Here is a 56,169-nt window from a genome sequence, read left to right as displayed (position 1 = left end):
GAGCGGCTCCGGTGGAAGGAAAAGCCCTGAGTCAGAGCCGAGCCCTCCCTGCCTCCCTTCTCTGCAGATCATGCCATGAGCTCTGACCTCCCACTACAGGTGAGACCCAGCCACGGGGGCTCATTTCACTGCTTCCAGAGCTGGAGCGGCTGTCTCAGCTGGTGCTGAGGCTCATTCCCTACTTCTGTGCTCTAAGATGAGATACAGCTCTGCATCCTTGTTTAATTTGTTAATAGCGTCCATGTGGCCTTCAGGCAAATCACTTGACCTTCCTTGAGCCTCACTTTCTCACCTGTAAAATGGGGGTATAAACTGACCTGCTTCTGGTACAGGATGAAGATCCAATACGAGGGGCACATGGGTGGCTCAGTCAGTTGAGCGTCTGCCTTCGACTCGGGTCGTGATCTTGGGCTCCTGGGATCGAGCCCCGCATGGGGCTCCCTGCTCAGCGGGGAGTCTGCTTCTCCCTCTGACCCTACCCCCAGCTCATGCTCTGTCTCTCGCTCTCTCAAATAAATAAAATCTTAAAAAAAAATCCGAGATTGTGTGTCATGTGGCATTTAAGGCTTAAGATACAAATTCTATTTTAAGGAACATTAAAGATTTCTCCTCATTTAAGGAGAGTTCACAAAAATCCAGACTTGTGAGACTGAACGACCGGAAACATCCTAAAGGGTTCTTCCCAAATAACCTTAGGATGGGACCCTCATATCACACATATTTTAGGAAAATGTCCATCACGTATATCCATGTGTACCAAACTCAGCTCTTTTATCTCTGCTCATTTAGGCCTGACAGCCAACTTGGGTGACTTCAGGAGCTCTAGCGAACACTCCCAAGTAGTAGTGACTCAGCTACAAAGCTCTATTTCTTGCTCCTGGAATAGGCCAGGCCAGGGCTCAGGTGATAAGCAGTACTACAGTTACTCAGGGATTCGGGCTCCTTCCAACTAGTGACCCTGCCAAAGCGTATGGCCTGGTTGTCACTGGCATCCAGCTAAGGGGAAAGTGCCAGAACCTCATGTGGGAGGTCTTCCCCACTTCTGTTCACATCTCCTGAAGACCAGAGACACCTGAGTGCAAGGGAGGCTGGGGAAGGCAGTTCTAGCAGCTCGAAGAAGGGATTTTAGTGACCAAGCGGACAATCAGGACTGCAGCTCCTGATGACCACATCTGACACCCTAAGAAGTCGTCCCCTCCCTGATCCGAGCTACCGTCACCCCTCTCTGGGCCCTTCTCACTGGTCGCCTGGCTTCTAGCCTCTCCCCCTGCGGTCAGCGGCATCCCATTCACACCTACGCCAGGTCACATTGCGACCAGCGGCAGACGTCCAAAAACGGGGAAAAGCGCCCACGATCCCCGGCCGTCCCCCCTGTCGTCCTTCAGTCCTTGTCCATGGTCCAGAGGGGGAACCCACCGGCGCCGGAGCCCGAGCCTCCAACAAGAAACGACGAAGGCTAGTCTCCAGGTCACGCTTTTATTTGTATAGAAGCAGCGGCCACGCAGCCACGGGGACATGAAGTGTGTCCGACAGCAAGCACAGCTCCTGCGGCTGCAAGAGCCTGCTCGGGGACACTCGGGCCTTTCTCCTTGGTCCCCGTGGTCATAGGAAAAATAAAAACCACACACCATGCACTGCCGCACGCATCCCCCACCCCTTCCCCTTCTGTAACAGCTAATGAAATGATGCATCCTTCCAGCCAAAGAAACTGGCTGCAACTCAGATTCTACAGAAAACCTTCGTGCAGCCAAGAAACTCGGGGCTCTGGAGGGGAAAGGCCTATTCCTTTACTTTGCACACACACTCACCCCAGTGCCAAGTTTCACTCCCCCTGAAACCACCACATGGATGGACGGGGATGGGGCTGGCTACGGGAAAAAGCCGGTCGCGCGGCCTGCCGTGCTTGCAAGTCACCATATGATGGGAGCAAAACGTAAACCTGAGGCTGCTGTGATCCCGAGACCCTCCCTTCCGAGCCCCCGTTTCCGGGTGAGGTCTGTGAAGGGCAGGATTTTGGTTCTTCTAGGGCTAAGGGCGGTAGAGGCTGCTAGCATCTCTGGCTACCCTCCCGGCGGCTTAAGGACGGAGGCCCCTCTGGGGGGACACCAGGGCCTTCTTGGCCGGGCCCCTCTGCTCGGGCTAACCATTCCTCCACAAGAAGTAGGATCATCAGTTTAGCATCGAGCGGAAAACGCAGGCGCCCACCAGGAGGGCGAAGGCCGGAATTCACGTGCTCTGCAGACAAGCTGGAGAATGAGGTTTATTCTTCTTCTCATGCCCCCTCCAGAGGCCAAATGGGTAAGGGGAGGGGGAGGGGGTGCCCTTGCCTTCTGAGTGTCACGAACGCGCCCAGCACTCACGGGACCATGCGAGGACACCTGGCAGTGTGCCGAGGCTGCAGGGGGATAGCTGAGCATCCCCCCGGGGAAAGCCTGGCTCCATCGGGATTCTGGCAACCTGCAGTGACAAGACACAGACCCTTCCCTGCGTGCCATAGGTGCGCTTCTCTGAGTGACAGGAGAGCTGGTCTTGGACTGAAGGAAGGACCTTACAGCGCCCACGTGGAGGGTTTAGGTTTGGTCTGGCCTTGAGCGGCACTGCAAGCACACGGTCTAGGACAGTCATGCGCTCCCACAGCGGAAGGGCCTGGCGAGGTGAGGGGCCGCAGCTCCGAGGGCCAGATGACTCGCCCACGGTCACACGGCTTGCTGACAAGCCAGCAGGGACTGAGAGCCAGCTTCTGCCTCCTAGTGCAGTGCTCGCTCTTGCTCTCAGCAGGTCACTGCCTGGCACGGTTCACTCCATCCCAGCTCCCTACACGACACGCTTCCTTCTCAGAGGCTGGGTCCTCAGCTGGGGACGGGCCGTTCTTCAGATGGAGTTGCATAACCAACCAGGCTTTTAACAAGTCAGGAAGGACCTAGGGAGGCTCCTTTCCTTCTGGAAGGGAAACGGGGCTAATTTTCTCTGAGCTTAGGATTTGTAAGGCACTGAAATTAACTACAGCTATGGGCGGGGGCGAACGAATGGAGGAGTGGTTGGAGAAATCAAGCTGATGGTCTTTCCTTGGGGCCCCACAGTGAGACTCCGCACTGAACCTCCATCTTCCTGCTTGGTGGGGTCCACCCCCCACCCCCCACCCCAGGCTGCAGAGCAGTGTAGATGCAGCCCCCGCCCCCCGTGACTAGGCAGGCTCTGGGGCCCAAAAGAGGCACGGAGGGTCGGGGAGCCAAGGATGGGCGCAGGTGCTCCGGCCCCAGGTCACAGCGGGAGCCACACCGCCTGGGCTGGGACAGGAGGCAGCCATGAGATGTCTTCGAGGACACGGTCCTCTCTGAGACGTGGGTGATGGCTGCGGTGGGCCGGAAGGAGGAAGGGGCAGGGCGTCACCAAGGACGGCACAGGGAACTTTGGACTGGGACCTGGCTTTGGCACAGCACGTCTTGGGCCTGCCTGCCCCATCTGTTGCCCTCCGGAGACCCCGGGGAGGGAGAGGAACCTTCCTTCCGTCTGTCTGTGAGGGGTGCGTCTGGCCGACTGAAGCAATGGCGGGTGCGACGCTGGAGCATCCCCTCACCCTTCCAGCCAGACCTGCGCCCAGGTGACCTCACGCGGGGCCTTCCTGGACTCGGCGCTGAGCGGGAAGCCAGAGTCAGCGCAGCTACGGCCCTCAGCACCTGCCGCCAGACCGCCGCCGGACCCCGATGCCCACGGCCCGCGGGCAGGCACTGTGACCCCCTTCACCAGGTGGGCAGCTGGGTCCGGAGGGGCTGAGTGACTCGCCCAGAGTCACACAGCTCACGAGGGGCTGAACTGGGAACGGGACTCAGGTACGTCTGACTCCAGAGCCCACATCCGTTGCCCTCCACTCGGCTGCCTCTGGGAGCCAGAGCTAGCCGTCGGGGCAGTCCGGGTGGGATTTCTGGAGGGGGTTCTTTCTGGAAGCGTGGATCTGGGAGAGCAGTCAAGCTTGAGTGAAGAGAAGATGCCTCCTGGACCTGGGGACAGGGCCCACCCACATGTCTGTCTCTTTCCGGGCGGGCCCACGCTCAGTGCCTGGCGGCCTTGCAGATCTTGTCGTACACCTCGGGGAAGGCGTCCTGGCAGCCGAGCCGCTCCCGCAGCCTGTGGTACAGGGAGCCGTCGAACATCTCCCAGAACTCCTCCCGGCTCATGTAGCAGTCGGCATACAGCATCTGGAACCTGGGAAGCACAGGACGGGGAGGCTGAAGGGAGGGGAAGGGACCCGAGAGGCCCCGGCTGGGTCCCCGATGAGCCGCAGGAAGCGCTCGTGGAGGATTTCTCGTTTACACTTGCCCCCACATCCATCACCCCCCAAACTTTGATCATGGTCCCATGTCATCCGTTGCCCTCCACCACCCAGGCGGCTCAGCTTTCTGTCACTGTGGATTCGGGACTTTCGTATACCTGGAATCATATAGTACTCCTTTTTCCTGGTTTTTTCAATCAGCGTAACTATTCTGAGATGTGTCCATGTATTAAATACATCAAGGGTTTGTTCCAGGCTGGTTTCTGGGCTACGCTGTCCTGGGCCTCTGTGCGGCTTTCAGTCACGAATCCCTCCCTCCTTCGCTGAGCTCCTCCAACCCCGAGTAGCAGCCCGGAACCTATCTAAAACCACACCACCATCTGCCCTGGGGAGCGGAGCAGGGTGATCCCGGGGCTCTGGCCCGAGCACCTGGGGGATGCTGGTGTGCTCATGGGAGGGCTGTGAGGAAGAGGGGTGAGAAATCCCACCTCCAGACTTTCTCAAGGTACTTTCCAAACCAGAGGCCCCTACGGCTCCACACTCCCTCAGCAACCAGCGGGGCTGGCTCGGGGCTGGCCACCTTGACCTTACTCTACACCCCCGGGAGCAGCACCCTGGGGCTGGCGACCGGAGAAAGCATGCCACGCTCTGGGCCACTCACCCATGCACGCTTCGGACGAACTTCTCCAACTGCCGCATGCACGACCTGGCTTCAAAGTGCTTCACGCGTGGCTCCCCATATGCTCCAATGTCAACATAGAGCTCGGCCTCATCTCCCTTGGGGTGCACCAGGCCCGGCTGGCTGGGCAGGATGAACGGGCACAGCCAGATGGGGTAGACCTGGGTGGACCAGGGAGAGGGGCGTTGGTGTTTTTTCTCCAACAGGTGCCAGGCTCATGGCGGGCCCACTCCACCCCCACCCAGAGACCCCTCTCTCTGGCTGCCCACAGCTCTGCTCCCGATCCCCGAGGCTATGGCCGACAGCGCCTCCACTTTGCCGCGTTAGAGGGCACAAACGTGAACAGTTCACAGAAGTGCTCAGCAGCAGCCCCCATGCCTTCTCTCCTCTCAGGGCCATCACGGAGCGGGCCCATTTTACAGCTGGGAACACTGAAGCCCAGAGGGTGCCGTCCCCGGCTCACGTGGATGTCGTTGTGGAAGGTGTGCACCGCCTGCGACAGGCACTTCATGGGCACCAGCATGTCCTGCACCACGTGGTGCTGCTCGTACAGCTTGCGCAGGGTCTCGCCCTGGGTCAGCTTCAGGAGGGAGATCTTGGGAGGCACCATCCAACCAAAGAGGTAGCGGAAGATGGGGTTGTTGCCAAAGGGGATGATGTCCTGAAAGACAAAGGTTGGCGATGGAGAGAAGGGGCCAACAGGGCCGGGTATCTCCATGGGCCAGGGGCCAGGTCCTCGTTCAGCGTTCCGTAGGACAGGGCCCACTCCTCCTGTCTGGAGGGGAACGGTGGTACCCACGGTTCGCCCAGCTGGGTCTGGGTTTGAGTCTCAGCTCTGGCATTTACCTGCTGCAATGACCTTGGGCTAGTTACTTAACCTCTTTGAGCTTAGTTTCCTTATCTGTAAAACAGGATTTGAGGGAATAATGAGATACCAACTGGAAGGCCCACAGCCAGTGCCGGGAGCAAAACAAGATAACTATAATTGCTGTCGTTGAGGTCCGAGGTCCGAGTGGCAGGCACACAGACGGCATTTTGTAAATGGTCGAGAAAGTGTCCCTGAATGAGAAGATCATCAGAGAGCTTAAGCAATTTCCCCAATGTCACACAGCCAGGGGCCGCTGTCACCGGGGTGGGCAAGGTCTGGCTCAGGGTCATCCATGAGCCCACTGGTTCACAGCGTCTCCTGAGAGGCCTTCTCAGACTCCTATTTAAAATGTTACTGCTCCCCACCCCTCCACGCACAAAAGCAAATTCTCTGTCATCTTTCAAGGCCAAGCCTGACAGCTAACCTCCAACCCTAGGCAGAATTAGCCACTTCTCTTCTCGTGCCTGTGGCCCTGCACAGCGCTACCTTGCCTGCCTCCCCCAACTCAGCCTCCCTGGAGACCCTCCTGAGCAGAGGCTGCTCTTCTTCTTCCATGCTCAACCCACCACCGGGGAGGAGCCCCCTCCCTCAGCACTGCTTCCGACAATACCCCATGCCGCCCACCAGCTCACCAGCTCACCATCCACCCGCTGGCCATCCTGCCTGGTCCCAACAGCCGAGACTCTGGCCTCCCTCCACTCATTATCTTCCTCCCTTGCTCCAAGCCTGTCTTCCCGAATGTAAAGCAATGTCCTTGGCTTCAAGAATGGGGTAGCATTCTTGGAGCGAGTACCTGCGCATGAACTGGGGGAGGAGCAGAGGGAGAGACAAGCAGATTCTGCGCTGAGCACGGGGTCGGATGTGAGGCTCCATCTGACCACACGGAGACCAGGGCACGAGCCGAAATCAAGGGTCAGACGAAATCAAGGGTCACCCAACTGAGCCACCCAGGTGCCCCCAAGGACATTCCTTTATTCATTAAACAATTATGAGGTGCCTATGAGGTCAGGTACGAGGTTCCATGCTGGGTGCTGGGGAAAGCAAGATAAATGAGACACGGTCCCTATCCCTGTCCTCCAGTCAAAGAGACAGGCCAGAGGACTACAGTGTGGGAAGAGCTGGGACAAAATGACGCAGGGCCCACATCAGACTCGGGGTCAGGGGTGGCTTCCCAAAGGAACCCGGGTGCTAAGCTTTGGAAGCCGAGTGACCCTCCCTCTCTGCCCTGGAGCCAGCTCTCCGACTGGCAGCCCGCTCCTACGAGGGAGGGACCCATCTGCACCCAGCTCTCCTCGGCTCTTAGATCCTGGCACCTACACTGAGGCTAGCACATGACCGGAGAACAATGTGTGGCTTGGCTTTTATTGTTTCCTCGCTTGTTTTTGGAAAAGTCACACATGCCCACAGCAGAAATCCCAGCCATCCAAAGGTTAGGCCTCCTTTCATGTCCTCACCCCATTTCCCCCCTAGTCCTGACCCCACTTCATTCCTCCCCAACCTGACTTCTGTCCCCTCCCCAAAGGCAGCCACTGTTAGGAATGATCTATGTCCCTTTCTAGAGACACCTGATGCGCAGACACGCGGACGGGCGTACAAGCCAACAGCTCACAGACGGGGTCTGACAGCCTCGTGCTTCTCCCTCCCCCTGTGCCTCGTGCGCAGCCAGCCAGCACGCGCTTGCTTGGGGCTGCTACCGCTGCCCCGCGGGGACCCACAAACTATGGCCCCTCGGACAAACCTGGCCCACAAATAAAGCTCTACTGGGACACAACCATGCCCGTGTGTTTACACACTGTCTGTGGGGGCTTTCAGGCTGTGAGGGCAGATCGGCCTCTAGAGAGACCTCATGGTCCACAAAACCCAAACTAGCATCTGGCCCTTTTCACTGCCCTCCTGTGTGGATGGACCTTAAGTGACTGAATCAGTTCTGTACAGATAAGCACTTAGATGATTTCCAGACTATTCCAGTGAGTATCCTTTCTACATGCGCCTTTGCCCATTTACACCTTCGTTTATCTGTAAAATAAACTCCAAGAAGTGGAAAATTCTGGTTCAGTGTGTGCCATTTTAGTAGATACTATTTCAAGAGCATGTGCCATGTCACACTCTCCCAAATGACACCAGGGAGTGCTGTTTCCCCACACCCAGGCCAAACAGCGTCGTCAAAATTCTGCCTCGCCATCATCCTGCGGGTGAGAGATGTGACTCCTGCAGTTTTGTTTTGCCCGGCTTTAATGGAGTGACACCCATCATCTCTCTCATGTTTAAAAGCCATTTGTATTCTTCCCTTAAAAACAGTCAATTGTTAGCCGAAAGGATCAGCTAGAACCATTCCTTTTCCAAAATCTCAACCTCAGAAAAGTTCAAGTTTTAAACAGTAAGCCCCGACCTCCTCTTCTCATCCCTCTGCCTCTGGGTGACCCCAGGCCCCGTGTCCCTGACTTTACTCCCGGTCCCCCAGTCTCTGCCTGCCCTTGCCATTTACCTGGGTCCAGTCTGCTACCAGCCTGCTCTGCTCTGCAGGGCCCCACAACAGATCCAGGGGGCCTGGCCTGAGCCAGGACCCCAAGCCCCAAATGCAGGCCCTGTGGCAATGGCATTAAAAAGAGACACGAATCACCAAGAACCCTATGCTACCTCCCTGTATCAGCCAACCACTTACACTGGCGGAAAAGGACAGAAAAGGGAAGGGAAAGAGCGGGCTGCCCAGAGTCCTCTTTCCCTTCAGTCCTTCCTTACCCATCACTAAGCTACGCTGGAGTATTGAGAGAATGTGAATTTACCAGGAAGGGAGATAAACACAATTGAGCTAGTTTTGTGCAACTGGTCCGCTAAGAAGGAAACACATACGCATGAAGAGTTAAATACTAATAAGAGATGAACAGTAAATTCGTTCCAATAATTTAAATTATTAATTTTTCTTTACTTAGAACATTAAATAGCAAACTTCAGAGAGACCACGGTACTATCTTTGACGGTACTCTTTCCCTGCTTTTTGCACCGGGCCCTGCAGATCATGTGGCTGGCCTTGACCCCAAATATTACTGATTAACTGAGCTGGGTGAAGGAAGGCCTGGCCCCAGGGTGACAGGATCGGACCGAGAGGTTCAGCATCAGCCTAGGTCACCTGTGATTGATTCAAGGGTGGATTCAGCAAGGAGGAACCAGGGTGGAGGGCTGCCTGAGGGAGGAGGAGTTCACCCCAGGGGAGGGGGAAAAGGCATGCACTTGACATTGTTTATTACCCCTTCTTTCTAGAAGTCTGGGCTTCTGCAACTCTACTGTGGTGGATGCCATGGTGCTCCGCCCAGATGCCCTGTGCGCAAATCTCAGTTGTAAGACACCCGTCCTACCAGACTCTTCCTTTCACCTCGGGAAGGACAGCCAGTGCCTCACGGCACAGAAATATAAGACAAACCTCATCGTGAATCCTAGCTCTGTGGTTAAAAAAAAAAAACAACACACAAATTCTTACTCCTGAAACCAATACTACATTATATGTTAACTAACTTGAATTAAAAACAAAAAGCAAAACACCCACAGATGCTTTGCTACTCCTTTCTTCAAAAGAGGTGGAGCGTGATTCGCCTCCCCGAGTGGGGGCTGGACTTGCTCTGACAGCGTCCAGCGGGGCTGGCGGAGTGTGAGGAGACGGGCCCTGTAAGGCCTCGAGGCTCCTCCTTGGTCTCTCTCCTGGACAGCTCCCACTGCCCTGTCATGAGGACACTCAAGCAGCCCACGTGGCAAGGAACGGAGGCCTCTTGTTAACAACCGTGTGGGGGAACCTTCTGGAGAACAGATCCTCCATCCCCACGCAAGCCTCCAGATGACACTGGACTGCAACCCTGAGCCAGAGTCACCCAGATTAGTCCCTCCCCAATCCCTGCCCTCAGAAAACTGAGAGAATAGAAAATAAGAAGAAATTGTCAGTTGTTTTAATCCTCTAAGTTTGGGGTAGTTCATTATGCTGCAAGAGATAACTATACTGGATCTCTTCCTGAGTTGTGTTACTCTGGATGACCTAAGCCTCAGTTCCCCCCATCTGGAGAATGGAACCGACACGAGGCCCCCCACCCCGGGGCTGTTAGGAAGGCCGACGTACTGCGTGTGTGGTGCTCGGCGTCTCCGCTAACACATACGGAGCCGTTACTGTGTACTCTTTGATGCTCTTCTCGGGCTCCCTTGCTGGTCCTCTTTCTTTTCCTGTCCCTTAAACGCTCTTGCTCCTGACAAAAACACACCTCCCACAACCTTAACACTGTTCTTGGCAGGGACAAAGAGGGACTTATAGTGTCTTCTGCATTTGGCAGACCACCAACCGCTCTGGGCCTTGACAAGGGAGCTCTCTTGGAGGTGGGGGAGCCCCGCGCTCGCAGGCGCTGATGGGCCCTCCGCTCCCCACTCCTCCAACCCCTCACCACGTCCCCATCACATTCAGCCTGAGAGACGGGCCCACAGTTAGGATGTCCCACCTTCTCCTAGGAGACTGTCAGGTCTAACCTCATGCCTGTCAGCCTGGTTTAACCTAGTCACCACGGGCTCCAGGTGCCCTGTGACCTGCTACCACGATGCAACATGTCCTAATCTGACTCCACCCGGCCCTGGCCCCTCATCTCCCAAGCCCTCCTCCATGTTCTTGTGGTCTGACATCAGCAAAGCCCCTCCATCCTCAGTCTCTTCTCTGGACACTGTCCTCCTCTGCCGGCTCTTAGCTGGGGGCTGGCTGGTCCCTGCGGGCCTCCTCAGGGGCATCATTTCCTCTCCCATGACCGTCTGGGGTTGACGGAGGTGAGGGGGGCTCCTCCTGCGGCTTCATTACCGCTTCCAGATTACTGTTCGTCTCCTCAGCAACTTTGGTGCAAGTTGTACAACATGACGAATGTACTAAATACCACTGAATGGTACACATTAAAGTGGTTATTTCTAGGTTCTATGACTTAGAAGAAAAAAGAACCCATGTAGCCCAGTTGAGGACCCATGCTCTGGCTCGTCCCCCCCCCGAACCTCCCCATGGTCAGGTCCCTGTGCACAAGTCCCTCTCCACCCCCCACCCCCGAGGCCTTCTCTGTCGCCCCTCTTTTAAATGTCACTGCATCTCACCCCTCCACACAGAACAGCAAATCCCTGCTCACCTTTCAAGGCCAAGCTCGACGGCCACCTCTGACCTTGGGCAGAATGAGCCGCCTCCCCTTCCCGCTCCCGTGGCCCTGCACCGTGCCAGGGTCTGTCAGCCTGGTGAGGCTACGGCTCCTCAAGGGCAGAGCAGGTGTATGTGCTCCCAAGTGCCCGGCCCGCGCCCCACTGCTCGGCACGGAGCAGATGCTCTGGGACAGGCTGCTGAGCCCAAGTGAGAGCCGTCTGCTCCCCCCGGAGGACAGCGCTGTGGTGCCGTGTCCACGGGTGCTCCGGGTCCCTGGGACTAGGCCCCTCTTGCCCTACAGTGCTGGCCGGGTGGGGAATCTGAGCCTCACCTGGAGCTCCCAGAAGATGCTGCGCGTGTGGCGGTGGTAGTAATGTCTCAGGGGAATATACTCCAGGCCCTCCCGCTTTGTCTTCAGGTAGTTCTCCACGTGCTTGAAGAACCAGGGCTTGTAGTAGTTGCCAATGCTATTCAGCTGAAATGACAGAGGGCACTGTGTCAGCCCACAGACGAGGGCCTGATGCCATCGGGCCGTAACGGTGATACCCGCTTCTGCTCAGCACCTGCGGCCTTTTCAAAGGTTCCGTGTCTGTCACCACCCGTGAGACTCTTGAGAGCCCGGTGAGGCTGAGCACAGCGGGCATTCTCTAGCAGAGCGAGGGTAAGTGGTGCCCGATGGTCTGGAGAGCTCAGCCACCCCTCCCCCTCACAGACAGAACCGAGGGGCAAATGCCGAAGGACGCAGCGTCACACGGGGGACGCCTTCCCTCCCTCCTTCCTTCCCTCCCTCCCACTCTGCCTACCCCGTCACCGGGTCCCGCGGCCAGCAGCACTGACTGACCATGGCACTTCCCTTGCGGCCGACACCAAGGCCCACGACCCTCTGGGTGCCATGCTCCCCTCAGGCAGCCCCCCTCAGTGGAGGAAGCTCACAGAGTGAACCTAACACTTCCCTGGCACCAGGCCCCCGGCCTCCAATGCCTAGATCTTATATTGAGACAGTCTTCAGTCCTAAACGGTTCAGGACTCCACCTGCGGGGGGCCCTGGCATGACTTAGCCTCTCTGGGCCTCAGCGTCCTCGCACATGGAATGAATTCCAGGCAGGTGCTTTTGGAGAGAGGCAGGGCGGCGGCCTGGAAGGAGCACGGGCTCCAGAGCTGGGGCCAGACCCCGGCTCCCATCACCCACCAGCTGTGTGACCTGGGGCCGGTCGCTCTCTCAGCCTCTCTCTTCACATATAAAACGGCAATAAAACTATCGACGTTGTGGGAGGTTTTCTGTGCCAATTAGAAATCATCACACCCACACGCCGCAGACCCTCGGGCCCCACGTCAGACCCCGTTCCCTGGGGGGTGGGAGAGGCCCCCGAGTTTTATGGGGCAGGTGAGATCACACCCAGCTGGGGTGCAGCACAGGCCGAGGAGGGGGCCGAGAGCAGCGGCCTCGGAGCAGAGGCCTCGGAGCAGAGGCACGATGCTGCCGGGGAACCGTCGGGGTATAAAGGCAGGAGCAGAGGTAAGATGAGCATTCCCAGGGTGGCTCATGGCCGAGACCCATCACAACGACATGCTCCGGGCACTTCACGTGCTTGCTCTGTATCCCCTCCGTGACCTTGCAAGGCAGAGCTGTGCTTGTCTCGCTGATGAGGAGACTGAGACCCATCAAGGTGGAACAGGGCGCCCGAGGCCACACGGCTGGCCAGGGGCAGGGCAAGGACTCAAGCCTATCCCACGTTGCACGAGGCCAGGGCTGGGCAGCGGGGAACTTGAACAGTGCGCTCTGGAATGTGAACGTTATAAAAAAACAACAAACCTATCACTATTTTCTCCTGATTCCAAAAGCAAAGTAAATGCCTTGTGGGAACTTCACATGCTGCAGAAATATGCAACTTGGCAAGAGAGACACCTTGCAGCCTCACCCTCCCGAGGTAACTACTAACACGGATGTGTACTCATTAGGTTTTCTTTTCTGTGCATACACATGGATTTATAAAAATGGGATCGTCCTGTGCACTGTTTGTGGATTCGCTTGTCCTACTTTGAACACACGGTGCTGGTCCTGGGCAGGTCACTCAGCCTTGCTTTCAGCACCGGCGAAACGGAGCTATTACCTGCCCTGGAGCGGCTGTGGAAACCAGAAAAGCCAACAAGGAAAGTGCCCAGCATGGCGCCTGCCCACAGGGCACAGTGGTCAGTTCCCAGCCCTCTCCCATCCTCTGCCCCCGACCCCCTCGCAAGCCCCTCCCCTAGGAGCCTCTGGCCCCCATCTCTGGCAGCAACACTCCAGCCCATGCGGGTGTCCCCTCGTGCAGCAGGCCACTATGCTGGCAGGAAACCGGGGCCACGAGGTGCCAGGACGCTGGGCTGAAGAGCCTGTTTGTGCAAGTCCATGTTAGCGTGGTTAGCGTGGCTAGCGTGGCAGGGCAAAGGCCACTGTGCACTGGCCTCTGCCTGCTGGTACAAGGGGCAGTGAAACCCAACAGGAGCAGAGCAACGTGACCTAACCCCAGGTGTGGCCTGGCCACACACCTGGCAGCGGCACCAGCTGCATAATGGAATCGACACCAGGGCATACCTGGCTCCGGGCGCTCCCTGTGCTCCTCGACTCAGTAGGAACCTCCGTGCCAGACAAGCCCGGGAGATGCTACAGAACCCGGATGCTGTGTCTCTCCCAGGGATAGGTCCGCTGGGGCAGCCAGACGGCCACAGGAGCTCCGGTTCCAGCTGGAGCACTCGGAGAGCACGCCCCTCCCCAGCCCCGGGCCTCGCCTGTACATCAGGGCGGGCTGCCTCCTCCCACTGGCTCTTCTGGGCCTGCAGAGGGCCCATCCCAGGGCCAGACACCCCGGGACAAATTCCTGAGCAGCTCGCCCAACAGGAGTGTGTGGAAGAATGAGATGTCCATATGTCTAATGGCATCTGCCACTCTCCTCCCCGAACCCTGTTACCGTTGGGCATCAGGACACTTTGTAAAAGTCTGTAGCCTGGGGGCCTGGCCCCTCTCCCACTGATACCAGGTGAACCTCGCGGTAAGACCGTGGTCTTCTAGGGCAATAAGGGAATTGGTTACGGTGTTCCAACACTTTAAAAGCTGTACAAACCCCGCTGCCCGATTATAACATTAGGTGGCATCTAATACAGCAAACAGGTACCAGGGATGAGCACAGGGAGTGGCCCCTCCGCCAGCCTCTAAGGGAATGCCTGGGAGAAGGCAGAAAACATCTGCACTAGATGTCCTTGCCAGGTGACCAGGTGCTAGGTGACCCGCACTGACGGGGCCTCGGCCCGGGGCCGGCAGAGCCGGGGCCTGGGGAGCGACACGGCACATTGGCTTTGTGTCTATGTCCAGTGTTCCCACTCCTGCTCCGGGATCCCCATCCCCCAGCACCCACCATGGTGCCCCACCAGGACGGGTCCTCGGTCAGTGTCTGTGAATGCTGCTGGATTACAGAAGCTGGTAGGCTGGGGAAGTAACACTGGACTAGGAGTCAGAGACCTGCCCCATGCTAGCCGTGGGTGCTCACAGAAGTCTCTTCCCCTCTGGGCCTTGTTTCCCTATTTAAGAGTCTCATGCTCTACCGACTGAGCTAGCCGGGCGCTCTTGTTTCCCTATTTAGAGAGGGGATTGCACCAGACGATTTCCAAGTGCTTTACAATTTTAAAAGGTTTTAAGTATACTGGTCTAGATCAAAAGCCTTAAGAGTACTTCCCCTTTGATGTACTTTAAGATATTATTCCAATTATAGACAAAAGATGTTCACGGCTACCTTAATTAAAATCAGGAAAGACTGGGGCGCCTGGGTGGCTCAGTCGGTTAAGCGTCCGACTCTTGGTTTTGGTGCAGGTCATGATCCTGGCGTCGTGAGATGGAGCCCTGCATTGGGCTCTGGGCTGGGCATGGAGCCTGCTTAAGATTCTCTCTCTCCCTCTCCCTCTGACCCCCCTTGCCGCTCTCTCTCTCTAAAAATAAATAAATAAATAAAAAGAAAAAGGAAAGACTGGAAGCAACTTATATTTCCAACCACGGGGCCATGGTTCAGTAAATGATAGGGCATTCGCTCAACACAGTGCTCTGCAGTCATTAAATGACAATTTTGAAGGCCACGCAACTATGTGGGGAAACACGTATCACACTCAACTGGAAAACCCAAGTTTGAACAGCTGGTCACAGCCGATCACAGCCGAAGACGAACAAACGGAAAAAAGCGTACAAAGAGATGTTAGAACCACAAAGGCGACCCGAGAACCACAAAAGGAAACGAGATGCTATTTTTAACCCTATCAGATTGGCAAAAATGAAAGAGTGATCGTATCCAGTGTCGGCAAGAACGTAGGAGAAAGGCATATTGTCACACACGGTCGCCGGACGCAGGCAGAAGCACCACTGCTCTGAAGGACTGTTTGGCAGCGGCTGTCGGTGTGTAATGTGCTCCAATCCTTAAGTCAGGAATTCCAATATTTGGACTCAATCCTACGGAAGTGCTTGCCCAAGAGGCCAAGGATGGATGTCAGAGAATCTTCAACGCAATCTTATTTGTAGGAGCAAAACATCTGAAGCAAGATAGATGTTCATCAGGAAGCAGCGCGTTAGGTCAGTTATTCCACGCCATCCTGAGACACCGGGAGGAAAGGAGGGCGCGCCCATGCGCGTGTGCACACACCTCGAGGCATGCACCGTGTTACAAGCGGTTACTCTGGGGGTGAGCCTGGGGGAAGAGACCCATTTTAACTTTCCTTTATATAGTTCAACGTTGTGATGCTACTTTTATAATTTAAAAACTTTAAGGTATGCCCTGAAAAGAGAGGAAATAAATATACCCAACGGTTAGCAAGAGCTGGTTTTGGGTCATGTTTATCGGTAGGGTCTTCTTTCCTTTTACTCATTTATACTTTCCAAGTCTCTCATAAACACAAACCCTTTCACATGAGAGAAAAAAAGCTGCTATTGAAAATGATATCCATCAAAGGAGTGTCCATCTAGATTCTGAGGCATCAAATCCATTCTGCAAATCTTGGATCTGTCATCTCGTGGAAGTTCACAGGACCTCTTAGAGCCTCAGTTCCCTCATCTATAAAATGGGGTTGCTGTAAGGATCAGCAAAAGGGTGTGCCTTTCAAGAGGCACACATGTATCTGGCAGGTGTTCGGGGCAGAGTCAACGGATGCTTCCATCCCTGTCTGAGACAGCTCTGACTGTGGATCCTAGGGCCCCAACCCCGGGTGGGCTGACCGAGGTCATGGCCTCAAAGAACGTGGCTGCCAGGCAGGGTCAGGGTGGGGGCACAGGCTCAGCCCCAGCCCACCCGGGCCTTCCTCCTCCCCAGGCCTTGGCCCTCGGCCGCTGACGCCCTGGCCTACCTTGCTGGGCTCTGCCTGGTCTGTCATGACCCCCGTCATGATGACAGCCTCATCCAGGGAGTACAGCAGCCCTTCCACGAAGTGGTTCTCTAGCCGCTGGGACTCCCGGGTGAACTTGTCGCAGATAGCCTCCAGGCCCTGCACCGGCTCAAACCGAAGCCTGACGTACTTCTTGGCGGGGATGATGCGGATCTCGGCGGCCACCAGGAAGCCCAGGGTCCCACAGGACCACGGCACAGCGTAGAACAGGTCTGAGTTTTCCGACTATAAGGCAAAGTCAACACATGCTGAGAGCCTGCACCCCCAGACCCCGCAGTGTGGCACACAGTGAACAGGGGTGCAAAGAACCCAGGGCCTCAGCTTACTTCCTGCTCTGTTGCTGTCTTGTTGTATAAACCCTAACCAGGAACTTCAGAAACAGGACTTTCTGGGCCTGTGTTCCCTCTGCGGCTTCAACTGCCCTCTGTACCAGGGATGCTCATGGAAAGCACAGCCTCTCTCTCCCACCCAGGTACAGCCCCCGGACCACAGGCTGCCCAGGAAGAGGCCAGGATCAGCACTGCCCAAAGAGCCACAATGGGGGATGAAGGGCTAAGGGTCCCAGGCCAGGCTAAAAAAAGAGCTTCCTGAGGGTCACGGTCAGCAGGGAACATTAAAATGGGCCATTACTAAAACAAGCCTTTTTTAGTCCATGAGCTGTGGAATCCCCCCGGAACCCAGGGAAAGCACTAACACTTCCACGTGAACAGGTAAGGAAAGTGAGGCTCTAAGAGGTGACATGGCTCCCCCCAGGCATCCCACAAGTCAGCACAGAGAGGCCAGGATTCAGGCAAGCTCGCCTAACTCCCTACCCAACGTTCTTCCTGGAAGACCTCATCTGGTTCCACAATCTGCTTCTAACCTTATCATTTCTTGTTCTGGTATTTGTCTTAGAGACAGACAACCGACTTTTCATCTGGCCATTCTCATTCAGGTTCTGTGATTCTAACAAATTTCCTTTTTAAAAAGTCCAGCCTTGTCGGGCCCTTTACCAAGAGGACAGTCCTCTGTCGTCTCTGCTCATGCTGCATGCCCTTGGTGTGGCTGTGGTGGAGGGCAGGGGGTGAGGGCGGGGGACTGGGGCAGGGAAGCTCTGCAGCAGGCTGGCAGAAGTCTCTGGAACAGCAGAAGTGGGCCGTCTGGGCCCCCACCTAACCACACTGTCGGATAGCAGCAGTAATAACCAGGTGTCTGCCAGGTACCCAGCTCTATGTTAGGAGTTTCACATATGGCATCTCCTTTCTCCTCCTGACAATGCATTTGTCAGATGAGGAAAATGGGCCTCAGGGAAGAAGGGAAGTCACTCACGAATGTTTGTCTCCTTTCTCTGCTGGGAATAAACAGGTCAGAAGGCAGGGCCCAAGCAAGTGTTTAGGAAAACGTGCTGAATTGCTGTGAATCCTGAAAGGGGTCTCTCTTGTCTAAGACCAGGGCTCTCCAGCCTGCCCTGGACTCTCTTCTGTGAGGCCAGGAATGCTGGTGGCTCTCTAAAACATCTTCTTGTAAGAAGTGACTCTATCCCTGCCATCTAGGGGCCCCTTAGATACGCTCAGAAATCTGAGTTTGTTTGAAGTTTCAATCCTGTCCCACTCATTAGGGTAAAATGCCTTAAATGTTTGTATCCCACTTTGGGCAGCAGAATTATCTTTTGTTTCTCCAAAACAGCCCCTCTTGCCACTTTTAGTTACATCTCACAACACGTGGCATAGAGCTCTGTGGCTTGGGCCCGACTCTCCCGAGAGAGGCAGAATGCTATAATAAATGGCTAAGGGCATGGATCTGGGAGCCTGATAATTTGGGTTTGAAGCCCAGCTGTGTGGGATTTCCTAGCTGTGTGACCTTGGGCAAGTTTATTAACCTCTCTGTGTTTTAATTTCCCATCTCTAAAATATGGCTAATAATAGTACCTCGTAAAGTTATTGAAGGATTAAATGGCTTAATATATATGAAGCATTTACAACAGTATCTGAGCACATATAAGGGGCTATATCAATCTTTGTTATTATTATGGATACAGACCCAGACTGAACAGGTGTGTTTGAAAGGAAGCACCTTCAGGGTTCCTACCTCCCCAGCCCCAGGATCCTTGATGCCCAGGGCAGGCTGGTGGGGAGTCCCCCAACTCGGAACTCACCGGTGTGCATCGCACAAAGCTGCCATCGGCTAGGACCAGCTCGTAGGCAGTGCAGATGTGTTGGAACAGGCCGTACTTGTGGGATGATGACTCGATGCCCGTGCCCATGATCAAGCCCCCTGCAGAGACACGCGAGTTAGCCAGGCAGAGCTGTGGGGTGCAGGGTCAGGAGGGGATCGGGTAAAGGGCACTTCACAGGAGCTGGGGTTGCTCACAGCACAAGGGAGGTGTGACAGGACTGGCCACTTGGGGTAGATTTCCCATCTCTGTGGATCTGGAGAGCAGAAGAGGGAAGGAGGGGCTCGTACGGGAGGCTAGGGGCTTCCCCGAGGTAGGGGGACCTGCAGGAAAGCCTGCCAAGGATGCTCACACCCTCACCTCTATCCAGACCCTGCCTCAATGCCTGTGCGCACTCATCTTAAGAGGGACCTTAACAAAACAGGGTGGGGGGGTGCCTGGGTGGCAGGAAGCCGTGTCCTGTGGTGTTTCCCCTGGAGAAGGAAAGGCATTGGGGACCATGAATCCTACAGAAGGAGAGACAGACTAGACTTATTCTGTGTGCTCCTCAAGGCAGAACTGGAGTTACGGACACATGTCACGGGGACACAGATTCGCGCCAGAGACAAGGTACTGCCTGAAAACCAAAGGCAGGCAGCCAACGCCCTGCCTTTGGAGCTGGGTGAGCAGACACAGGGACTTCTGTCACAGATGGGACAGTGGCGGCCCCCACACCAAGAGGTGGGCCACAGGGCCTCAGCTCTGACCCTCGGCCTGTCTTGAGTCCTCACCCACTGTGAGGTCATCGAGCTCGGGTAACACAGGCAGCGTCCAGCCAATGGAGGTCAGCAGGGCGGTCACTTGACCCATGGTCACCAAGGGCTCCACACGGACAATCTGTTGACACATGAAGAGAGACCCTGGGTCACCGGGAGGCTGCCAGGGCTGCTGGGGGCCTCTTCACACAGAAGGAGTCACCCGAGATCTTCCCACACGATCACATAGGATTCCTGCGTGCCCTTTGCAGCCTCTTGCTAGAACACGACACTGCCTTTCATTATAGCGAATGCGGTTTCTGGTGCTGGGTCTGCTAGCGTTTGACCGTGTCCTTTCAAATATCTTTACACTTAATACTTAGTTTATTCCTCTTCCAGACTATCAAAGAAATACTCTTTTATTTGAAAGAAACTGCATATACGAAGAAGACAAAAGTCATCCATCCTATTTCTTCATGTCATCCTAGCTGTCAGTGTTAATGCTGGAGTGTCCCTACGTTCAGGCTTTTTCCATCCATGCCTAAACTGCTATTTTGTACGTCGTAATACAACACACACATACACACACAAATTCAAGCACACATACGCATACTTTTCTACTTTGCTTTTTAAAATTTAACACTATGACCATCATCCCTTGCCATAGAATATTCTTGGAAACCACAACTTTTAATGGACACATCCATATGCCAACAAGTGGACTTTGGCTTCCAGCCAAGATGGAGCAACGGGGATCCCATTTACCCTGCTGCCCAAAAGCAAGAAACTGACAAAATGAAACAAGAGTTTTCAACAGAGTGGACATCAGACGAAGTTAATGACTGCTGAAAGACAGGAAACAAAACGAGGGGAGCTCTGTTAACACCCAGGCTAATTCTCTGGAGTCAGGCAGTACAGGGAGGGGAAAGGCAGGGGGGCCCAGGGGACTCTGTGCTGTGCGCTGCAAAGACCAAGGTGAATAGGGTTTGTAGGACAGAGCACTGAAGAGAAGAGAAGTGCACTGAGAGAAGACTCTGAAGAACTGCAAAGGATGCCCACTGAGCATTCAGCAGAGTACCGGTCAGTGCAGACACTTAAGGAAATTACCTGAGGCTGAGGCCAGGGAAAGTGGCCCCAGAAAGGGGAACAGGGAACAGGGCCAGGGGCTCACCCAGGGAAGGAAAGAACATCTGTTCTCACAAGCCAGACTGGAAAACCTCTTGGTCCACAAGGCAATGGGTAGAATAGGATCTTGCCTCAGCAGTGGTGGGATAACTACCCTTAGATTACACGCTGCTCTGACCTCACCTGAAAAATCAACCCTACAGGATCAAACTATTTCCCAGTAACATAGCTGTGCCCCAGAACAAAGCTCAAGAAGATTTATAAGAATACAAAAATATCTAGCACCCGGGGAGCCTGGGTGGCTCAGGCATTAAGTGTCTACCTTCGGCTCAAGTCATGATCCCAGGGTCCTGGGATTGAGCCCCGCATTGGGCTCCCTGCTCAGCAGGAAGCCTGCTTCTCCCTCTCCCACTCCCCCTGCTTGTGTTCCCTCTCTTGCTGTGTCTCTGTAAAATAAATTAATAAAATCTTAAAAAGAAAAAAAAATCTAGCACCCAACAAGGTAAAAATCACAATGTCTAGAATCCAATCAAAGTTTATCAGGTATGCAAGGAGGCAGGAAGATCTGACTCATAACAAGGAGGAAAATCAATCTGTTGTGGTAAAATAGGCCCAGATTGGACAGAGATGTTAAAATTAGCAAACAAGAACATTAAAATAATTATTATAAACCAGTAGTTATATGACTATATTCCCCATATTCAAAAAGTTAGGTAGAGACATTAAAAAGATAGTAAAAAGATCCTAATCAAACTTCCAGAAATGAAAACAGCATCTGAGATGAAAGACACACTGGCTGGGATCGACCTTATAGGAGGAAAGAGCAGTGCACTCAAGCACACAGCAATCAAAACTCTCCTAAATGAGACACACAGAGAAAGAAAATTGTTTACAATTTTTACAGGATATCAGTGAGCTGAGCTGTGGAACAACTTTAAGAGGTCTCGTATCCGTGTAATAGTCCTCAAAGGAGAGAGAGCAGGGGGCAGAAAAAGTACTTGAAGAAATAATGACCCCACATTTTCCAAATCTGATGAAAATTATAATGAATCCCAAGCACAAGAACTAGGAAAAAAATGATACCAAGGCATATCATAATGAACTTGCTCAAAACTAATGATAAAATCTTAGAAGCAGCCAGAGAGAAAAGAAAGACATGTTACATACAGAGGAACAAAGACAAGGATGAGAGGTTTCTTGTTGGAAACAATGCAGGAAGGAAGACAGTGAAGTATCTCTAAAGTACTGGGGGAAAAAAACCTGTCAACCTAGAATTTCATACCCAGTAAAAACAGCTTTCAAAAACGAAGGCAACCTCAAATGCATTAGGATGGATTATCAAAAAGCTGAACAAACAAAAACCCAGAAAATAGCAAGTGGAGGTGAAGATGTGGAGAAATGAAAACCCTCGTGTCCTGTTGGTGGGAGTGTAAAATGGTCCACCTGTTGTGGAAAACAGTGTGGCAGATCCTCAAAAAAGATTACACATAGAATTACCATATGGTCTAGCAATTCCACTTTGGGGTATACACCTCAAAGAATTGAAAGTAGGGCTCGAAAAGGTATTTGTACATCTATGTTCCAAGGGGCATTATCCACAATAGCTAAAATGTGGGAACAACCCAATGTCCGCCAACAGATGAATGGATAAGCAAAATGTGGTACATATACATGGAACATTTACCAAGACAGCCCATATTCTGGGCCATAAAGTAAGTCTCAATAAGTTGACAAGCATTCTAATCATATAAAGTAAGTTTTCTAACAGTAACTGAATTAAATTAGAAATTGGCAATAGGAAGATCTCTGGAAAATTCCCAAATATTTGGAAACTGAATAACATGCTTCTAAATAACCCATGGGTGAAAACAATATCAAAAGGGAAACCAGAAAGTATTTTGAACTGAATAAAGATGAAAAGATTCCAAATTTGTGGGATGGTTTTAAAACAGTGCTTAGGGGAAAATTTATAGCACTAAACACCTATATTAGAAAAAAAGAAAGACCTAGGTCAATGACCTCAGCTTTCACTTAAAGAACCAGACCAAGAAGAGTAAAATTAAATGCAAATCAGAAAGGAATTAACAAAGATCAAAGCAGAAGTCAATGAAATAGAAAACAAAGTAAAAATAGAGAAAAATCATTGAAACTGAAAGCTACTTCTTTGAGAAGATCAGTATAGTTGATTAACCTCTAGCCAGACTGGTCATGAAGAAAAGACAGTAGTCACAATGAGCAACATCAGGTATGAAACATGTGACATCACTACAGACTTTACAAGTGTTCAAAAGATAGTGGGACTATTATGAATAACCTAATGTCAATTCATTATACAACTTGAAATAGACAAATACCTGTAGAGACACAAACTGCCAAAGCTCACCGAGGGAGAAACAACTGAAGAGCCACAGGGCTATTAAAAAAATTGATTTGTAGATAAAAACTTGCTCACAAAGAAAACTCCAGGCCCAGATGGTTTCATTGGTTAATCCTACTAATTATTGCATGAAGAAATAATACCAATTTTATACAAACTCCTCCAGAAAAAATGAAAAGAAAGGAATACTTCTCAACTCATTCTTAGGGACTTATGAATCTACAGTAATCAAGACAGTATGGTATTGGCATACAGAGGGGCAAACGGATCAACAGAACAGAAGAGTCCAGAAAGAGACCTATGTATATGGACAACTGATTTTCAACAAATGAGCAGAGGCAATTCAGTGGAGAAAACATTATCTCTTCAACAAAAGGGGCCAGAACAATAGGAAATCCACACACACAAAAATATTTGTTTTCACTCATATTTCATACCATATGCAAAAATTAACTCAAAATGGATCATGGTCCTACACGTAAAACAGAAAACCATAATACTTCTAGAAGAAAACAGGATTAGGGCAAGACATCTTAAAGAAAACATCACAAACACGATCTATGAAAGAAAAAATTACTATACTGAACTCCACCAAAATTAAAAACTTCTGGTTTTCAAAAGAGAAATCAAAAACTGGGAGAAAATATTTGCAAACTGCGTATCTGATGAAGGACTTGTTTCTAGGATATCTAATAAGAAAACAAACAACCCAATACAAAATTTTAGCAAATTGACCAAAAAAGATCTACAAATGGCAAATACGCCCAACATCATTAGTCATTAGGAAAATGGAAGTTAAAACCACAATGAGCTACCCTAACACACCCAACCGTACCAAGTCTGTGATGATGTGGAGCCGTGGGAATGCAAAATGCTACAGCCACTTTGGAAAACAATTTAACAGCTTCTTAACAAGTTAACCATACACCTATCATATGATCCAGCTACTCCACTTCTAGTTTTTACCCAAAGGAAAGGAAAAGCCTATGTCCCTACAAAGAACGTACATAAATGCTCCTAGCCACTTTGTTTGTCATAGCCCAAATGTCCATCAATAAGTGAATGGATAAACAAACCATGATCTCTGCATACAAAGGAATACTTCTTATGAGTAACGCAGAATGCACTTCTGATACATGCTTCGACATGGATGAATCTCAAAATAATTATGCTGAGTGAAAGTTGCCAGACCAAATAAAAAAGAGTACATAATGCCTGATTCCATTTATATGAAACTGTAAATACAAACTAGTGATGCAAAGCAAGTCATTATTTGCCTAAGAATGTGGCGGGGGGGGGGGGGGAGGCAGGGAGGGGGCTAAACAGGGATTAGCAAGGGGCACAAGGAAACTTCGGGGCAATGGGTATGTTCATTTGTCCTGATGGTGGGAATGGCTTCACAGTTGCATACATACGCCAAAATTTACTATTGTTGGACACCTGTGCAGTATTGCATACCAAGTGTATGTCAATAACGCTGCTTAGGAAAAAGGAAAGACACAGGGACATTACGCAACATGGCCAAGGCCTCACAACAAAATGCCATCATATGGATATATTATATCTAATAATCCTTACCATTAGGGTACTGTGCTGTCTTCCATTAGAAATAGAGCTATGATAGGGAGATAGGGAGGGAGGGAGGGAGGGAGGGAGAAAGGAAGGAAGGAAGGGAGGAAGGAAGGAGGAAGGGAGGGAGGGAGGGAAGGAAGAAAGGGAGGGAGGGAGGGAGGGAGGGAGGAAGGAAGGAAGGAAGGAAGGAAGAAGGAAGGGAGGGAGGGAGGGAGGAAGGAAGGAAGGAAGGAAGGAAGGAAGAAGGAAGGGAGGGAGGGAAGGAAGGGAGGGAGGGAGGGAGGGAGGGAGGAAGGAAGGAAGGAAGGAAGGAAAGAAGGAAGGAAGGAAGGACTGACATAATCCCTCTGTGTTGTCTTTGATTTAAACTTATTTCCTTTTTCCTTGTGCCAGGTTTCAAGAAAAATTACTGGGTAGGCCAAAGAGTATGCACACGTGTAAGGCTATTACCAAGTGGGTCCCCAGGAAGCCTGGAAGAAGGCCCACCTTTCCTCCCACCTCCATAGCCCTCTTTTTACCAGCACACTTCCTTACTGGGAAGGGATAAATAGGTTCCATTTTTGTCTCTCATCTTTGCCCATGATTTCCCCATACTTTTTTCCTGGGGAACTGCTGACAATCAACAAGTCTCCCTGAGTTCAGTGTGCCCACCTGGGGGATGGGGCTCTGACTGATCTCTTCCAAAGCTATGAGGTTTTGAAGGAGGGCAAAGCCTTCTGTGAGGACTGGGATCCTCTGGCTACAACTGTCTCCCCGTGAGTCACTCACACCAGGGATAGTATCCCACCTGCTCCCAGAACCTGGGAACTCAGCCCCTCTCACCTGTTTCTTGGTGTCCACCTCCAGAATGTCCATCAGGTTGATCATGATGTTTTTGTGTGTCTTCTTGTACTTTCCAACCCGCAGCGAGACAGTGAGCCAGCCAGGGCGTCCCGTGCACATGAAAGTCTTGCTGCCCTGCTCCTTCCATTCCCGCACCTGCAACCGTGGGACAGAGGCTCAGCTAGCCCCGCCGGGGGGTCTCCAGAGCAGCTCGCAGCCCTGCTTTCAGGAGAGGGAGCTTGGAGGGATGCCTTCACGTGTCAACAAACATTTACTGAGCCCCTGCATCCTGCCGGGCCTGGAAGGCCCACAGCCCTTTCCCTCTGAAACCTCCTTGGCTAGCGAGGCGAACAGAAAGGCTGAGGTGTTGCCACACCACTAAGCAGGAGAAAGAGCGAAAACCCAGGATCCAAGTGCTTCTGTAAACAGCCCTAACTGGGAAGCTCAGCAAAGGCTTTGGAGCGGTAATGATACAGCTCTACGAGTGATAACCATCTACTGGGTGCCCCCACTGTGCCAGGCACCCAGGCCCCTACTGTACACTGGCTCATTTACTTCTCCCAACAACCCCAGGAGGGGTGGTGGCCAGCCCCCTCTCGTAGGGCAGAAAGCCAAGAAGCAAAATAACTTGGTCACTCAACAATGAAGGGCAGAGCCCGGATTCACAACCGGAACTGTCCAACTTCAGGCCTGGAAAGATAGACGGGCTTGTGTTAATAGTCAAGAATAGAATAACAGTTAACACTTACTGGGCCTGTGTGCCAAGCCCCGTTCTAAGCATGCGTATGTGTTAACTCATATGTCGTCACTTGGAGGGGGAGAGAAGGGGCAGAGGAGGACCACCAAGCCAATGGAAGGAAGAGCTTTTGCAAAACCTCCACTGTAAGTGACCAGGGCACACAACACAGACAGCAAATGGCCCAGGAGATGCCAAACCCATCAGGAACACAAAGTGTTCCCTTCCATGGACATCGTTACTGTGACCTCTGACCATCTGTCTCCTCTTCATATGCTTCTAACAGTCCCATCTTCCTTTGGTCCAGGTGATGCTGAGTCTTCTCCTGCCCCCGAAGGTGGAAACACGACTAAGGTCTGATTCCATCCTTCTGGCCACAGTGACCAGTTCAGGGATGGGCCTAGGGTCCAAGTCAAGATAATACGGCCAGTTCTAAGAGAGAGACTCTCCTTTTACTGGGATTGCTGAGCTGGTTGGATGAAACTGCTGGAGTTTCCACAGGGAGATGGGCCTCCCTGAGAATGAATCAACCCAGAGGAAAGCCGAGCCAACAGAGGGTGGATGGATGGAAAGACAACACCGGGACAGGGGCTCCTGGATCCAGTCATACCTGAGCCAGTTTTATTCCTGGACTTTTCAGGACCTGCGTCAATACAATCACTCTCTGCTCAGGCCAGTCTGAACTGAGTTCCTATCACATGCAACCAAGAGTCGTGGAGGAGGCTGCATTGAAACTGATGGGGCAAACAGCTCAACAAGGAGGAGAACTTTCCTAACCATCAAGAGGCCAGGGTGCCCTGTGAATAGAGGTGTACGAGCAGAGGAGGGTTACTGAGGAAGAGATTCCTGTGAAAGGACCAGAGGAGGGATTCCATGATCATTGGGCCTCCGCTTGACTCCACGATCCCAGGGCTTCATACACACTCAGTGGTGTGGGAAATGGATTGTGGGTGCTGCATTCCAGCGGTTGGGTGGGCCGCACGAAGTGAGTGTGGAAGCCTTAAAGCCTGAACCACCGGTTGGACTGGATCCTGATGGGAACTGAGCAAGAATTTGGGCTGGGAGGCAAGGTTGTACAAAGTCCCTCTTGTGATGTGAGTATGTGCAAGCCAGAGAGAGGTGGGGAGGGCTGAGAAGAAGGTCAACCAGTCAGGGGGCTATTATCACAAGCCAGGTGTGAGGCAACAGAACCAAACCTACTGGGTGGAATGGGAAGGGATGGGAAAGGAGAAAGGGTCAGAATTGAGGTTCTAAAACCAGGCTGACCTGGGTTCCAGCCCCATTTACTAGCTAGATCACCTTGAACACATGACTACCACTTCAGCCTCAATTTTCCCAACTGTAAAACAGGTACAAGACCTATCAAGGTTGCTGTGAGATCAGAAATGATGGACATCAAGGGGCATGGACTATGGCACATGGCAGGTCCAGCGCAGTGGGCTGGTTTGGCCGAGCCCCTTGTCTTCCTGTCCAGTGAGAACCTTTGGCTTCGTTTAGGTAAACAAGGGCTTCATACGCACTCAGCGGTGTGGGAAATGGATTGTGGGTGCTGCATTCAGCTGTTGGGTGGGCTGCATGAAGTGAGTATGGAAGCCTTAAAGCCTGAACCATCCGTTGGACTACATCCTGATGGGAACCAAGCAAGAATTGGTCTGGGAGGCAAGGATGTACAAAGTCCCTGGGCTGCTCTGCGCCAGGCCCCAGGGGCCAGAGGTCAGTTGGACGATGGTCCCCGCCTTCCAGGAGCTCATGCTCAGCTTGGAGGGGGATGGGGGAACCACAAACAAGCAAATGGGAGAATCAGAACCGTGGATAGAGTTAGGAAAAGAGGGCGCAGTTGGGGAAGGAGGGTAGGCAGGGCTCTGGAGCTGTGACTGTGACCAGTTGAACCCAGGACAGCCCATGCAAAGCAGTTCCAGACGTTGCATTCTGCCACCAGCCGGAGGTCTTACCCCTCCTAGGGGTGGCCCTCAGCATCCATCTTCCCACTCTTGCTTGCTGTGCCCATCACCGCACCCACAGAACATGGACGCTGCTACACCTGCGCTGAGCTTGGTGGCAGGAAACAGAAGCTCTTTGCAACCAGACACTCCTAAGAGGAACGTAAGAAGGGGCAGAGGGAGCCAAGAATGCCCAGGCCCCAAGCCCAGGCCAACCCTGGGCGCGGAGAAGGGGGCTCCACTGTGAGCAGCAGCAGGGGCCCGGGCTCTGTGGGCGCAGACACTGGGGAGGATGTGGAGTTACTGGGGATGCCTCCTCAACGAGTGCGCGCCAGTGCGCGCCAGGCCCAGGGCCGCGAGGCTCTTGACCCTGGCTCGGGGCTACCTTCTCACTTTGGTCCTTCTAAATAAGCCAAAAGCTCCTTGCTGCTACAGAGTAAACTCTAAACTCAAGACCCCGCCCCAACCTAGTTCCGAAGGGACTTTCCATCCCTCTCCCCCTCTGGGCCTTGGCTCACATCCAACCCTCCACCAGACACACCTTCCTCCTATCATTTCCCCTACTTCCCAGGGTCTAGTGCCAGCCCCACCTCCCAGAAGCCCTTCCGTCTCCGAGATCGCTCGCGCCTGGAGGCAGCCACCTGTGCACCGCTCGCCCTCCCCTATCTCGTGATCCTTTCTATCCCTCTGGGGAAGCCGCACGTGCTCCGCAGAGTAGACACTCCATAAACACCGAGCAACGTTTTGTCCCCTGGATGCCTCTGCTCCCTCCGTTCCCTCCCCGGGAAGCCCCCACCATCGCATTTTGAGTTCCAACCCCCCCATCCACCGCCGCCTCCTCGGCGAAGTCCGGAGCTCCCCGCGCACACGGCCGAGTCCCGCCGACCCGCTCCCGCCCCGGCCGGCGCCGCTCACCTGCTTCTGGATGTCCCGCACGCGCTGCCCGTGCAGCCGAGGCGCGCTGCTGAGCTTGAACACCACCCAGGCACGCACGTAGTAGTAGATGTCGAAGATAAGCGAGAGCGGCAGGAGGAAGAGGCACACGAACACCCAGCGCTGGTGGATGAGCACGAACTCCAGCCCTTTCACGCGGACCCAGAGCAAGAAGAGCAGCGCGCACACGGCCAGCGACACGGCGGGCTCCATGGTGGGGCCGGCGGCGCGCCGCGCGGGGGAGGGGGGGTGCCGGCTCGCGCCGCCTGTCACCGCCACCCGCTCCGCGCCCGCCTGCGCCCGCGCCGCCCGCCGGCCGCTCCCGGGGAGTCGGGGGGTCGCCTCGCCGCCTCGCGATTGGCTCGGGTCGCAAAGGTTCGGTGGGCCGAGACCCGGCTGGCGACCAATGGCGAGCCGCGCCGGGGATCGGACCAGGAAGCCGAGGCTTTTATTGGCTGCGGGAGTCAGGCCGCTCCACCCTCTCCTCGCAGACGCGCTGGGAGGGGTGGTTGGGGAACACGCGCGCTGGTGGGGTCAACTGCGCCCTGCGGCGAGGGAGGCTGCGGCGGCGCGGGCGGCCGCAGTGGAGGGGCCCGGTGCTGCCGCAGTTCCTCCTCAGGTGGCGCCTCCTCGAGGGTCGCGTTATGCGGTCACGCGTTGGATTGCCTCCGAAGGGGTGCGCTGGGAGCGCCCCAGGGCCCTGGGTCTGTCACCTTGCAGTTTGGCCGAGGACTCCTGACCTGGCCAGGGAGAGTGCAAACTTGGCCTTGACCGCGGCAGTCAGGTCGCTTCGTACCCGCAAGGCCACGAGATGCACCTTTTCATTTCTCAAGGCGCTCTCTGTAGATTCATTTGAGTTCTACAGCAGTTCTGGACGGTGGGCACCCTTACCCCTTTTCCACTCGGCTGAGGCAGATAGGGAGGACTGGAGGGGAAAGAATGAAGGAAGGACCCCCAGCCGCTGTGAACGCTCTAGCGGCCACTGTGCCCGGCCGGGGGTGGGGGGGGAGGGGGACGGGCGGGGGTAGGGGTAGGGTGCTCCGGGGCGGCCTGTACCGCGGACCAGTGACTGTTACCAGCAAAAGGTTAAATCCAGTGTCATTTGCGTTTCACCTCGATTCTTACAGAGACCGTTACCTCTTAATGAAATTTTAGGAAGTGTAGGAGGTTTTTATTTTAGGAGCTAAACCTGACTAATCTGGTCCTACGCTGGCCTTGCTTACGAATCCACTTTCTTTCATCTTTGCAGGAACATGCACTCTTAGGACGTTCCCTGGGCCCCATGATCCCTCATTTTTTCAGTGCTTTTGCTCCAGCTGGCACCTCTGGAATGCCCTTACCCATCCCCTTAATAGAATTAAACTTAGACATCCTCAGAGGCTGCTCAGGGCCACGTCTAGAACTACATTTATGGCACTTCCTTCCCCTTTCAGGTGCTCATAAAATAAAGTGCATCCGTCATGATTCTTACACGTTATTTTGTAATTGTCTCTTTATGTGTCTCTCATCCTGGCAGACTGAGCTTTAGGGCATACGATGTGTCCTTGTTCCTTTTTGTGTTTCTAGTTTCTAGCACAAAGCTTGATGCTAGTAGACACCCTAGGGTTTGTTGACCAATGAATGAATGAACAATGTAGGCAGAGGCTCAAATATTCGATAATGATCAAAGTCCAGATGGTGAAAGGCTGTTTGCATTGGGCTTTAAAAATGAATAGTCTTAGACCTATGTTGTCTTATACAACAGCTACTAGCTACTGGTATGTGGCTAATCTAAATTGAGATGTACTTTAAGTGTACAACACACTGGATTTCAAAGGCAGTACAGAGAAGAGAATGCAAAATATTTCATTAATAATTTTTATATTGATTATACGTTGAAATGATGATGTTTTGATGTACTGGGTTAAATAAAATTAAAGTTGATTTTACTTGCTGTGTTTACTTTTTAAAGGTAGCTACTAAAAAATTTAAAATTATGGATCTGTCTGAAGTTGTATCTCTAGCAGCTCCAATCAAGAGGGGGCAATTGAAATGTAAAGAGGAGAGCCACTATGGAAAATGCCTTTCCCCTGGGTTCTGTCTGAATTCAAATGTTGGAACTGTTAGAGAGGGTTTTGCTTTAAAAGCTTAACCATTCTGGGGGCCCTGGGTGGCTCAGTCAGTAAGTGTTTGCTTTCTGCTCAGGCCATGATCTCAGGGTCCTGGGATAGAGCCCCCCATCCAGCTCTCTGCTCAGCGGGAAGCCTGCTTTCCCTCTCCTTCTGCCCCCCCACTCACTCCGGCTCTCTCTCTCTCTCACTCACTCTCTTGGTTTCAGCTCAGGTCTTGATCTCATGAGTCATGATCTCATGGGTTATGAGATGGGGCTCCTGCTCAGTGAGGAGTCTGCTTGAGATTCTCCCCTTCTGCCCCTCCCCCCCCACCCCCAAGCACATGCTCACTCATGCTCACTCTCTTTCTCAAATAAATGAATAAACCTTAAAAAAAAAAAAAAAAAAAGCTTAACCATTCTGAGTATTGTTGGGGTATGAGGTAATCTGGAAAGTTAAGTTCCACCTAAAAATCAACTTTGGACTAAAGTGTTTAGTGCCTTGTAGGAGAAACCACGAAATTACTGGCAATCAGAATAGTTTCACCCTCGGGAAAAGGAGGAGGACACCTCAATAAGTAAATAAGACTGAGCTTTAGGGGACAACTCTCAAAAGAAAAATCAGTGAAAAAGTACTCAGAACAGTTGTTAACCCAGCTTGCATGTTCTCATTCTCTCTTCCTGCCTACCCGCCTGCATCTTTGATTCTTCTTTTGTGTCTCCATAAACCTCAACATTTTGGGCTACTATTGTCGAGGCAAGAAAAATAATAACCTCAAGTTGGGCCAATTAATTAATTTTATCTTTTAAATTAACGTATAGTAAAGGTGCTTATCATTTGCGTACAGTTTATGAATTTTAGCACAAGTAAGGCTTCTTGTAACCACCAACACAATGAGGATCTAGAATAGTTTCATTACCCCAAAAAACTCCCTCCTTTGAAGTTACATCCTTCCCCCACCTTTAGCCACTGGAGACCACTACTCTGTTCTCAGTAGTACAGTTTTGTCTTTTCCAGAGGTCAAGGTCATATGAATGGAATCATGCAGTTTGTTATCTTGGGCCCATTAATAGTTTTTAATGGATTTCTTATAGTGGTAAAATACACATAACAATGATCATTTTAACTGTTTTTAAGTGTACAGTTCGGTGGTATTAAATACATTCACATGGGATGCCTGGGTGGCTCAGTCGGTTAAGTGTCTGCCTTCAGCTCAGGTCATGATCTCAGGGTCTGCTCAGTGGGGAGTCTGCTTCTCCCTCCCCCTCTGTCCATTCCACCCCCAACCCCCCCCCACTCTTGTGCATCTTTTCATGTGCTTATTGGCCATTCAAATGGAGAAATGTCTGCTGAAATCCTTTGTCCATTTTTGAATCAGCAGCTTTTTTTATTGTTGAGTTTTAGGGGTTCTCTGTGCATTCTGTATATTAACCCAGATCAGATATATGATTTGCAGATATTTCCCCCCATTCTGTGGCTGGTAGGCCCATTAATTTTTGCCCAAGTCAAGGAAGCTCCCTTTGATGGGGAGTCTCCTCATGAATGCACATTATTGTTAATAAAGGTACATTATTTACATGAAATCTCAGTTAGTTTGAATGCTTAGGAATGGGATGTTCTGGTTAACAAGTTCTAGGTTAACTGGAAAGTAAGCAAAATCCCCCTTACAGTTTGAAAATGTAGCAGTCTTTCTAAAATGTGAGTCCCCATTTCTTTTGTAACGAATATAACGTAATGAACACAGATGATTTTTTTTTTATTAAGGAGCACAATGAACACCCGAGTCCTAGCAAAGAGCATTTTCTTATATTTGTACATTACATCTACTGAGATCATTTGGTCCTTAAAAGAGGTCTGAGGGGTAGCAAGGCAAAGGACTATTGATCCACGTTGTTTTTAATAAATGGGGATATACAGACTTGGGGGGTCTAAGTGACTTGCCTAATCAGTGTCTTATTCTGGTGAATAGATAAGCCAAAATATAGCTCCCATCTTCTGGATCTTTCCATCATTGGAATATGTTCCCTCAATTATTGGGTGAAACACCATTTCCTGTGGTTCGGTTCCACTGATATAAAGTGGAAGTTTCTTGAAGTGCGGTCTTGCAGAGCAACCACATCAGAATGCTCGCTAACATTCAGGTTCCTGGACTCACACATCACACTGAATCTGAATCTTCAGAGGTGAGGCCCAGGAATTGGCTTTTAAAGGTCTCCAAGTTATGTTTATGCTTGCTAACATTTAGGAGATTGGAAAGAATGTTTATTGACTCTGAAACTTCTCTAAGAATATTCTTTGTTTTTTTTAAGCCCTAGTAAGAGGTTCTTTTCCCTTGCAAAGTGCAGCTTTCACCTAAAAGTTTATCCGTAAAACTGTAAGCTAACTTCCAGACAGTCAAGATTTTATTGTCTTATTACCTTGACTTTCTTAAGAACAGTAAGCAGTTTTTCAAGTTCCCAAGACAAGACCTTAACTTGATTGTAGGGGAGTTGGCTTTCTTATGCTAGTGGATGGAGTAATTCATTCATTCATTCACTCAGTCTCTCACTTGTGATGCTTTGGGCTGCGTGTAGCTCAAAGAGCTGCAACAAGAAGGGTGCTTATATTCTCATGTAGCAAGACGTCTGAATGTAGGTTGATGCAGAGTTGGTTAATTCACTGGCTCAATGATATCTCAAAAGACCCAGTCTTTCCTATCTTCTCAGACAGTCTGAGAATGGCCCTGTCATTCTCAAGTTAGCTTCTATGATGATGGCCAGAGTGTCCATGGTTCCAGCAGATATAGCAACATCCAGTAGAGGAAGGGGAATCAATTCTAGGTGGAGATTAACAGTGTCTATAGCCATTCATTCAGTGATTATTGATGTGTAGGAACTGTGAAAAGTACTGGGGATATAGCAGTGACCTAGACACAGTCCACACTCTGACAGACCATTGTGGGAGATCTAGACCAATCAAGAAGCAATTATAAATCACTGTAAGTACGACAATAAGGAGTTACGGGGTTCTAGGGAGGCACGTGAAGAGTCATATACACAGTTCAGGAGGGCTTCTAGGAGAAATTGATGACTAAGCAGACACACGGTGGGATGAGTAGGAGTTAGCCTGGTGAGTTATTTGGGTCCAAAGGAATGAGAGCTGTTCAGGAGAGGAATGCTGTCCAGAGAAAACTAAAGTTCACATATTTATGGCCATACTTCTAGAAGTATCTTTAGGCCCATGTACACATACTTATATGATTTTACAAAACAAGATCAACTCAACATGAGCTTTATAATTTGCTTTTTAAAAACTTAACCACGTGCTATAGACATTTTTAATGGCTTCTTTGTATTCCAATGCGTATGTGTGTGCATACATAGATAGGCGTATGTGTGTGCGCAGGCGTGCATGGGTATTGCTTAATTTATCCAATCAGTATGCTATTGAAGGACATTTAAGTTGTTTCCAAAGTTGTGTTATGATGTGCAAAGTTCCAGTAAATTTTCATTATCACACATGTTTTCGAACTCATGAAATCTTCTTAACTTTCTTTTTATATTTTAAAACTGATGGCCAAATTGCTCCCCAAAAATGCTATCCACAGAGTATAAGAATAGCAATTTCCCCATGCCCTTCCTAACATTATGATATGTCACAATACTTTTTTTAAGTTTATTTATTTGTAATCTCTGCACCCAAGGTGGGGCTTGAACTCACCACCCCGAGATAAAGAGTCTCACGCTCTACCGACTGAGCCAGCCGGGCGCCCCCGTCCTGGTTATTCTGACTGTAGTAACCGCACGCCACGAAGCTGGTTGCACCATTTGGCCTGTCTCACGTCTCTCATAGCACACGTGCAAGCCGTTTGCTTCAGACCAGCCCACTACAAAGGACATTCAGCCACCGGTCTCCTTCTCCAGCTTGCCGTCATGACCAGTTCTCAGTGCTTTCTAGAGAGGAAGGACTGAAGCCAATGTCTCGGACTGACCAGTCTTGGCGCAGAAATGAGGGCATTGCCATTTCGATCCTAGGCACTGGCAGCCCAGAGCACTTCCACACTTTACCCTCACTCCCAAGGGCAGCTCTCCGAATCTCTGCATGCCCAGTGCCCGGCACAAGGCCAATGTCCCCAAGTCATCTGATTCCCAGCTTGATCCCTGAATGAGAATAATTTCAACTTCTTCGAACAACGTCAGAACATCCCTTAAACAAAAACTATCAGCAGATAAGCACTGCCTACAAAGAATAACACCTATATCTCCTCTTTATTCAGTGGCCAGGCTTTAGCAGCTCACTGTTGGCAACACCAGTGAACCAGAAAGAGTAAAGGTTAGCAGTGCCCATTTCATTCTGACACTCCTATTTGAATCCTGACTCCCATATATTAACCCTGGGCAAAGTTACTTCACCGCTCTGGATAAGTTCCAGCATGTAGTGAGTTTCCAGTGAGAATTATCTGTCATTACCATTTCCCAACAGAAAGGGCAACTCTCTTTGATCTTTTACTGAGTCTGTGCCCTTATCCCTTGTAAGAGATAAATGGTTTCAAAGTCACAGGCTGTTGACTTAAATTGATGTGTAAAGTGAAACCACTGATTTAATAAACTTGGTAACCTGATGTTCTTTGGATGATGGGCAGAGGAACAAGCTAAATACATGAAGGGACAGCTGTGTGGTGGGAGCAAATTGCAGAGGTATTGGGATTGCTACACATGAACAGAAAAAGCAGCCTGGGCAGTTTAATGAGGGACAAACAGTCCTCTCTAAGCAGCCTCCCTGAGGGCATGGTTGTGGGTCTGACAGCTCTTTATGGTAATAGATGTGCTTAATGATCACTGGAAACGTCAATAAAAGGTCAAATATGTTCCGACCAAGCTGTTCAGCCAGGCAAAGAGGTGTGTAATGACTTTTAAAAGGCACCTGAACTTCACTTTGGAAGGGATCTCTTTGAGAAACCACTTTGCCTAAACTCTTACTCGCCCAGGGGCAGCATGTCTTCAATTTTAGAAGTACATGGACCAAAAAGATTGTTTAAAAAATTGAGGACCATCCCATGGTTGCCAGCTTGGTATTCTGCCCTGTGAAGAAACCAATGAACTGGGTGCCTGGGTGGCTCAGTCGGTTAAACGTTTGCCTTCAGCTCAGGTCATGATCCCAGGGTCCTGGGATTGAGCCCCACATCGGGCTCCCTGCTCAGCAGGGAGCCTGCTTCCCCCCTCTCCCTCTTCCCCCCATGCATGCTTGCTCTCTCTCTCTCTCCCTCAAAATAAATACATAAATAAAATCTTTAAAAAAAAATTAAAAAAAAACAAACCAACGAACGACCATCTCTTGTCCTCCTTACACGAAAAAAAGAAAATTTCAATACCTGAGAAAGTCAGAAGGTCATAGTCTCAGAATAAGGAACAGTCCTTCGAACTGAACACATTGAGCATTGTGAAACACTTGATGCGTTTCATAATTTTTCTGACCTCTGGAAGCGTTTTCATGAACTAACCAAATAGGCCTGGGATTTAGAAACGGCTTTCTTAAGGGTGTATAAGTCTCAAATCGTACACCTGGGCCAGCGCCAGTGGTATCACCTGGGGACTGGTTACAGATGGAAAGTCTCGGGCCCCACCCCAGGCCTCATGAAGCAAAAGTTCTGGAAGCGGGCCCATGGATCTGTGTTTTAGTAAGCTGTCTGAGTGATTCTTACACACCCACGTGGAAGAGTTGCTGTCATAAACGTCCCTTCTAAATGGATTACACATGTTTTATCTGGAAACCCTTCAGTAACTCAATCCCACTGCCTCAAAAGGAGCCTCTCTCAATGTGAGTCACGTCAGGTGGTTAGAAACTCTGAGAATAGCCTCCTTGGTCCCAGTTCTGCCCTTCTGAGCCACACAGAATGAGTCTTCCCTGTCTCCTCCCATTTGACAACCCTGTACATTTGAAGGTGACCAACACTGCTGCCATCCTCCAGGTAAAAACGGCCATGACTCTTTACTGGTCCTCACATGACGTCATCTCTAGTCCTTTCGTCAGCCCGGATGCCCTCATCTGAAGGCCCTTTTACTATTATTATTAACAACCAGCACTTCCTGAATACCTGTTATAATGTGTCATGCGCTGCCTAGGGATATTCCATGCACTCCCATGCTTAATTATCTCAGCAGCCCTGCAAAGTTGGTCTGCTGTCTCCACCCTAGAGAAAGAACAGAAGCTTGGGAGGTCAAGTAACATGCCCGATAGCACTCGGCTCGTAAGCAGTTGAACCAGGATTCCACATTCCACTCTACCAGGCTGCCCTTACATTTCCATCAAAAGCTTGTTCATTTAGGGGAGGCTGAGCCAGGAAGAGATGGCTATGAGCGCTGAGTATGCAACATGTGGGGAACATGTTTTACTGAGTCTGTGCCCTTATCCCTTGTAAGAGATAAATGGTTTCAAAGTCACAGGCTGTTGACTTAAATTGATGTGTAAAGTGAAACCACTGATTTAATAAACTTGGTAACCTGATGTTCTTTGGATGATGGGCATCCGAAACAAATCGGGGTTGAGTTCCGTTTTCTGCAGATACTAATTATATGACCTTGGGTGTGTTTCCTATTTGCTCAAAGCCTTAATTTCCCCATCGGTACAATGAGGGTAATGATAGTTTCCACCTTCATAAGGCTGCTGTGAGTAGTAAATGAATTAGTGCTTATAAAGCACTTAGCCAAGTGCTCAGTATATAGTAAGGTCTCAGTAAATATCTCTGTTATTATTGAAGAGATGTACTCAGCAATTATATAATTATGATATAGATGGGTCATATTGAGACACATGTACCTTATAGTAATATAAATCACTGTGGTCTTTCCAGCTCCATGGAACACCCACTTATTTCCGGCCCTGGTCTATTTCAGCAACTTCCTAACTGGTCCTCTGCCTCCAGTTTCTCACTTTTGCACCAACCTACAGATGCTGACAGGTTCGGCTTCCTACAGCCCAGCTCTGAGAGCATGTGTCATCTCCCTGCTGAAACAGCATCTGCAAATTAAGTTCAAGTTTCTCTTCCAGGCTTTCAGGGGTCTGTATATGATATGGCCCTAAATTCCTACTCCCTCCTTGTCCTACTGTTGCCCTACATGGACTCTGGTTCCAGCGGAGCCAAGTTCTGTGTCTTTCTTCACACACAAAGCTCCTCTGCAGTTTTCCCGTCCGCAATGGCCACCGTCTCCACCTTACCCTCCCCTGCCCCGTGGCTTTCTGTCCGTGTCTTCTCACCGATCCAGTACGGCTGCTCTCCCGAAACTTTTTCTACAACGCCCAGAGAGATGCGGGCAGCTTCTTCCTTTGAACTCTCGGGCCTTTATTTCCTGAATTAGAAGAGTGTTAGGAAAGGAGCTTAGATCCTGCCACCAGATAGACCTGCGTTTCGATTCTCAATCTTCCTCTAATTAGTGTATCCTCTCCCTGCGGTTAAAGTTCCTTATCTGACAATCAAAGATAATAAAGTCCCGCTCACGTGGTGTATCTGAAGATGAAAGGAGACTGGGAGATGTGAGGCCCCTGCTCAGAGCCTGGTCCAACCACGTTCCCTTGTCCCTGACACGCATAACATGACTTCTATCCCCTATTGGTTGATAGTAAGGACTTCGTCTTCTCCAGGTGGTATTGCTCGAGGGACTTCGAATAATTCTTCAAATACAGATGCTCAATAAACACATGGTAAGTGGAACGAACTGCTTCTTACTAGCTAAGGGGTTTCAGTTCACTTAACCTCTGGAGCGTCCGTATCCTTGTCTTTAAAATTAGTGATATTAAGAATAAATCATTATATTCCTTCCAGCTATGCCATTCTTTCATTCAAAAGCTGCCCCCACTTCCTCATCCCTATTCCCACTGCAGCCTCACGCTGGCTCCCGTGACCCTCTCCGGAAGGCTCGCATTTAGGCCATCCATGATTTAGAATTGCCTGATCCTGAGGGCTCTTTTCCGTCCTCCTCCTTGAGACCCTACCCTCCCATCCTCCCGGACCTGGGACCCGGCACCCTCCTTCCACCAGTCTCAGTGCTCAGCCTCATGCCTGGCTCTGCTCACACTTTGCCCTCCACAGTCTCGGTGTGGCGCAGGTCGCTCTTTGCTTCATTGAGCTCTCACTGTTCAGCAGCCCCAGTCCCAGTGTGACCTCACTCATGGACTCCATGCAGAGACTCCCAAGCCTTTCTAGACAGCAGAAGAATGGCAAGGCAGAAATGCAGTTTTCAAGCAAAATGCGTTGGTGCTGATCTCCTCGGTTCTGTGCAGGGTCTCTGGACTCAGGCTTGGCCATAATCACACTGTTCCGGGAAAAGAGGGTGTCACAGGCACAGGAGAGAATCTGAAAGGAGCATGGGCCAATTTATATAGGAATCCAGCACTCCTGGGGAGGAGAGAGCCTGAGACCGCCAACCCCCCAAGCACTTGTCCCTGAGGTCTGCCGGTCCAGACACCCAGCAGGTGGACACTGTGATCTTGTCCCTGGTCCTAGAGCTGGTGGAAGGGCATCAAAAACCTCAAAGGACAGCACACCACAGGGGTCTGGTGGCTGAGCATCCACTGATGGAGGCCAAGGGCTCACTTCTGGGCAGCGCCTAGCTGTGCGGTTCTGTTTGGGGGTAACAGAGGAGGGGGTGGCCTTTATGCACTGGCTCAGGACTGGTGTTGAACAGCGACACCTTCTGACGGTGGTGAGTCATTGCAACAGTGAAGTGAGGACTTAAATCCTCGGAACCTTTGGAATTCTTGGCCAGTTGGGAAGGAGGCAGGTGTCTTAAGAAAGAGATTGGACTTTCTGTTGAGAAGGGCAGTGAGGGCTTGAGCAGTTAATTTGAAGCACAAAGATGTGACCATATTTTTACACTGAGCAGTGAAGTGGGACAAATCAGGCACACATACACGAACATAGCCTGTTCTCATCCTACACAGGCAAAGCTACTGGACATCTCTACTTGGAGTCCTATAAGAACCACAAATTCCTGCATGCCCCAGTTCCCACTGAAAGCTAGTTCATCCTCCTACAGGTCCCATTGTGGATTATGGCAAATCAGTTCCCCCAGCTGGAAGCATTGGAGGCATTCTTTAAAATATAAATCACTACACAAATATCTTTTTGTTATATAAGTAATGTCTATCACAAAATGATTCCATTTTACAGATATGGGGACTGAGGCCAGAAGAGTCATCATGACGTCAAGGTCACATGACCAATACAAAGCAGTCCTCCCTTCCTACTGCATTATCTAGAGATAGTTCTAGAGAAGAGAACACATGCTTGACATTTCCAGATTTTTTTTTTTTAAGTCTTTTCAGATTCCAGTCTCCTTGGAGTGGGGTTTGTTTGTTCACATCCTCTAAATTCTTGAAGGCCTAGATTCAGTATTACTCCTAGGAAGCCTGCCCTGGTGTCCTGACCCATACTGATTCTATAACACATTCTACAAGATAATCTTGAGCCCTGCGGGTGTTGGGAGCATTTGCATACCTCACCTCATTTCATCCTTACTGTGGTCCTGTGAGTTTCATGGAATGCCCCTCCGCCCCCCGCTTTTTCAAATGAGGAAATTGAAGTTAAGAGAAGCTAAGGGCAGAACCAGGATTTAAATTGGATCTGACTATAACCCTCACGTCTTTCTCTTGCATTGCTATGCTCACCTGCCAAGTACCCACAAGGAGGGGCACTTAGCACGGCTCTTCTCAATCTTGACTGGGCACTGGGAATCTTGCTGAGATGCACAGTCTGATCCTGGAGCTTGGGAGTGGGGTCGGAGATGACTCATTTCCAGCAAGTTCCCAAGTGATTCTGATGCTTCTGGTCTGAGAAGCACAGCTTGAGAAGCAGTAGTTCAGCACCCCATCCCCCCTTTCATTCTGTGGCAAAACAAACGGAGGCTTAGAGAAGTGACGTGACTTGCTTCAAGCCACAGAGCAAGTCAGTGGAAGGGGCAGCATAAGGACTGGGGAGCCGGCTTCTAGCCCGGAGCCTTCCCTACCTGACGTGTCAGTTAGTAAGCTGCTCCCTCTCATCTCCGGCCCTACGTTTCCGCGCTCTTTGATGCTGGGGCTGGGACCAAGCAAAGCACATTGTTCTGTTGTGCCCACTGGCCCCGGCTTAGGGTCTAGGCACATGCTCCCAGGGAAGTGAGGAATGGGGAAAAAAGACGAGAGAGAGAGAGAGAGAAGGAGGAACTCCTCGACCATCACTGGGGTGGGTCAGGGAGAAGGGACTTGCTCCTCCGGGGTGCTCCCTGAGGACGTCTGTGTGCTTTGCTCTTCGGTGAGTCTCACCCCAGCAACAATTCTGCTGTGCTAGGATCCAGTGCAGCTGGATCCAGTTGGTGGTTTTGCCTATCCTTGAAGAACATCCCCACCGTGCCTCAGCCTCCGGGGGCACCCCTTCCCCAGGGGTTGGGTCCCAGGCCCACAGGGCCTTTCTCCAAGTGTTTACATTTAGTAATTCCAGCCTCCTCCCTTCGCCTATGCCCAGCCCTAGGAGTGAGGTGGCTTCCTGCCCTTGCTCCCTCCATGATATCTCAGTGTTTTCTTCTTGGCCTTTCAGTTCCTGAGTCAGCAACTTTAGCTTATTTTATTTTAAAATTTTATTTTTGGCGATGGGGTAGGGGGACGCTTGGGTGGCTCAGTTGGCTAAGCGGCCTACTCTTGATTTTGGCTCAGGTCATGATCTCAGGGTCGTTGGATGAAGCCCCGCCTCAGGCTTCGAGCTCAGCGGAGAGTCTGCTTGAGAATCCACCCCCCTCCCACCCTGTTCCTCTCCAGCTTGTGTGCTCTCTCTCTCTCTCTAAAATAAATAAATACATCTTTTTTTTTTTTTTTTAAGATTTTATTCATTATTTGACAGACACAGCGAGAGAGAGAACACAAGCAGGGGGAGTGGGAGAGGGAGAAGCAGGCTTCCCGCCGAGCAGGGAGCCCGATGTGGGGCTCGATCCCAGCACCCTGGGATCATGACCTGAGCCGAAGGCAGACGCTTAACGACTGAGCCACCCAGGCGCCCCAAATAAATACATCTTTAAAAAAGTTTTTATTTTTAAGTGATCTTTATACCCAACGTGGGGCTTGAACTCACAACCCTGAGATCAAGTCATGTGCTCCACCAACGGAGCCAGCCAGGCACCCCCTGAGTCAGCAACTTTAAACCAGCTTCCATTTCTTTATACTAAATTCTCTGTTAAAATAACTGGACCTTGACTAATATACTCCATGATATATTACTTTAAAAATAAACCAAACATCCCCACTAGCCTCTGAATTCCTGGAAGTAATGTGGTGAGTCTAGCATCTATGGGAGTGAGCCCCAGGTGCACAGCAGCAAGTACCCATGCTGGTGTCTGCATGCACGTGTGCACGCGCGTGCACACACACACATGCACATGCACACACGCACGAGCACGCACACACATGCACAAGCACACACGCACGAGCACGCACACACATGCACATGCACACACACGTGTGCACACACACCCGCACATGCACACACGCACGAGCACGCACATGCACACAGAAGGGATGAAGCTTTTCTCTAATGCTGGACCCATAGAAAGGCCTTTTTATTAAACATACACTGATTGAACTGAAAAGACATTCTTGGCTTCCTACAGGTGGTGAGGATGGAAGAGAAGCCAGGTTGCAGAATCCACAGGACTTCTAATTCCAGTTCTTCATTTAGTGGGCAGGCTTCTTCTCCATCGCCAACTCGGGAAGACAGAGATAAGAATGCCCACGTCTGGGCTGTTGTTCGAGTGAGAAGTTGGGGAGGGAAAGGGCTGATGCCATGGGTGGTTGGAGCTCACTTGGAGAGCCGCCAGGTACACCATGTTAATAGGGGCTTAAGTCAATGTTCTAATCAGGCTCTGGGGGAGAAGAACAAGAAGCACATGGGAACTAGGAAGGTTAAATTGTGCATGAACACCAGAGAGATGGGAGGCGATTTTCCGGTAGGGATGAAGCCTACAGGCTTCTCAGGGAAGGTTCTGGGTTTACGAGGAGCCTGGTGACCGGAGAACCACAGGAGGAACCTCCACGTGCCAGAGGCACTGGGGCTGCAGAGACGGACGTTCGGGGCAGGGCAGTCATCTTGGAAGCACACGGTCCATTCCATCAATTCATGCCCCTCATGTCATGGGGTGCTGGGCCCTGGGCCAGGGGCTGGGGCTACGAGGGCAAATGAAAGCAGGCTCTGACCTCAGGAATTCAGGATTTCATAAGGGGCATGGGAGACCACGGAATCGCAGGCACATAAAGCTTGGAGGGCGCCCTGCTGTTGCAATAGTCTTGTGGCCTCCCATTTCTCCTCTGCAGCCCATCCGGCTCACTCACCGGCACTGCACGCCCACCCCACGGCTCAGCTCCGCCCCGAGAGAGATCTTAGCGCCTGAGAACTCGGTTCAGGAGACAGACATGTCTGGGTTCGAATCCTTGTTCCCAGCCGCAAGTTAGCGCTGTGGCCTTAGGCAAGTCTGGGCCAGATTTCATCTGTGAAATGGGGTCGTACCTCGCCTCACAGGGGTGGGGTGAGGGGTGCCTGGCACATATTAACTGCTCAATAAATAGTTATTAGCTACCTTTTATTAAAGGCCTACTATGTGATGAGTGATTTAAGTCCTTTATCTCATTTAATATTTGGATAATCATGTAATATTCAGATAATCCTCTAAAGTGAAAATCATGCATCTACTTGAGAAGAGTATAGATCTCCCATTTCTTCTGTTTCTGTGAAGGAGGGGGACCTCCATCTCAGTCCCCAGGGGCGCGACTTAGCTGGGAGGTTTTAGAGAAGGAAATGAATGAAGGGGTCTTCTTTTCTTGGGGTGGGGGGAACCCGTCCTTGACATATACAGTCATCTGACTCTAATACCCATTCCATCCCATCACCGGACGCTGCCTCTCTCTGCTCCTTGACGCTTCTCATGTTGCACAGCTGCTCAAAAGCCTTCAATGGCCCCACTGCCTACAGACTAAAGCAGCGCCTCCTAATCCTGGCATTCAAGGCCCTCTGAATGGGCTCCAACCCCGCCTTTCCGGCCTTTATTCTAATCTACTCCACCACATGCCTATTGAGCTCAGGGCCAGCTGGTGGCATGGCCCCTTCTCTGGTTCTTCCCTGCATGGTGCATCCTCAAGCCAAAATTCTCTCAGAGCACTCGCTGCTGAACCCCTCCCCAGCTTTCGAGTCCTGGAGGGAGGCAAGTGCCATACACCGAAGCTGCAGGCCAGATCCTCACCTTCCCAGCCTCCCGGGCAGCTGGGGCTTTGCAGTCAGAGGCATCTGCCTCCCCAGCCCAGCCCCGGCAGCTAGGGGCCAAGGAAGCAGGGGCTGTGGGGACTCTGTGGTGGCGAGAGGGGTGGCAGTGGCCACAGAAGCTCCATTTGGTTTCCAGAGGCAGCGCCGGGTCCCGGTTATGGTGTCGACCAGGCAGGCCAGAATCACTGCTCTGTGGCCTCAGCAGGAGCTCCGAGGGGCCTTGTTCAAGGCCATATACCCACCGAGGCTGGTTCTCCAGGCCTCCCAGAGATGCACTGAGATATTCAAGATCCTTGAATGCATCGCTTTTCTGTTTAAATGTCTGGAGTTGGGTTATGTTGCTTGCAAACGAATCTCAAATCAGTGTGTTAGCACTGCACCAGGGCTATAGCTTGGAGAAGGCTCCGCCCCCAAAGACACGCAGTGTAGTGGTGATGGGGGGCAAGACGTAAACACAGTCATCTTGTGTTTATGGCTTCGACTCATTTTTTTTTTGCAAGTCAGCTCTGTGCTAAGCACCTGCAGCACCAGTGGTGCAGGGGTTGAAGCCAAGAACAAGGCAGAGAAAGGACAATAAATGCACTCTGTCCTCCCACCCAGCTGCACTAAGGGAAACCTCGCCTGTTCCTCGAAGTAAGCTCAGTTACGGACAGAGCCCTCTTTGACCGCTGCCCCGCCCCACCTCATTTAAACCCTGTTGCTCTTTCTATGTCTGTAAGCAAGTTATGACAGAGCCTGCGGGGGCGGCTCGGGACACACTGAATGAGAGCACTGATGTGCCAGGCGCTAGGCTAGACTCTGGGCGGACAGAAAGGACGTACATGCTCGGTACCTGGCCGCTGTGAGCCGGCCACATTCTAGGCATTCTCTTACTTCTTCTCCCAGCAATTCTATGAATAGGCACTATTAAGCTACTTTTAGAGATGAAGTGTGAGCCCAGCTCGGAGTTATGGAGCTGTTTAAAGGCAGAGGCAGGAAATCATTGCCCCCTGCACCTGCTCAGCCCCACCTGCCTCACTTCCTGGCCGGAGGGGCTTAGTGACAACTCCCGCCCCCAAACCTGGACGGGTTGTCACAAACCGGGGAGCCCTGGCGTCAGCGCCAGCCGATGAGGAGAAACTCCTGCTCCCGTCTATTGGCCGGGCTAGACCAAACTGCCAGGGTTCCTGACGTTCCCTGGCAGTCAGCCAGGGGCCACGCAGCACAACATGGCAGTGCAGGGGGTGCGTGCCCAGAGAGAGCAAGAGAGGGGAATAACCCAGCCAATGAATCACTTGTCCCATGCCCTGCGTACTCCAGGACCATCCAAAATACAGTGAGTCTGTGTTAGTCTGCTCGGTCTGCCATAACAAAACACCAGAGTCTGAGGGCCGAAACAACAGAGACTGACCTTCTCACAGTTCTGGAGGCTGCGAGTCTGAGATCGAGGGGCCAGCATGGTTGGTCTCTGGTGGAAGCTCTCTTGCCGGCTTGTAGACAACAGCCTTCTGGCTGTGTCCTCACATGGCAGAGAGAGAGGCAGTGCTCAGGTGTCTCTTCTTACAAGGGCACTAATCCCATCCTGGGGCCCCACCATCATGATCCCATCTAAACCTAACTACCTCCCAGGGGAATGACCTCCCAATTCCATCACCTTGGGGGTTAGGGCTTCAATATGTGAACTCAGGGGACACACTTCGGTCCATAGCAGAGTCCACCTGACTTCCCTAGCCCCTTGTATTCACTCCCTCCTCCTCTGCCTTATTTCTCCTCCCATTCCCTCTTGCTTCCTGGGAACTGTACCCTTTTCACAAAGCTTTTGCCTCAGGTTCTCTTGGTAGGAAACCTGGCTAAGATAGCCGTCGATCCCCGTAGGGTGACAGGTGGAAGACAAAACTGTACAGGGTACAGAAGTAACGTAAGCAAGGCAGGGATTTCCCTGGTGGGGAGGTAGGTGAAGCAGGTAAGCCTCACAAAGAAAGGAAGAGTAGGACTGGATTTTGAAGGGAGAATTCACTCATTCAGTAATGACTATTAAACACCTTCCTGCCAGGACTGTTCTCAGTGCTGGGAATACAGCAGTGAACAAAAGGGACAAAACCCTTCCCTTCATGGAACCTACATTCATGTGGATGGAGCCAAATGACAGACGGACGGACGGATGGACGGACGGATGGATGGTAGATGGACAGGTGGATGGATGGATGGACAGGTGATATGACAGATGGAGAGAAATAAAGCTGGGAAGAATAAGGAGGGCTGGGAAGGAAGCTTTAATATTTGGAAGGAGGTGAGGGAGAGGTGACCGGAAGTTCACCACGTAGAGGGCGAGAAGGTGAGTGAGGGGTTTCCACATTCCCGGCAGAGGTCACAGCAGGTGCAAACACATAAATGAGCACACCGTGCTCTGGGCATGCAGGGCACTCAGCAGGCTGGAGGGCGTCAAGAAGGGGCCCCGCGAGGAAGCTGCTCTTCAGGGCCTCAACCACCAAAGCAAAGAGTTGGAACTTTTGCAGTATTTTTCCCTATCTTTCCCTTCCTCTCTCTTCCTTCTCTCTCCCCCCGCCTCCTTTCCTGTCCCCTCCCCCTCGTTCCTCCCCTCCTTTCTCCCTCTCTCATCTAACACACATTTCCTGAATGCCTGCCACGTGTGGGCGACTGAGCCAGGTACAGGGATACAGAGTCCAGTACGACCTTGCTCGTCAACCTGTACTGCGAGACGATGAGCCAGTGTGAAAAGTACCATGACAATGGCAGCATGCACTCTGGGAGCATGGGAGAGGCTCCCAGGAAAGGGTTATCCCCAGAGCAGCGTTTGAAAGACAAGTGGGAGTTAGACCATGTGGACAGGGCCCTCCTGAGTGGGGGCAGGAAGCAGGGTGCTGGGTGCAGCTGCAGGAGGGGCTCTGGGCGAGGACAGGCAGGGGTGTCGGGGTGCAGCTGGGGCGGGAGCAGCTGTGCTGTAGCCCAGGTGTAGGCTGTGATCATTGCCCCATTTTACAGATGAGGAAACAGAGGCCCGGAGCAATGAAGTAACACAGTTACATGGTGACTGGCAGAGTTGAGGTTCAAGCCGGGGTGCCTGACCCTGGGCTCTGCTCTTAGCAGGCATCCCGTGTGACCGCCCAGGGAAGCCTGGTAGGAGGCTTGGTCATCGTCCAGGCAGGAGTGCGGAAGCCAGACCCAGGAACGGGGCCAGGAGGGCAGCCCTGGGGACTGGGATGTGTCTCCCTGCTCTGTCTTCAGAATATTTTGTCTTGGTGTTCCTGTCTTAAGAAGCTCCGTTCATGCAGCCTCTACCCGGGATGCTCCTCTCATCCTCAGTCTCCAGATCTGCTTCGTCCCCCCCAGTGTGGCTAGGCTCCCTCCACCTTCTAGAAGCTTCTCTCATTACCACCATCCAAGCTGAGGGTGAAAGGCAAAGGGCCAGGGAAAGGACGTGGCATCAGAGGGCTGGCAGAGTATCTAATCTCTCCAGCCCTAGGTCCTCATCAGAGAGTCAGGAAAGAAAAACATCATATACATTCATGGGGCCGCCGTGAAGACAAAATGAGGTAATTTAGCTGGCTGTGCTTCCGAATGAGGAAAGCTCCGTGCTTTCTTGCACTTAACGCCTGCATCACACATTCTCCTTCACACTCTCGCCTTCTGGAGGGTTTGCGGCGTACTGGAAATAGCACGGATTCTGAGTTTAGACAGAGGTGGCCTTGACCTCAGGGCTGCTTTTACCGCCTCTGGGATCTGGGGCGAATCACTACTCGGTGCCCCAGTTTCCTCATCTGTAAACCCCTGCGTGGGAGAATTGTGTGATTCGCTGTGATGAGGGTAAGTGGTGAGGCTCGCTAACCACTCAGACCGCCCTGGGGAGCTGGGGGAGGGAGGGAAAGGGGGCACAAAGCATGATCTGAAGGACCTGTGCCTTCTTGGCGGCACAAAGCAGGCTCTTACCTGTATGCCCAAGACGGGCTCTCCTACATTCTGCTTCTCCAGCCGATGCTCTCCTGCCTCAGCCCCTGTCTTCCCGTGTGTCAGAGCCCCAGACTGTCAGCTGGAGCCGATCACCCGTGGGGTGGCCCCCCTGCAAGAGTCACCAAGGCTCCAGTTGACTCTGTGCATGGCCCATTGGGTGCTCGGGAACACCCTGGGGTCCTCGGAGCTGCCCCTCAGGGTGGGCTGATACTGCTTGCGACCCTCTGCTGCAGCCTCCTCAGCTCTTCAGCCAGGCTGCTTGAGAACAACTCTAGGTGACTCAGAGGGCCCCAGAAGGCCTCTTTTTTGGAACCGAGGTGAAGGAAATAGCACAGCACATTAGCAGCTGTCCACAGAGAAAGCTCTCCATGAACACCCCCTCAGAACCCACCCTTTCCGACCCTCCGAGTAGTTTTCTGTGGCTGCATAACAAGTGACCACCCGTGCAACAGCTCAGTGCCACACAGACGTGTTATGTCACAGCTGTCGTAGGCTACAAGCCCAGCAGGGCTCACCCAGCTTCTCTGCTTCCAGTCCCAAGAGGCCAGAGTCAAGGTGTAGGCAGGCTGGTCTCTTGTCTGGAGTCTCTGGGGGAAGAAATCACTTCCAGGCTGGTCTTTGGCAGAATTCAGTTCCCTGAAGACTGTAGCCCCGAGGAAGGCCCTGTCGCCTTGCTGACTCTCGGCCATGGCCATTCTCTCAACTCCTCAAGGCACCCACATTCCTTCCCATGCGGCACCCCCATCTTCAGCAATGATGAGTCAACCTCCCCTACTGTGTGGAGCCTTTGCTCTTCTCTTCTGCTTACCAGCTGGAGAAAACTCAGTGGTCACATTAGGCCCACCTTAGGAATCTTCCGTTCGAAGGTCAACTGTGCCATATAATATGTGACATAACATAATCATGGGAGCCAGATCTCATCATACTCATAGGTCCCAGGGATTCAACTATGGGGGCATTTTTAGAATTCATACCTTCTAAGCAGAACTGATATTTCAGTGGTTTGCATCAGTGCGGCTGTGCTGGTTGTTCAAATTTTGAAATAAGTCCGTGCCAGCGAGTAAAAAGCTGCTCCCCCAAGATGCCTTCCCTTGCGGGTACCTGGGTCCCTCCCCCTGGAGTCCCCAGCATCTGGACTTCCTTATGACTCAGCAAGTAAAGGGTTAGCCCTGAGCCGCCCAGGGGAGTCCCAAGCCCTGCACAGCACTTCCATTCTGTAGGTTAGTGCCTCAAGGCTGTTAAATATCTTGAATAACACCTTGACCTCCAAGTGTAGGAGTTAGGAAACCAGTTCTAGAACATTGAAATTTTGCACCCTAGTGGTGGTCATATCGCTATGGTATTTGATATTGATTGTCCCGGTATCTTTTTCAAAACTGCCGTTTTAATATCATGTTACACTGGTTAAATCTTCTTGTCCAGTTTAATCCTTGCAGCTACTCAGTGTGATCATTTTTCTTCCCCCTGCTGGAGAGCTTGGAAAATGGAGATTCAAAGACGGTCCATAACTTACCCGAAGACACAGCTGGGAAGGAGCAAAATTGGCCAGTTTCTAGCACCCATCATCTCTATGTGCGTGTCCCTCGGGCCCTTCAAACTCAACCTGCCTAAAACCCAACACAAACTCCCTCTTAAACCCAATCCTTCCCCAGTGACCCCGTCTCAGGAAGTGGCACCATTGTCTATTGGGTTGGAAAAGCCTGAAATCTAGAAGTTATCACTGTGAACTCCCTCTGCTGTCCCTCCCCACAGCCATCACCAAGCCCCGCTGATTTCACTTCCTCTGTATATCTGCAGGCAACAGACTTTTTTCCCACCATCTCCCTAGCACCAGCTGCCACCATCTGTCACCCGGTCCTACAACAGCCTCCTCACAGGTCTCCCTCAAGCCACTTGTGCCCATTCTGACTCATTAGGTGGCACCAGCTGTTCTTAAAATAAAGCATGTGATGCCAACCCTCTGCCTTCAGACCGTCACTCATTTCCCGTTGCTCCTAGACAGACCTGGCTCAGGAGACCCCAAGTGATCCCCTACCAACCTTGCCAGACTCGGCTTGCCCCTCCTTCCCCTTTCTCTCCACATTCTGGCCACACAGATCTCTTTCAGTGCCTCTAATGGATCAGATCCCTGCCCACCTCAGGACCTGTGTACGGACTTGTGCCAGTCTGCTCAGGCTGCCAAACAAAATGCACAGACGGGCTTCACAAACAGAAATGTATCCTCTCACGGTTCCGGAGGCTGGAAGGCTAATCTCAAGGTGGCAGCAGGGTTAGTCTCTGGTGAAGCCTCTCTCCTTGGCTTGTAGGTGGCCACCTTCTCTCTCTGCCCTCACATGGCCTTTCCTCTGTTCTCCCAGGCAGAGAGACAGATCTCTAGTGTCTGCTCCTCTTCTTGTAACCCAGTCCTGCCGGATTAGGGCCCCAACACCAGGACTTCATTTAGCCCTAATTAAGTCTTTAAAGGCCCCATGGCCACACTGGGGGTGAAGGTTCCAACATATGAATTTGGGAGACACAAGCCGGTCCATACCAGCGCTGTTCTCTCCATTCTTACTCATTCTTCAGAACTCAGCTCAGAAGTTACTTCCCCAGGGAAGTGTTTCCTGCAAGCCCCCCAACTAGACATGATCCCCCTATTATTTTTGCTTTGATGGCTCGGTGTACATGTTCTTCAGCACATTTATCTTGGTTTGAGATCATGTACTTATGTTATTCTTTGGTTAAGCTCTGTCTCTGCCTGCAGAGTCTCAGCTCCCTGAGGGTGGGGACCAGCTCTGTTTTGCTCTCCCTGGGTCCCCAGTCCAAGGACAGTCCCTGGGACAAAGCAAGCACAGCTTGGGCTTCCTGGGCTATTTAATCTATACTATTGTGCCCTCTCCCCAACCTGGAAAATGGGCCATCTTCAAAATCCCAAAAGACATAATATAAACCATGCACTTATCCACAAGGAGGGAGTCGTAAGCTATCGAGAGCATGGTGGATTGTGGTTTTGCTAGGAATTGCATCCCGGTGTGGGTGTACTGGTGAGCTCCCGATGACTAGCACTTGAGTGTGTCTTTTATTAGTGAGATGGGAAGTGATTAAATCACTTTACTATGATTAAATCAACTCAGACCGATTTTATGCCAAATCTTTTCAGGCTTTAGCCCTTGGGATGGAAAATCACACAAGCTCTCCCTGTGAGGCCACAAGGCGGCAGCACAAAGTAGCAAGGGGCAGCACGTACCAGGCGTCCCCTCCCTCCTCCCCGGAGAGGAGCAGGTGGGGACCCTGGTCTGGCTCCACAGGGACCTTAAAGCGGAAGTCTGGGCTCTGCCACCACTGGCTTTATCCCGGACTCCAGGAGACAGACACTCAGCTGCTTCGTAACCCCGTGTGTCCAGCCCTAAAACTGAAGTCATTTAAATAAGCATTAAGACAAGTGTTCACTCCTTCTTCCCTCACCACTTGTTATTACTTCTTCTTTGAGCGGATATCCAGAGCCTCCTAGGCCTGGCTGGGTCTCGGGGGGCCCGGCGAATAGCCTGCTCTCTCTGCACAGTGGGAGAAGCACTCACTCACATGGCTCAGGGGCAAAGGGCAAGAGGCCCAGAGTAGCGGAGAAGGAGCGCAGGGGCATACCAGGGGACTTGGCAGAGGGCAGGGGGGCTGTTTTGTTTCTTAAATTCCACATATGAGTGAGATCGTATGATAATTGTCTTTCTCTGATTGACTTATTTCGCTTAGCATAACACCCTCTAGTTCCATCCACGTCATTGCAAATGGCAAGATTTTATTCTTTTTGATGGCTGAGTAATATTCCACTGTATATACATATACATATATATATATATATATATATATATACCACATCTTCTTTATCCATTCATCTGTCGATGGACATCTGAGCTCTTTCCAGATTTTGGATATTGTGGACATTGCCGCTATAAACATTGGGGTGCAGGTGCCCCGTCGAATCACAGTTTGTATCCTTTGGATAAATACCTAGTAATGCAATTTCTGGGTCAAAGGGTATTTCTATTTTTAACTTTTTGAGGAACCACAACACCATTTTCCCTCACTGTGGTTTTGATTTGCATTTCCCTGGTGATGAGTGGTTTTGAGCATCTTTTCACGTGTCTGCTGGTCATCTGGATGTCTTCTTTGGAAAAATGTCTCTTCAGATCTGCCCATTTTTTAATTGGATTGCTTGTTTTTTTGCTGTTGAGTTGTATGAACTCAATATATTTTATATATTAGCCCCTTATCATATATATGATTTGCAAATATTTTCTCCTGCGCAGTAGATTGCTTTTTTTTAATGTGTATTTTGCTGATTTATTAAGAATGCTGTCTCGATTAAAAACATTGTCTAGAATGAAACACACTTGGATTGGGTAGTGCTGTAGTCCTAAACAGGGGCACACTTTCTAGATCCTTCTCCTGAGTGGCACACACTGCTGATGGCATCTCTGGATTGCTTTTTGTTGATGGTTTCCTTTGCTGTGTGGAAGTTTGGTAGTTTGATATAATTTTACTTGTTTATTTTTACTTTTGCTTTTAGTGTAAGATTACCAAAACCATCTCTAAGACCCATGTCAAGGAATTTACTGCTTATGTTTTCTTCTAGGAATTTTGTGGTTTGGGTCTTACATGCAAGTCTCTAATCCATTTTGAATTAATTTTTGCACATGGTGTAAGAAAGTGGCCCAGTTTCATTCTTCTGCTTGTAACTGTCCACTTTTCCCAACACCACCTATTGAAGAGACTGTCCTTTCCTGGTTGTATATTCTTGGCTCCTTTGTTGTAAATTAATTGACCGTATATATGTGGGTTTATTTTGGGGCTCTCAGCTCTGCTCCATTGATCTGTATGTCTGTTTTTATTCCAAGACTATTTCCAATACTTTAATTACTATAGCTTTGTCATATAGTTTGAGATCAGGGAGCATGATGCCTCCAGCTTTGTTCTTCTTTCTCAAGATTGCTTTGGCTATGCTGGGTCTTTTGTGATTCTATATACATTTTGGGATTGTATTTTTTATTTCTGTGAAAAATGCCATTGGAATTTTGATAGGGATTGCATCGAATCTGTGGATTGCTTTGGGTAGTGTGGACATTTTAACAATATTAATTCTTCCAATCCATGAGCTCAGAATATCTTTCCATTTATTTGTGCCTTCTTCAATTTCTTTCATTAATGACTTGTACTTAGGTCTTTGACAAAAGACACTGCTGGTCCCAGATGCACTTTGAGGAGCAAGGGTTTAGTGGATATGTGCCAAGCACTGGGTACTATTAAAAGTACTTCTTGGGGCGCCTGAGTGGCTCAGTTGGTTAAGCATCTGCCTTTGACTCAGGTCATGATCTCAGGGTCCTAGGATCAAGCCCCACATCAGGCTCCCTGCTCAGCGGAGAGCCTGCTTCTCCCTCTCCCTCAGCCTCTACTTCCCCTGCTTGTGCTCTCTCTCTCTGTCAAATGAATAAATAAAATCTTTTAAAAAATAACTTCTTTACATATTAATTTTTCCATCCTTTGTATACCCATTTGTACATTTCCCCTACTTTTGCCCCCTGGAAGTTTTCTACAGAGAAATTTCAATTGCTCAGATTTCCCTTCTAGAAGGTTGACTCAGGTCATAGTTCAGAGAGCAAGTGCAGGGGTCAAGAGTGGAGGTGGGGAGGCCAGTAAGCGGGCCTTAGAAGTTGTCCAGGGCAGAGACAGTGGTGGCTTGGACTAGAACAGTGATGGGAAGGAGAGAGAAATGGAGGGATGCCCATAATATTCAGGTGTGGTAACTAGGGTAGGATGGGAAGGTGGGGACCCCCGGGAAGATCCCCAGTGTGGAAGCAGGTGCTATTGATGGGCATGGCGGATGAGGAGGAGGGAGACTGAGGCAGGGAGGGGAGAAGTGGCTCTGGCAGGGGCTCAGGACATGGCACCCCCTGGGATCAGGGACCACCAGGTGGGCAACTGACCCCATCGTGCCTGAGCAGTTCTTGGGGCCTCAGCCCTGGGCCATTAAAGACCACTGGTGAACTCTCTGGGCCTGGGAGATGGGGCTTCTGGCCCTGGGGACACAGCCATGTGGAGGTCACTGGAGGCTTCACTTTTCCTGTGGCCCGTGTGTCCCTAGATGTCAAAGCACCACAATTAGACATACGATGGTGGCACTCACCGCAAGGTGGCACTTAGAGGCTGTCTTTAGTTTTAATTCCCAACCCCTCCAGGGACAAACTTGGGGTTCTTGTGTTGCTGAACAAGTTGAGCCCTGACGTAGGGTTCACAAGTGAGGAGGCTGACTCCGAGTGCTGTGGTGTCTCCCGTCCTACCATTCCTACCATGCTGCAGCCGGGGAAATACAGTCCGCGAAATACAGGCTAGGGTTCTAAGAACAAAACAAAGGTCCTCATCCAACAGCTCAGTTTGGATGGCAGCCACCAGTGGAGTGACCTTGGGCACGTCATTTAACTTCGCAGAACCTCAGCTTTCCTAAAATGGAAAGTTGGAATAAAGATCATTCCTTTCTCATACAGTTGTCGGGGTGGGGGGACACATGGAAGCAGGTTGTATTATTATTATTTTTCATCAGAGCCCCTCAAACCCGGCACTGCACTACCACCTCTGTCAGATTCTTTCAACATTTACAGAGTCCCCACTCTGTCCCTGGCCCTGGGCTGGCTGCTGGGGGCAGGTGGGGGGGCAAAGGTGAATGTGGGTACCGTAGCCTGGGGGAGTCTCCCATGAGGATGCATCCGCCCTGGGCCCAGGATTGTGAGTGACGCCCCTGAGGTCTCACAGCCAGCACGTGGCCCATCTGGGGCTGAACCCTGAGTGTCCTTGCCACCAGCCCAAGATGACAAGAACTCAGAACAGTGACTTCAGCTCTCACGGGCAGAACAAGGTGTCCTCTCATACCTGCCCAGTGCCTATTAACACATCGGCATTGGCCCGCCCAGTACTGGTGGGTGAGGCCCCAGCTTGCACTCCAACGTTGGGATTTCCAAGGAAGCAGAGTCAAATTGCTTCCAGAAATGACATGGTTTCCTGCAGGTCTGGGCCTTTGCAAAACCATAATGGGAGCCATTGTCCCCTCGGTGACTCAGGTCCTCCTGGATGGTGGAACATATGATGTACTTGTCCTTGAATGAAACTCCCAGAAGGTTCCCTCCTTGTGGATGGTTTGGTCTGCTTTCTCGTCTTAGGGAAGAGACGAGTGAGCCTGGTTTTTCCTTGCTGTCTGCTGAGCCAGCGAATGACTGGGATCCGATTTGACTGTCACCAGCTCTTTGCCAGTGTCTGGCATCCGTAGCTCCTTCTGTCCCTTTCCAGCAGGCTCTGCCGACTTAGAAGTATAACGCTGCAGTCATGAGCACAGACCCTGGAGCCAGACCGTGTGAGTTCAAATCCCGGCTCTGCGACTTGCTAGCATGGTCAGGTGACTTAATTCGGCTGTGATTCCGTGTCCCCGTCTACCGTGTGGGCTGCTGGGAGAATGACTGGGGCTCACCTTGTAAAGCGCTTCGAGCCGTGCCCGTCATGTAGTACAGTGCTATGTGAGCTCTCCCCTGTCTTCTCCACCTGCCTGTTCTGCCCTCTGTCGACGGGGTTGCAATAGAGAGCACGGGACACAAGTGTACAGAGGCTCATCGTGGGGAAGTGACGGGTGCCAGGTCGCCTCTGCTGTTGAGAAGTGACCGAGTCCTTAGCCCCCAGGCTGGGGCATTCTCTGCTGTCCTCCTTGTCTCTGGGCCCAAGCACTAGGCCCTCAGCTGCCTCACTCGCTCACACAGCCCACATGCCCTGGATACCTACTCTGCACGAAGCACTGTGCTAGGTACTGGGCTGTAGGGATGAAAAGTTCCTGCCTCTGACGAATGTGATCTAAGTCATAGGGAAACAGAGAGAGAAGCTGGCATTCTGAGGGGGAATCCAAAAACAGGGGCCCTCATCCATTCTGGGAAGTCTTCCTCAGGAAAGCGACGTGTTGGCTGGAATGGGAAGGATGAGAAAGGCAGAGCTTGTGCCAGCAGAGGGAACAGCACCAGGAGAGCCTTCAGTTCCTTCTTGACTATGGCTGCAGCGCAGAGTTCAGGGGGAAGGGACTGAGGATCTGGACAGGCACTGAGTTAGAGTGCGGCCTGCTGGAGTGGAT

General features: G+C 51.3%; 1 protein-coding gene across 1 annotated transcript; it reads right to left on the bottom strand.

Annotated features, from left to right (window-relative positions):
* Positions 1–1,462: 1,462 nt before the first annotated feature.
* DHCR24 (24-dehydrocholesterol reductase) lies at positions 1,463–29,058 on the bottom strand. The gene is made up of 9 exons (XM_036113987.2): positions 28,728–29,058; positions 25,137–25,292; positions 19,277–19,382; positions 18,489–18,607; positions 16,316–16,579; positions 11,289–11,432; positions 5,413–5,610; positions 4,932–5,110; positions 1,463–4,203 (listed from the first exon to the last, which is right to left on the bottom strand). Exons 1-9 carry the CDS (start codon positions 28,956–28,958, stop codon positions 4,050–4,052), a joined length of 1,551 nt encoding a protein of 516 aa, XP_035969880.1. The 5' UTR covers positions 28,959–29,058; the 3' UTR covers positions 1,463–4,049.
* Between the last annotated feature and the right edge of the window lie 27,111 nt (positions 29,059–56,169).

This window comes from Halichoerus grypus, chromosome 5 (assembly GCF_964656455.1).
Source record: "Halichoerus grypus chromosome 5, mHalGry1.hap1.1, whole genome shotgun sequence".
NCBI classification, from domain to species: Eukaryota; Metazoa; Chordata; class Mammalia; order Carnivora; family Phocidae; genus Halichoerus; species Halichoerus grypus.
This window is presented reverse-complemented; position numbering and strand designations above follow the sequence as displayed.

Coding starts and splice junctions, on each gene's coding strand:
- DHCR24 (XM_036113987.2), bottom strand. CDS start 28,958: ATGGAGCCCGCCGTGTCGCTGGCCGTGTGCGCGCTGCTCTTCTTGCTC. Junction 5,111..5,412: donor CCTTCCACAACGACATCCAC/GTGAGCCGGGGA, acceptor TGGTCCACCCAG/GTCTACCCCATCTGGCTGTG. Junction 4,204..4,931: donor TTCGTCCGAAGCGTGCATGG/GTGAGTGGCCCA, acceptor TGTGCTTCCCAG/GTTCCAGATGCTGTATGCCG.